The sequence below is a fragment of the Leopardus geoffroyi genome, chromosome B3, assembly GCF_018350155.1.
Source record: "Leopardus geoffroyi isolate Oge1 chromosome B3, O.geoffroyi_Oge1_pat1.0, whole genome shotgun sequence".
NCBI classification, from domain to species: domain Eukaryota; kingdom Metazoa; phylum Chordata; class Mammalia; order Carnivora; family Felidae; genus Leopardus; species Leopardus geoffroyi.
Window position 1 is genome coordinate 146,469,710 of NC_059337.1, and position 52,472 is coordinate 146,522,181.

At 65.4% G+C, this 52,472-nt stretch overlaps 1 protein-coding gene and 1 long non-coding RNA gene across 3 annotated transcripts; one reads left to right on the plus strand and one right to left on the minus strand.

Moving 5' to 3' along the window:
- Positions 1-22,422: 22,422 nt before the first annotated feature.
- Positions 22,423-24,287, minus strand: LOC123584355. The gene is made up of 3 exons (XR_006705377.1): positions 24,227-24,287; positions 23,617-23,697; positions 22,423-23,390 (listed from the first exon to the last, which is right to left on the minus strand). It is a non-coding gene; the product is annotated as an uncharacterized LOC123584355 (long non-coding RNA).
- Positions 24,288-24,313: 26 nt separating this feature from the next.
- On the plus strand, positions 24,314-51,294 carry CEP170B (centrosomal protein 170B). Of its 2 annotated transcripts, none has more exons than XM_045452175.1 (19): positions 24,314-24,403; positions 27,690-27,821; positions 34,388-34,477; positions 36,929-37,007; positions 37,827-37,885; positions 38,956-39,094; positions 39,737-39,841; positions 39,965-40,447; positions 40,685-41,406; positions 41,499-41,669; positions 42,178-42,268; positions 42,464-44,146; positions 45,232-45,466; positions 47,786-47,945; positions 48,247-48,390; positions 48,527-48,615; positions 48,931-49,024; positions 49,149-49,200; positions 49,373-51,294. In XM_045452175.1, the coding sequence occupies exons 2-19, from the start codon at positions 27,717-27,719 to the stop codon at positions 49,606-49,608; spliced, it is 4,737 nt and encodes a 1,578-aa protein (XP_045308131.1). In that variant the 5' UTR covers positions 24,314-24,403; positions 27,690-27,716; the 3' UTR covers positions 49,609-51,294. The 2 variants fall into 2 exon arrangements, with proteins under 2 accessions (XP_045308131.1, XP_045308130.1); XM_045452174.1 differs by lacking the exon at positions 24,314-24,403 and adding an exon at positions 24,979-25,161.
- Positions 51,295-52,472: the final 1,178 nt, after the last annotated feature.

Here is a 52,472-nt window from a genome sequence, read left to right on the forward strand (position 1 = left end):
GAGACGTCAGTGGATCTGGGCATCCCCGGAAATCTCGGGGGTGGGGGGCAGGGACTCACCTCCCTGATCGGGACCAAATGACGTGTCCAGCAATTTGAACAAAAGCCTGTGTGCAGAGACCCAGCCGTGCCTTCCTGTCGCTGGCTTGTCCGCCGCTGCATGGCGAGCTCAGGCCACCAGGACAGAGCAGCACGCACCGGGCGGCTCCCACGGCACTCGTTTATCTCCTCGGAGTTCTGGGGCTCGAAGTGTGAGATCAGCTGTCACAGGGCCGGTGGCTCTCGAGGCCTCTGCCCCGGGCGTGTAGATGCGTCCTCTCCCCGTGCCCTCACGAGGCCACCCCTCTGTGCGTGCCTGTGTCCTGATGGCCTCCTCCTCGAAGGGCACCGGTACCATTGCTCTGGGGCCACCCCGGGAACCTCGTTGTGACCTGAACGCCTTTGTAAAGAGCCCATTTCCAAATACCGTCACCTTCTGAGGGGCCGGGCGTTCGGGTTCTTGGAGAGGCGTTTTGGAGAGACGCAATCCAACCCCTAGCCAGCGGTGTTCCAGAAGAGTGCGGAGGCCCCGTCTGAGCGAGGCGCTGCCGTGCTCCCGTAGGTTTGGCGAGGCCCCATTCTGTCCTCCGATGTGCCGGGCACCCCATGGGCTCTGACCCCGCCCTGCCCACGGGCCGTGGGGCACAGCTGCCTGCCTCTGCCTGGCGTTCGGGGCCTCAGCTCAGGGAGGACCCCGCCCTGCCCACAGCCTCCACACCTGAGCCTCACCCCGCGCCGGCTGCGGCCCAGGGCTCGGCCCCTCGGCCCCTCGGCCCAGCCGGCTGTCCTCCAGACTCTGTCCCCTGCAGAGCGTCAGGTACACCCAGTTTCTTCCATCTGCCCCCCGCCCCCCAGCCAGGGCCAGGAAGGGAGGCGGGGGCGTCTGTGCCCCCCGCCCCGCCTCGCCCAAGACCCCCCCCTCTCTCTGCGGGGCTCCGCACCCGAGGTCCCTGTGTTCACAGAGGGCTCACGCCGCTCCGGCTCCGCGTCCCGTCTCCGAGGCCAAGGCTCTCGGCGTCCAACGACCTGCGGCCAAACACATCCAGCACCCTTCGCTGCGCTCGGCGGCCTCTCCCCCTGCCCCCGCGCCCCGCTCGCCCAACAGCAGCGCCCCCTCCGGAACCTCGAGTCCAGATCCCCCAGCACAGCACCAGCCGCGTCCCCGTCCGACCAAGCAGCTTCTGCGACGCGGACCACCGCCGTGGCCACCTCCTCACCGTCTGCCCCTGCCTTCCTCCGGCTCCCCGGTCCTCACCGGGAGTCTCTGCCTGTCTCCTTCTGTCCTGGTCCTTGGCAAGCCCGGATACACGTAGCCCTCCCCTCACCGCACAGCCCGCAGAGGGGAGGCTCAGGAGGGCTGCTGACCCCGTCCCGACAGCGTCCTGGAAGGGCTGCAGGGGGGCCTGGGGGGCTCAGTCAGTGGAGCGTCGGACTCTTCAACTCGGCTCAGGTCACGATCTCACGGGTCGTGGGGTCGAGCCCCACGTGGGGCTCTGGGCTGACAGCCCAGAGCCTGCTTGGGATTCTGTCTCTCACTCTCTGCCCCTCCGCCACCCATGTTCTCTCTCTCTCCCTCTCTCAAAATAAATAAATTAACATTAAAAAAAAAAAAGGGGGGACTGCAGAACCAGGGGCCAGTGAGGCCACCGCAGGGGACGAGACATTCCGGACAAGAGCATCCGCGTTTCAGAAGACGGCTTGAAGGCGCCAGGGGGCGAGGCGGGCGGCAGCACGCGGACAGGTGTCCACACGAGAAGCGCCCAGTGCGGCCGGGAGGTGTGTGCGGCGGCGGGCCGGGCGGACATTTCTCGAAAGAACTTAGCACGTTCGCGGAAGGGTGCTCAGCGCCACTCATCACGGGGCGGGGGTGTCGATGGAAACCACGGCGAGATCCCAGAACGCGCCTGTCCGCAGCCCGAAGGCGACACCAGCCCCGGGGAGGGGGGGGGGGGCGGGGGGGGGGCAGCCGGCCCCTCGGCAGGGGAGGGCCAGCCCCTCAGGAGGTCAGCCGTGCACCTGCCACTTGGCCCGGCACTTCTGCCGTGGGGACCATCCAGCGGGAATGAAACCCGTGTCCCCCAGAGGGACCTTCCTCAAGTGTTCGCAGCACCAAAGGCCAGAAGCCACCCGAAAGCCCACCCCCCACAGACCGGGCAGACCACTTGCACGGTCCTCTCCCCGCGGGACCGCACGTAGCAATGAGGAGGGGTGGCTGGCGGGCCACCACGGCTGGGCCAGCGTCCCTGTTCTGAGGGAGAGAAGGCAGGCAGGAAGGGCACCTGCCGTACAGCCTCCTTGGCGTGAGTTTCTAGAGCGAAGGCACGTCCAGCAGAGCAACCAGACTTTAGCCTCCGTGGGGGGGACGAGCATCGGCCGGGGGCACCTGCGAACTTTTCTGGGGTGACGGGCCGTTCTTGAGTTTTATAGGGCAGAGTGCTACGTAGCTGTCAAAGTGGGTAAGATTTACAGTGAAGACTGGCGCATTCTGAAGCGTGCACGTTTTAAAAAAATGATACAAATAGTTGCAAAAGGGCAAGAACAGAGGCGTAGAAGCAGCTAGAAAGCGGGAAGAGGGCAGCTGTTGAGACCGATGACACAGGCAGGGGGTTTACTGTGCCTCAAACACTTGCATGCGCGAGGCGCCCCGGGGGCTCAGCCCGTTAAGGCTCCGACTTCAGCTCAAGTCACGATCTCAGGGTCCATGGGTTCAAGCCCTGCATCGGGCTGTGTGCTGACGGCTCAGAGCCCGGAGCCTGCTTCGGATTCTGTGTGTGTGTGTCTCTCTCTCTCTCTGCCCCCTCCCTGCTCACGCTCTGTCTCTGTCTCTCTCTCTCAAAAAATAAATATTCTTTTTAAAAACTTGCATATTTGACACTTGCCTTAACAAAATGCTTAGAAACACTAGGGGCGCCTGGGTGGCCCAGTCGGTTAAGCGTCCGACTTCAGCTCAGGTCATGATCGCACGGTTCCGGGGTTCAAGCCCCCCGTGGGGCTCTGTGCCGACGGCTCAGAGTCTGGAGCCTGCCTCGGATTCTGTGCCTCCCTCTCTCTGTCCCTCCCCAACTCACACTCTTGTCCTTCTCTCAAAAATAAACAAACATTTAAAAAAGTTAAAACCAAACCCAATGCTTAGAGACACCGTTTGGCATCAGACTGGTGATGACGACGGCTCCGTCACCTCGGTCCCTGGTGGGGCCGCGGGGCAGCGGCGCTGTGACAGACGCCTGGCAGGCGCGAAGTCGGCCAACACTGATTCCGGGGCGAGTTCGGAGCTGCTGCCATCACGGCGACGCGAGCGCTTCGACCCCGGAGTTCTGGGGATCTGTCGTCAGATAAGCTCGGACGTGTGCAGAACGGCGTGCGAGGCCGGGTGGCGGAGCGCTGTTCCACCCGGCCGGGCGCCGCTGAAGGCTCGAGCACTGTCGGCAGGGGACCCGCCAAGCCGCGGTATTAAACGGGACACCACGGCCACAAAGGTGCCTGCGTGGCACCGCACGGCCTCCGGAAGCCCCCACCAAGTGGGAGTCACAGAGCACACGGGTGGCAGCGTGCCACCCTCCCGCCATGGAGAGCGGAAATTGTAAGCACGTGAATATGCGTTTGCACGGTTGACAAGATATTCTTGGCAAGATGTTGAAGAGAATAATCGATAACTCGGGAATTCTGGTCCCTCATGGGGAGGGGACTTGTTCCTGCAGGACGGGGAGAGGTGGGGAGACCTGGCTTTATTTTGGATCGGGTTACTGGGCATTAGTTGCCAACCTACGTGAATTAGGTTCCACCTGAAACCCCGCCCTTTACCCCTCCCCCCTCCCTCCTCTGCTCCTTCTCCCGGAGGCTTAATTCTGTGTGCGGTTTCCTTCCTTCCTTCCCGAAGGGTTGCGTTTTCATCTTCCTTCTGGCATTAAAACGGACACAGTGGACCTGCTCCCTCTGGCTCGTGCCCCCTCCCACCCCGTTTGTCCCTGCCTTTGGGCTCCCACTAGGACCCGTTTCTGGGGTATTCTCCAATGTTCCTGTAAATGCGGATATTCTTTGTCCCCAGTGTCACCCAAAAAGGCTGCTGCACTATTCTGCAGCAGGGTAGCTGCTCATTCCTGCCTTTTCAGTCTGGGTTTTTTTCCTTCACTATTTTTGCTTGTTCGTGTTTCAGGTGAACTCTAGAACCGGTTCCTCTAGTTCAGAGGGAAAAGCCGTTTACTCCGCAATCCCCGCCAATACAGCCCCTTCCCCACGACTCCCCCCCGCACTGCTCCCGAAACCAGCCACCTCCACGCGGCCTTCCCGTCACGTGGCCTCCGTCTCAACAGCATCTTGCTCCGCTAACCACTCCCCGCTTCACTCGCTGCTCTCCCAGCTCCTTTCTACCCCACTGGCTTCGTCCACCTCCATCTCCGCACACGCCGGCACTCGGCCCCCCGCCGGGCTTCTCCATCAGCGCCGGTTCCTTAGGGAGCCTCGCCCTTTCCCTTTCCGTTTCGACAGATGCCATCTCCTGTTGGTGCCCCCTGAGCGGGCATTGCCTGCCGCCAGCTCCCCTCTGCGTCCAGTCACAGATGCGACGCCTACACACGCCTCCTGCGTGCCTTCCAGGAGCACGGGATGAAACCCGGACCCCCCCACGAACCGGTTCTCTCCCAGCTGCCCCCCTTCCAGCAAACGAGAGCCCCGATGAGCTCGTCCTTCAAGCTGGGAGCCTGGGAGCGCCTTCTTCTTACTCCCCAGGTTCCACACAAAGTTCTGGGCTCCTGTCTGCACAACCTATCTTGGGCCTGTCCGCCCCCACTGGCAACACCCTAGTCCAAATCACAATCGTGGTCCGCAGATACCGCGGCGGTCTTCCGAGGCACCCCTGAGATCAGGTGCGGGTATGGAATCCCCGCGGGTGTGCGCTCCTCGTCCCGCCCGCAAGGACATCCTGCCCCTTCTTTCCCTCCGAACTCGCCTCCCAGCGCCCTGTCCTGGGCCTTTTCTAAGGTTTGGGGTCACCGGCCGCGGACCACGTGCCACAGCGCGCTGTGTGCTTTCCTGCCCAGCCTGGTGAGGGGCGGCCGGAGGTCTGGGGCCCCAGCCGGAGGCCCGGGGGCACCGGGGGGTCCGGGGAGTCTGGCGGCCGAGGGTCCGGGGTCCGAGAGGCCGGGACTCCCGCTCCTCGCCCCTCCGGTCCCAGGTTACACGCCTCCTCCTCACTCTATTCCCACCGGCCGCCGGTCTTTGATGCCGCCCGGGGAGGTTCTCGAGGGGACAATCGTCACGCCCCGCCCTCCCCGAGCTGGCGGGTGGCGAGGAGAGCGGCCGAGGGGCGCGGGGCGCAGAGCCACCGACACGGAGGACTCGACCCTCGGCCCGCAGCTCCCAGCCCGCCCGGAAGTGCCGGCCGGACCGCGCATGCTCGCCCCGCCTCCCGCGCGCTCCCCCGTCACGTGGGACGACGCGCCGGCGCTCCCGGAAGTCCCCCGGGAAACGCGAGCCGCGGGGCCTCGGGTTCCGCCCGGCGGCGCTGCGCGGGGCTGAGTCCGCCGACGGGTGCGCTCGCGGAGGACGGAGCGCGCGGGGACGACGCCGGACGCGTGGGCAGGGGGACGGGGACCCCGGGTCGTCCTCGCTGCGCCGGCGGGACCTGGCCGAGGGGCCCCGGGCGCCTGGGGAGAGACGCAGAGCGCGCACCCGCGCGCGGCTACCGGCTGGCTGTGTGCAGGCCTCAGCCCCTGCCGAGCCCTCCGGCTTCTCCCGTGCGGCCGCAGCCCTGCAGACGGGTGGCCGCCGCGGGGCCTGGGCCTTGCTGGCGCTGGGTGGGAGGGCCCGGGGTGCTCAGGGTCCGATCCTCCGCGCTGCCCAAGGCAGCCTGCCTTTCCTGCCGAGCGCCTGCAAACCTCTCGGTGGGGACTCTCCGCGGCCCGGCTGGGCCCGGCTTTGGGAGGACGATCCTGGTTTTGCCCCTGGCCGGGCCCCGGCCGGGCGGGACGATGCGCACGCAGCCGGGTGGCGTGCAGATCAGGTGGAGGAAAGGTTTGGAGCCAGCCGTGGAATGGAGAATTCCCACCCCGTGCGCAGAGGCTGAGATCCGGAGCTCTGCTACCCTGGAGGGCGCTAGTGCAGGTGCTTTGGTTTGCTGCAAATCTGGGAGTCCTGAGACGCTTTCCCCAAGCCTACCTCCGACAGTGCGCAACCTTCCACAGATGACTTCCGAATAAACTCCATCCCCACCCCCGCCTCTGCCTCCAGGCGGTCTGTGTGCCTCTCTTTTCTCCCAGCCTTTGTAAAAGCAAGCTTAATTTACTGCGGAAACTTCCTGAAGTAAGTTTAAACGGACGCCACTCATTTGCTTAAAAGCTCTGTTAATCTGGGGCGCCTGAGTGGCCTAGTGGGTTAAGCATCCGACTTTGGCTCAGGTCGTGATCTCACAGTTTGTGGGTTCAAGCCCCACGTCAGGAGCCTGCTTCAGATTCCGTGTCTCCCTCTCTCTCTCTCTCTGCCCTTCCCCCGCTTGTTCTCTGCTTCTCTCTCTCTCTCTCAAAAATAAATTGGAAAAAAAAAAAAAAAAAAGCTTTCTTAACCTTAGCCTGGATGGAGGGATGGTCGGATGAATGGATCACTGCTGTATGAATTGATGCATTTTTGGCTTCAAGTAGCAGAAATACTGACAAGTGCAGTCATTTGAACCATTGGGGCTTTGTTTTTCTCCCATAACGGGAAACCTGGAAGCAGGAAGGTTTCTGTGAGTTCAGCAGCCCACAGGTGAACTATCTCTGTAATCCTGTTGGCCTTTTCCTCATGGTCACAGAGGGTTGCCATAGCTCCAGACGCTACATCCATGTTCCAGGCTGGAGGAAGGTGGAAAAGGATAGTGACAGAGATGTCTGTCTTTTTACCATGGAAACAGTTCCCAGATGCTCCCAGGTAGGCTTCTGGCTACGTCACTGGCCAGAACTGTGTCACATGACAACACTCCTGCAGCATAGTAAAAGAGAAGAGAGTGGGGTTAGTGGCTGGGGGGGACATCTGTCACCGTGGCTGTCCAGTGTCTTTGATGGCTCCCACATTGTGAGTCCCGTCTTCCTTCCCGCTCAGAATTCGGAGCTCCCCCTTCCCCCGGGGCATGCATCCCCTTGTCCCCTTGCCACTAGGGGCAGATGTCCGACTTGGCGGGTCGTGGGTGGGGGGGCTACTGGGGCAAAGGTGGTGGGGTCTGCTTCCTGCCGCTGCTGGACACCGCAGTTCTGGCAGTTCTGGGCTCGGTGGAGCCGGCAGATCCCTTACGCAGACCGGTTCTGGCGGTGGGTCCGTGTTCTGTTCTTGGAAGCTTAGCCTGATCCTCAAGCCACCTCACGGCCCCTTCTAAATCCGTATCTGCTGAACAAGTGGGTTCTGTGGCCTGCACCCGTGTCCCCTCAAACATGATGTTGAAGTCCTAATCCCCAGGACCCGTGAATGTGACTTCATTTGGAAATGGTCTTCACAGACGTAATCAGCTGAGAAGAGGTGATCAGGGTGGGCCTTAATCCAACGCGACCCGTGTGTCTGCAGGAAGAGGGACACTTGGATGCAGACACAGGAGGGGAGAGGCGGACTCGAGTGGTGCAGCTGTGAGCCCCGGAGGGCCAGGACTGACGGCCACACCAGCAGCTAGGAGGGTGGCGGGGAGGCTCCGGACGAAGCACCGTCCTGCCGACTCCTGGATTCCGGACCCGGCCTCCAGAAAGTGAGAGGGGAAACTTCTGCTGTTCTAGGCCTCCCAGTGTGTGGTCTCTGGTTCCGGCAGCCCAGCGAACTCCCGCAGCAACCAAGAACCCAGCGGCTCCTCAAACTACAGTGTCACGGGCAGGAGGGGGGGCAGGGAAAGGGGGACGGGTGGACGGGTAACCAAGTGCCAGGGGGGTGGAGTTTGCTTAGTGTTGAGGCTCCCGCACCCTTAAGACCGAGTGATCGGCCCAGAGTTTTCTGCCTGTGCTTTCAAAGAAGCAACAGAATCCCCTACCTGGCAGCTGCCCTCAGGCACCCTCCCCCCACTGTCCCGCCTACCTGTGCAAAGGGGTGGGGAGGAGGGGAGGCCCCGGGGGAGTCCTTGGCCTCACGGGAGCACCGTGTTCACAGCGGGATGGGTGGATTCCACCGCCCGGCCCCCTGGGAGCCAGGTGAGGGAGTGCTCCCCTCCAAGGAAGAGGGTCTGAAACACCTGTGGGCTGGGAATCCCGCCCCCCAGCCTTCCTGGAGGGACCCTCGTCCTTGGTCCCCGGGGGCTGGATTCACCCTCCCTGAGTTGGGCTGCACACTCTCCCCGGGGGGCTTCCCTGTGGGAGGCACGGGTGCTGAGAGGTGCCCAGTGTCGTGGCTTGGAGGGGGAGGGCCTCTCAGAGGAAGACCTGGGTGCGGGGGGGGGGGGGGGTTTAGGGTGTTTACAGAGGGGCGGGGAGGGCGTGGGGCTCCCGCCGTCAGGTCAGGGGCAGGGGTGCTGATGCTGGCTGAGCGGCAGCTTAGGGGCCTACCCCCATCAGCCCTTCCCGGGCCCTGGGCGGTGGGGGGGCCCCAGAAGTGCCTGCACATAGTCACGTGTTTTTGAAAATGTGTAACAGTTGTACAGAAGATAAAAACATAAAATATGAACACATGAAAGTGTAGAAATATGTGAAAGTGTAATGTGCGTGCACACGTGCATATATGTACACATGTATACACACATACACACGCACATACACATGCTTCGGCCGCCAAAACAGCGCTATAGACTGTGTCTCTGAGTGTCTGCGTCCCAATCTCCCTTGCTTTTAAGGACACCAGTCACACTGGGTCAGGGCCCACCCTGATGACCTCATCTCGACTTGATCACCTCTGTGAAGACCCTATTTCCAAGTGAGATCACAGCCTAAGGTGCTGGGGACTAGGGCTTCCACGGTAAAAAAAAATTTAAGTTTCTGTATCTATTTTGAGAGAGAGAGAGAGAGAGAGAGAGAGGATGCAAGCGTGAGAGCGGTGGGGGTGGGGGGCAGAGAGGGGGAGGGGCCCTGAGAGGGGGAGGGGCAGAGAGAGGGAGAGAATCCCAAGCAGCTTCTGCGCCGTCAGCACAGAGCCCGACCTGGGGCCGGATTCCACGAACGGTAAGATCGGGACCTGAGCCGAAATCACGAGTCAGACGCTTACGGGACTGAGCCACCCAGGTGCCCCCCCAACAATACATTTTTAAACTCCAGGAGCACACGATTCAGCTCATGCCTATAACTATGTGTACACTAGGTATATGTGTGACTGTCTGTGAATAGATATGTAAATACGGATCCGTATGTGTGTAAGCTTTTCATTTATTTTCTCCTTGAAGAGGAGGAGCTCCCAAGTGTGTATTTCAGGCCGGACGAACCTGCAGTTGCCCGTGTCTGGACCCCAGGGGGCGCTAAACCCTGGAGCGCTGCAGGTGTGGGGATTTGGCTGTGGGGGGCGCGCCAGGGCGGGGATGGGGGTGGGGGGCAAGGACTGCCCCAAACGTCTTCCCGCCCCCTCCCAGGCTCCTGCCAGTGGCTCCCACTCCCTGTGGGAACCCAGCTGGCCAGGGAGCCAGAGGATGTGTCGTTCTGAGCCGGTGGCCCGGGGGCGGGGGTTGGGGGAGAACAGACCAGTACAGCTCACACCTTGCGGCTCGGCGTCCACACCTGTCCTTCACTTGCGTGTAACCCTCACACCCAAGAAGAAAGAAATGAAGTCACAGAGGAAAGTCGGCGTGGCCATACTCCCAACCCAGCTCTGTGCCGTGGTGGCGGCCACTACTAATCCTCTTTGTAGGAAGCAGAGGGAAGGAGAGGACCCGAACAAACCAAAAAAGGCCGGGTTCAGTGAACCTTAGATACGCGTCGCCGCTACCGCACTCACCCTAGCATTGGCTGAGCGCTGGACGAGGGCACGAATGGAAGTGCCCACACTGCCCGGCCCAGGCTGGACCCTCCTGCACCCCGAGCCAAGAGGGCACAAGACCCGGGAGAAGGAGGTCAAGGCCCGTCCCAGAGGCAGCCCCACCGCGCTCCCTCCCAGTCCCAGGTGCTGAGCGAATGAGCGGACCGCACCCCTGCCACAACTTAGGTCCCTTGAGTCACAGGTATGGCCAGCGACGAGGGATTAGCGGAGGATGATGGCGCTTACACCGGCTAGGAGACGGGTATTTTTAACGAGCCAGGTTATTCCAATGCTTGACCGTGTGGACTCTGCCTGAGCCTGAGAGGTAATCACAGGGGGGACAGGTGGGGCTGGACAGAGCACCAGGGGTTTACCCCTGAATGAGCCGAGATGCTTCCAAACGACAGGTGCCGGTGGATGGCGGGATGGCTTGAGAACGGATGGTGGATGGGTGGTGGGTGACTGGATGGGTCAAGATCGGATGGACAGATGGGCGGACAAGGAAAGGACGGATCCGTGGATAGACGTTTGGGGCTGGACGCACAGACAGGTGATCAGCGGTGGCGCGTGGACAGCGGCTCGGGGGTGGATGCATAGAACGATGACTGGCCGGATGGGGGATCAGCAGGGATGTGGCCTGAGAACTGCACGTGCTTTGGAAACGGATCACGTCCTCCAGTGGATTGCTTTGCCATGACGTCTGCCCCTGCCGACCCTGGGCCTGTGCCAGCGACCACCTGACCCAGTGCCCCGTTGTGTGTGCTCAGAATGCAGGAGTGGGGAAGCATTTTTCCTGGCCGAGGTCGGGGGCAGTGGCCGATGTGGGGCAGAGGTGTGGAGGCACAGGTGGGAACGGGGTGCAGGTATGCTCCGGGGCATGGTCTGGGGGCCGCTGGAGAAGCTCACCTGGGGACTCCAGATGATGCTAGAAGGCCCCAGGGCCCTTCTGGGTGTGATGAACAGCAGGCAGCAGATTCCTGTGGCCCCACATGCAAATGGGAGAGTAAATATTGGGGACGCCAGATGCTGACAGGGGTGAGGTGGTGGCAGTGATGGCCTGGCTGGCTGGGGCAGAGGCTGGCGAGGACTCAGACAGGGCTCGCTGGCGCCCGGGAGGGCAGCCAGTCTGGAGCTGAAGGAGGGAGGGTAGAGGGGGCAGGGGAGAGTAGAGGTCTGTGGCCATTGTCGAGACTTTGACTTTCTTTCACTTTCTTTCACCTTGAGTGAGTGGTAACCCCTGGGGGGGTTGGATCCCCCGAGTGACAGGGTCAGACTTGGATTCCGACCGCATCTTCCTGGCTGCCGCGTGTCGAGCACACACGCAAAAGCGGAAGGATCCGGAAGGTCAGGCGGTGCCGCAACTGTGCAAGCTAGTAGTGCGGGGGGAGGGCTGGGGGGAGGCTGGGAGGACTGGGGTCCTGCTGAGGCGGGGGGACCTTGGTCCTTATGCTCAGGCTGGGGGGGGGGGCACTGCCCCTGGGACGGTGGACCACAGCTCGCTCAGCCGGGCCCCCGGGGGAAATCAAGCACTTTAAAGTTCCCAGATGAGGGCTCGCGGGAGAAAGGTTTGGTCCATCTGGGAAGCTCTGCGGGCTGGGACGTGGGGGAGGGGGGAGGGGCAGGGGTCCCACAGAGGCGAGCCCTGGACTCTTGCTCTGCAGCAGCTTGAAACCAGGTGTCTGCATGGAGAGGCCCTCTTCCTCCTGGAGTTCAGGGGTGCTGGGCCTCCCGGATGTTCTTAGCAAACTGGGGCACCCAGCCCTGGGGGCTCTTTGCATGTGGAGGAGGGGGGCTCTGGGCATCGAGGGGCGCTCGGTATCCCGAGGGACCCCCTCAGCATCCCAAGGGTCCTCAGCATAGGAGGTCTCCGCACGGGGCGGGGGCTCTCAGCATCCGCTCAGCACCCTGGGGACCTCTCTGGAGGCCTCGTCCCCGCGATCAGCGCGCCACCTGGCGGCCCTACGCCGCCAAGCACCCCGCGCAGGACCCTCCTCTCTTGGGGCCGCGCCGGGGGCTCCTTGGGGCAGACCCCTGCGCACCCCGAGCGCGGGGCTGCGGGAAGGTGCCGCCCCTGAGTGCAGCTGGAGCGGGTGGGAATCTGGGGTCCCGCCGGGGGGAGGGGAGCGAAGACCTGGGAGACCCTCCCGGAGCGCGCGGGCCAGGGGGTGTGTGCGGGGCGGGGTCGCGGCGGCGGCCCTGGGGGACCCGGGGGAGCGGCGGAGGGGAGCGAGGGCTGGTCGCGGGGGCTCCCAGGAGAAGGGGGGACGCACGGGGGCCGCGTGCGGAGAGGAGGGGGCGAGGATCAGGTGAGCGGGAAAGGCCTCGCTGGCGGCCGGGTGTGGAGGGAGGGGCGGCGAGGCAGGTGCCCAGGGCCGGGATCTGCCGGACGGGGAGGGCTGGGGGGCGCCGGGAGGGGGACCCCAGGTCTGGTACCGGGGTCGGAGAACACGGGGGTGGGGGTGGGGGGCTGGAGAGGTAGCCGCGGTCCCTGCGGGGGCGGGGCGGAGGGCAGGCAGCGTTCGGGTGGGGACCCAGCAGGGGTCTCTGGGCAGTTTGGGGCCAGCATGGTGGGGGGAAGGGCTGGAGGCGCTCCTGCACCCCCAGGACTGCCGGGGGGGGGGGGTCCTTCAAGGAAGACGCCGGTGCCCACACTCAGCCTGCCCTCTGCCCCTTCCTCCGCTCCATCTGCTCGATTCTCTCCCAAACAGTCCCTGCAGCCTCTCCCCAAAAGCGGCTCCATCTGGGGTCGCCGGAGGGTGTTCTCTGTGGCCACCCAGCCTACGTGCCCCAGGCACTGTCCAGGGTGCCCTCAGGTGCTGTCAGAGTCGTCCTGGGGAAAACGGCCTGCATCTTCCCTGGGGGACCCCCACGAGGTGGCCGGCCGCAGGGGGGCAGCTGGTAACACGGCTCACTGGTCCCCAGAGGTTTGGGGGCCCCGGGGCCTCTGTGAGTGGGGGACGTGGCTGGTTTGGTGGGGGGAGGGCAGGCAAGCGGAGAGCCTCCCCATCGCCTCACCCGGACTGCTCCGGGTCCCTCCTGGCCTTGGCTGGATAAAGTGTTTGTGTTTGTTTGAAAGATTATTTAAGCTTACTTCACGTGTGTGTTTTAAACTTACAAGAATGACAATGTGTTAAAAATCATGCTGGGTCTTTAGGGAACATGTTTTCCTTGAGGTGTGCGGGAGCCCAAATCTTAAGTGTGCGGTGAGATGACGTCACGGGTGTGGAGGCCCCCCCCCTCCCCCCGCAACCAGCCTCTGACCTTCACTCACACGTCAGCTCTGCCTGGCTTTCGGCTCCAGCTTTCTCTCAATGGGTAATGTGTCCCTGGGATTCGGCCCGTGTCCTACGGACAGGCCACCGCCCACCCTCCTGGCCGTGGGCACGTGGGCCGTTTCCAGTTTGGGGTGGTTAGCAGTAAAGCCACTCTGACTGTTTTGTCTATTTTCTGGTGGATATAAGCAGGCCCTGATTGTGTTTCTCCTTTCCTTTTTTTCGAAGTATAATTTACATCTAATGAAGGCGCAGGTCGTTCCTGCCAGATATTTGTAAGATATTGTTTGTATGCAAAGCCTCTTACCTGCTTTTCGTTCTTTTTAAAAACTTAAAAAATTGAGATACAACTCACATACCATAGGGGCGCCTGGGTGGCTCAGTCGGTTGAGCGTCTGACTTCGGCTCAGGTCATGATCTCACAGTTGGTGAGTTCGAGCCCCGCGTCAGGCCCTGTGCTGGCGGGAGGAGCCTGGAGCCTGTTTCGGATTCCGTGTCTCCGTCTCTCGCCGCCCCTTCCCTGCTTGTGCTCTGTCTCTCTCTCAAAAAAAAAAAAAAAAATAAATAAACATTAAAAAATGTGAATAGCAATTCACAGACCGTAAGACTCACCCCTTTAAAATCTACAGTTCGGTGGCTTTTAGTATTATTCACAGAGCTGTGCAGACGCCGTCCGTCACTGGGACCCAGTCGTGGCCCATACCCCTCAAAGACCCCCGTCCACTGGCAACCGCCGCTCGGCTTTCTGTCCCCATGGATTCGCCTGTTCCGGAAGCTTCACGTGACCGAGTCACTCGATATACGGCCTTTTGTGACCGGCTGCTTTCGCTTGGCGGCACGATTCGGGGTCCCCCGCGTGGCAGCCTGTGCCGCTACCGCACTCCTTACTCTGACGCAGTGTTTCCCGCGGGACGGACAGCCCGCACTTTGTGTTTCCGGCCGTCTGCGGATGGCCATTTGGGCCGTTTCTCTCACGAACAGCGCCGCCGGGAGGACGCACGTCCACGTTTTGCGTGGACGTGCGTTTTTCATTCTCTCGATTAATTACCCGGAAGCCGGATTTCTGGCTCACGTGGTGGCTCCGTTTGAACTGCCGGACGAGAGTCAGGCTGTGGCCAGAATGCCTACGTCCTTTCCGCTCCCAGCGGCAGGGCGCGAGGGACCCGGTCTCTCCGTGTCCTCGTCCACACTTGTCAGTGGGCGTCTCTTGGCTGATAGCCGTTCTGGTCGGAGGGGAGTGGTATCTTCTTTCTTATTTTTTAAGGTTTTTTTGGGGGGCGCCTGGGTGGCGCAGTCGGTTAAGTGTCCGACTTCAGCCAGGTCACGATCTCGCGGTCCGTGAGTTCGAGCCCCGCGTCGGGCTCTGGGCTGATGGCTCAGAGCCTGGAGCCTGTTTCCGATTCTGTGTCTCCCTCTCTCTCTGCCCCTCCCCCGTTCATGCTCTGTCTCTCTCTGTCCCAAAAATAAATAAACGTTGAAAAAAAAAATTTAAGGTTTTTTTTTTGCTTGTTTATTTGACAGAGAGAGAGAGAGAGAGCGAGAGAGAGAGGGAGGGTGGAAGGGGCAGAGAGAGGGAGAGAGAGAACCCCGAGCAGGCTCCACACCGTCAGCCCGGAGCCCGATGCAGGGGCGGGAACCCACGACCCCTGAGATCATGACCTGAGCCAAGATCGAGCCAGATGCCCACCGCCCGAGCCCCCCGGGCGCCCCCCCCCCCACATACACACACCACTGAAAGACCCCTGAGGCGCTAACTGACCGCTTCCCTCGCTCAGCTGTCGCTCAGCCCTGTTCTGTAAGGCTGCATAGCTTTCTTCGTTTCGGTCCCGGCCTTCCTTGGGGGCCTCCTTCAGTGTTTTCTATTTCTGCGTCACTGTGGCGAAGGGAACAGAGCGGGTGCGGAGGGGGCCTTCCCCAGTGCCTGGAGGCTGGGTAGCAAGACAAGACCATGGCCGGGCCACCTGCAGGCCAGGCCCGGGTGCCTCGGGGTTCCCTTCAGCTGCCCGCCGGCCGTCGCCTCCACACGCGGCCACGCACACGGTCTGGGTGGGTAAAGTGGGACAAACGCGTGCCGGCGGGCCACGTCGAGGGGCTGCAGGGACAAACAGCAGGGCAGAGAGAGGGTGGGGCCGGCCGGTGCTCCTGGGGGAAGAGACCGTCAAGCCGGACAAAGGGGAGGGGGCAGCAGCCAATAGCGTGTGCAAAAGCCCGAGTCCCGAAGGTGGTGGCCCCCAGCTTGAGGCTGGTGATGGGGCCGGAGGGGAGAGGCTGGGTCAGCGGGCCTCCTGCAGACGCATGCTGGCCCGCTCGGCCCTGGGGGCCCCAGGGAGCCCGCTGTGCTGGGCGGGGACAGGAGCCACATCACAGGTCAGGAAAAAGGGGTGAAGGAGGCCAGGCCCCACTGTCATGTGCCGGCCTGGGTCCCGAGACCGGAGGGAATGGCTGCTGTCCTCTGGACTGGTCTCCGGGGAGGTGGCTCTGACCCCGGAGAAGGCGAGGCCGCGGGCCTTCAGAGAAGGCAGGTTTCCCTTCCTCCGCCCCGGCAACTCCCCCTCTTCCCAAAGCGGCCTCCCCTCCCATAAGCGGGGCCTGTCCAGACCCTGGTGTTCCCACTGCGCCTGCAGCCTTCAGCCCACCCTCCCCGGAGCGGGGACTCCCCGACCTGCGGGCACTCCTGGTCAGCAGACCCTGAGACGAGGAGAAAGTGAGCGGTGAGAAGGGAGTGGATGAGTGAGAGGCGGTGGGTGGCAGCCACAGTGTGCACAGGAGGCCTCTCCACCAGCAGGCTGTGGGACAGAGCTAGGAGCCACCCCCCCCCCCCCCCACAGGCGCAGGGGCAGGTTCCAGGCTCTGAGCTCTTAGCACAGAGCCCGACCTGGGGCTCGAACCCACAAGCGTGAGATCATGACCTGAGCCGAAGTTGGACGCTCAACCGATTGAGCCCCCCGGGCGCCCCTGGGGCCAATGTTTGATCCTAGTTGGCTACAGCCTCACGTCCGGAGGCCTCGTCGGGAAGGCCAGCGCTCCAGCCTCCGACTGCAGGGTCAGCAGACCGCTAGCCATTCTGCCTGGCATTTAGCTGCCGCTCTCTCGCCTCGCTTCCTAGCCCCCCACCCCAACTAGCCTAGAAACGATCACATACCTTGAGGGGAAAGGAGGAGCAGGAGGCTGGGTGTAGTTCGGTCTCCCCAGGCCTGTGGGAACACTGGAAACCTTGAGCTGCATCCTGTGTGGCCTCCAGGCCCATTACCAGCCACAAACGAGCACATTTCCCCAGCGGGAAGGGGCTGATGGGGAGGGCTCCCCTCAATGTGAATCCCTCTGGAAGGACCTCCACCCCTCAGGTCCTGACTTCCTCAGGGCTCACTGATAGCTGCAATCTGCTATATGCTTTTCAGTCAAACGTTCAGAGTTGTTTTTGGTGCAGGGTTTTGTCTGACATTTGCTATCCTTCGTAGCTAGAAGCAGAGGGTTTTGCTTTGTGCTGAGACTTTACTTTTGGGTGCGCGGAGTCTTGTGAATGTGATTAAAAATTAAGTGGTCTAGGGGCGCCTGGGTGGCGCAGTCGGTTAAGCGTCCGACTTCAGCCAGGTCACGATCTCGCGGTCCGTGAGTTCGAGCCCCGCGTCGGGCTCTGGGCTGATGGCTCAGAGCCTGGAGCCTGTTTCCGATTCTGTGTCTCCCTCTCTCTCTGCCCCTCCCCCGTTCATGCTCTGTCTCTCTCTGTCCCAAAAATAAATAAACGTTGAAAGAAAAAAAAAAAAAATTAAAAAAAAAAAAAAAAAAATTAAGTGGTCTAATAAACCATAACGAGTGCTGTAGATTTGGTGGGTACATGATAAGATTCATCTACACGCTCTGATGTAAGAGTGTTAGAGTTATATACCTTTGTGTGCATTTTAATTGTATAACAGAATAATGAAGGAAAGAAGGTTGCATTTATTTTAGTAAGAAACATATATTAAGAAAGAAAACAGGGACGCCTGGGTGGCTCAGTCGGTTAAGCATCCGATGTCGGCTCAGGTCATGATCTCAAAGTCTGTGAGTTCAAGCCCCGCCTCGGGCTCTGTGCTGACAGCTGGGAGCCCGGAGCCTGTTTCGGATCCTGTGTCTCCCTCTCTCTCTGCCCCTCCCCCGCTCACGCTCTCTCTCTCTCTCTCTCTCTTAAAAATAAACATTTAAAAAATTAAGAAAGAAAACATACCGAGATAGAGCATTTTCTTTTCTTTTCCTCCTCATAAAATTTGACCTGAGAGCAAAACCTTGAATCAAGACCCTCTGATTTCCCTGGCACGTGGCTTCTGGTGGGAACCTTATGCTCAGCTCGGTGCTAGTGCAATTCCGGAACAGTCTGCGAGCCGCAGTGTATCGACCACAAAGGAAGCAGCGAGCACATGCACGCCTCGTTCCCACGCTTGGGAGCTGGCTCTTTGGGTTCTGCCCTCCTCTGGGAGGCTGCAACCACTTATCTGTATTGGAAGAACTCGGATTTCTGCCTCATTTGATTTGGGTCCAGCTCGAGGCCACAAAACCTTGCTACATTTTCAGCACTCCCCTCTTTGAGCCACGGAACCAGGAGAAACAGTCGGTGCAGCCTACGGGTCTGATATGCCACGAACACGGAAGGGCCGTGTGACACGTGTTGAGGTTGTAAAGCAAGGTCCCTGATTTGGGGCAACGGACAGGGGTCAGAGTGGGTGCCGGGCTCCAGGCCCTGGCTGCGGGGTGGGACTCACAGGTAGGTCACGCCTAAACTGATATCTGTCAATGCTGTTGTAACACATTTTAAAAAAATGTTCACTTCTAGGGGCGCCTGGGTGGCGCAGTCGGTTAAGCGTCCGACTTCAGCCAGGTCACGATCTCGCGGTCCGTGAGTTCGAGCCCCGCGTCGGGCTCTGGGCTGATGGCTCGGAGCCTGGAGCCTGTTTCCGATTCTGTGTCTCCCTCTCTCTCTGCCCCTCCCCCGTTCATGCTCTGTCTCTCTCTGTCCCAAAAATAAATAAACGTTGAAAAAAAAAATGTTCACTTCTAGTAAAATTGTAAAACTATACAAAGAGCCTATGTGCATGAGTCAAAACACACAAAGGGTCAAAATACACAAAGGACGTGAATGTAGAGTGTCAAAATAAATAGAAATATATAAAAATAAAATTAAATCTGAGACATAAAACAAACAATTCCATCATGCGACTCAAAATAAAAAGCATCTTGGTTAATAAAAAGTGATACTTCAATATCTCAAGAAGTCTTTGATTAGAGCTATAGCAGAAGGCTTTTCTGCCACCCTTCAGTGAGAGGCCAGGTTCAGTCTTACTGACTGTAGATGGGATGTACTTTAGGCCATCAGCCTCCACCCCCACCTGCACCAGCCCCCCCCCCCCCCCCCCCCCCGCCCCGTGCACCTGCCCCCGCCATGCACCTGGCCCCCCCACGCACCTGCTCCCCCATGCACCTGCCCCCCCCACGCACCTGCTCCCCACGCACCTGCTCCCCCATGCACCTGCCCCCCCCCCCGCGCACCTGCCCCCCCATGCACCTGCTCCCCCTGCGCACCTGCCCCCCCATGCACCTGCGCCCCCCCCCCCCCCGCGCACCTGCCCGCCCCCTGTGCACCTGCCCCTCCCTCAACCTCCATGCACCAGCACCTGCCGCAGCCCGGAGAGACTGAGGCCGTGAGCTGTGGAAGGTGAGCAAAACACCCCCTCCTGTCTGAGGGCCACCCTAAGAGAAGACCCCGTGGGTGGGGGGATAACTCCCACAGCCCTTCATCACCTGCCTTGTCCACCGGGGGGGCCGCAGGGCCGTGGGCAGGTGTGATGAGCCTGGCGCTCAGCAGAGACGGGTTCTGTGTTCCGGCTGAGTGTGCAAGAGAACTTCTGGCTCCTCACCGTCCTTCTCTGTCCCGCAGCGGTGGGGGGACATGGATGTGGGGGGACGGGGCAGAGGAGGCAAGAGAGTAGGAGGAGGGGCAGTATGGGTGGGGGAGGGGCTTGGATATGTGGGGGAAGCATGGGGGGTGGGAACGTGGGGGGCAGTGGGGTGCTGTCTTCTCTGCTCGTGGACCCCTGTGTAGGGATCGCTTCCAGGAGGGTGCAGGCAGACGCTAACTCCCTGAGGAGGAGGCTCAGAGAGGACCTGAGGGGGCGCGGACTCGCAACCACTCCCCCCCACCCCCCGCGCCTTAGCCCTCAGGTTCGCCCATCCTGGGGCTCGTGCCGGGTCTGCCCCAGCCCAGTGCCCTGCTGCTCCCAAGCCAGGCCCTGGAAGGACGGATGCCCTGGTCCCGGAGTCGACGGTGTCCTCCTTCTGCCCCTGGGTCTCATCTGGGGCGAATAACTGAGCACGGAGTCAGTGCTGCTCGGGGCGGGGGGGGGGGGGGTGTTGGTTTGTGGGCCCTGCCCTCCTGCTGCCTGCAGATAATGACCCCGGCCATCAGGCTGAGTCTCGGGGACGGGTCTCCAGGAAGCCAGCGAGCCTGGGAGAGCGGCCGGGGGGTCTCCATGCCTCTGAAGGGGAGAGAGGCCACCGTCTCCAGTCCCTGAGCACGGCCCCTGCCCCAGCTGCCTGGACAAGCCCCACAGAGGGCTCCCGAGCTGCGGGCTGGCGGGATTAGGGCCTGCAGACAAACAACGGCTCCTCTCCGGGGCTGGACAGGCCCACGCAGACACAACAGATGTCACCTGGCCTGGCCTCCAGGAAGGCCTGGCGCCTGGCTGCAGCTGGTCCCTGGCTTCTGGTCACCGGCAGGGCTGTGCGAGGCCCAGACTGACCGCTGGGAAGGGAAGGACATGTGCGGTCCCTTCGCTGGCTGTGTGAGGGACGCCCGGGCGTCACAAGTTGCGTGCCAGCCCCGAAGGTGCCTTCTGCTCGCTGCGCTATGCCCAGTGCTCAGACTCGAAGCTTTTAATGCCGTGACACCAGCGGCTGAATGCAAAAGTCCCAAGGCAAGGGGACAGTAAGAGTTCCCCGCGGAAGGCGAGGCGGCTGGGCTCCACCAGAGATGCCGGGCCCGAACTCTGGAGAGCGGGCTGTGAGGCCCAGGAGGAGGCCGGGCCCAGCCCCGACCCCACCTGGAGGCTGCTGAGTCCAATGACTTCAAAGGGCCACAGGACCCTGGAGCTGGGGACAGACAACCCCCGTTTTCTCTCTCTGACTGGTCCCCTGTCTCCACTCCACCCCTGGAGGGGTCTGCAAACTCCATCTAAAGCGGTAGGCACCAAATCAGGCCCTGCCTGGCCCTGAAGCCGTGTGTCCCCGGCCCAAGCCCACCCGACCCGCGGGACGCTCCCTAGACCTGACACATTCCGCAGGGGGACTCTCGCCCCGTTCCTCTCCCCTCCCTAAGAGATACAGCAAATTTTGTCATCCTGAATACGGCTTCCTGGTTTAAAACATTTCAAGCAGAGCCAAGGGCAGATGGTGGGATCAAGGTCTCCCCGCCCCCAGTTCCCATATGCAGAGGCCACCATGGAGACCGCACAGTGTGGGGGAGTCAGAGGGGCTGTGGGTTCACTTGGAATATCATAGAGATGTCCCTGCGCCAGCCCAGGACGCTGCCACATTGTGCCTGAGGCTGCAGACGGTCCAGCTTCACTCCAGGGCGCCCTTGCGTGGACCCACGTTCAGGCTGTTTCTGGCTTTGCCCTTAGGAGCAGGGCAGTGATGGAAATCAGGCCGTGCACGGTCACCCGTGTGGATGTTCCCACAGGACGGATCCCAGGAAGGACACGGGCTGGCGGGACACAAGCCTTTATAAGGCTGACAGGCACTCCCCACCCCAAACTGCAAAGTCCCATTCTGGGGTAAGCGGGTGCCTGTCTCTCTGCCCGTCCCCTCCTGACCCTTTTCCAAACTGCCTAGCTTCCCCAGGGGGAAAGTACTATCTCTGGGCGGCGTGTACCCTCACTTCTCTGATTACGGGTGGACTTCAGCATCTTTCCGCAGACAGCCATTCCTGCTTCCTTTGGCAAACGCCCAGACCGCCTGACCCGCTTCTAGGAGGTTGCGGCCTGGGCCTTACTAACTCATGAGAGTGCTTCCTTGGCGGGGGAGGGGGTCAGCCCAGTGGTGGGCATGTGAGTTACAAAGTCGTCCCCAGTTTGTCACACATCCTTGACTTAAAAGGCTATTTCGGGGCACCTGAGTGGCTCAGTCGGTTAAGCGTCCTACTTCAGCTCAGGTCATGATCTCACAGCTCATGGGTTCGAGCCCCGCGCTGGGCTCTGTGCTGACAGCCCAGAGCCTGGAGCCTGCTTCGGATTCTCTCTCTGTCCCTTTAAAATGAATAAATATCAAAAAAAATTTTTTTAAAGGCTATTTCTATGCAAAATGTCACAATTTGTAATTTAATTAGAGTGATAAACTCTTTTCTTAACTGGTTTCTGCTTTTGTATCACGCAGAGAAGAGCCTTCCTCATCTTGAGACTATTGAAGTCTGTTTTCTTGGAATGCTTTTGTGGTTGTGATTTTTTTTGCAGTCATGATTCTGGGCCAGAGGAAATTTATTGTGGAGGTAGGAGCCCGATGTTTTGTTTTGTTTTGTTTTGGTTTTTTGCAGATGGCTGCCAGTTGTCCCAAACCCTTAATTAAATAATGCCCTTTTCCTCGTGGCTTTTGAATGCCAAATAATCGTATGCTGAATGATGACAGAAACCTCTGATCTGTGTGTGTGGTGAACTGCCCATAACAAAACGTTCCGGTTGGTTCTCTGATGGTCTGCCCTCCGGGAGGACTAGAGCCTTCTGTTCCAGAACTTTCCAGAACCTTCTGCTTAGTCATCTTTCTTTCTTTCTTTTTTATTGTGGTGAAGTACATATAACATAAAATTTACCGTTTTAACCATTTTTTTTTAATTTTTTTTTTCAACGTTTATTTATTTTTGGGACAGAGAGAGACAGAGTATGAACGGGGGAGGGGCAGAGAGACAGGGAGACACAGAATCGGAAACAGGCTCCAGGCTCTGAGCCATCAGCCCAGAGCCTGACGCGGGGCTCGAACTCACGGACCGCGAGATCGTGACCTGGCTGAAGTCGGACGTTCAACCGACCGCGCCACCCAGGCGCCCCCGTTTTAACCATTTTTAAGGCTACCTTCCGGGGGCATCAGTACATTCGCGCCTTTGTGAAGCTATCACCACCACCCATTTCCTGAACCGTTTTCATTTTCCCAAACTGAAATTCTGCACCCCTTAAACACCCCTCCCCCTCCCCACCCCCAGCACCCACAATCCTGCTTTCCTTCCCTGTGGTCTGACCCCTCCAGGGACCTCATGGACGTGGACTCCCAGTGTTTGTCCTTTTGTGACTGGCTTATGTCGCTCAGTGTCCTCTTGAAGCTGGAGCCAGGACTTCCTTTTTAAGGCCAAGTAATACTCCGCGGGCTCAGCCATTCGTCCATCAGAGGACGTTTGAGTGCTGCCACCTTTTGGCTACTGTGAGTAACGCTGCTGTGAGTGGAGACTTACACACGGCTGTTCGGGTGTTTGCTCAGAAGGGGAAATCCTGGATCATACAAACATTCTGGATTTAAGGTTTCGAGGCCATAATGTTTCCCACAGCAGCTACACCATTTCATATTCCCACCAAGAGTGCACACGGTTCCAATTCCTTCACATCCTGGTCAGCACTCATTTTATCTGTCTGCCTATCTTTTCCGATAGCAGCTTTAACCAGAGGTGGCGTCTCGTGTGGTGTGACGTGCCCTGCCCTGCCCTGTGACTAACGACGCTGAGCACCTTCTTTGGGGACACGTCTGTTCGGCACTTCCAGGCTATTATTCCCGCATCTTTATTCCCTACCTGGACTTTAGAACTGGTTGATGTAGCTTTAAAACAACATCTTGTGGCTGCTTTTGCTGAGTTGTATTCGATGTACAGATCAGTTTGGATGGGACTGTGGCCCCGCTCACCCTGCTTTCTTTCTCCGCTCTCCTCTGGGTTCCTGGCCCCGTGTACCTCATTCCTTCCACCCCCTCCCTGTGGCTCCAAGTACTCCCATACCTGATGGTGCCTAAAACCACCCTCTAGCTCAGTCCTGAACTCCCAAATGCTGCCGCACAGCTCACCTGCTTGTCCTCTAGGCTCTGCACCCCTGTGTCACTCTCTCAAGGGCTGACCCCTGCACATCTGGTCCCAGGCTGGCCAGGTGACCGCTGGGAACCACCCTTGCCTCCCCCCTCCCTTACCTTAGAGGAAGTCAGGATCCTGGGAGGAGACAGACACAAAGAGAGAAAAGGACTTTTATGAAGGGCCATTTCCCAAGGTGTGTACAAGGGGCAGGTGAAGCTCTGGGTAGGGGCTGCTCCCAGAGCCCTGAGAGGGAAGGAAAAGCGCCCCTGGGCAGGGGCTGGGGCCTCAGGGAGAGAGCAGGTCTGTGCCCAGCAAAGAGTTGGGGAAATTCCCCAACCTCTGGGCCGGGGGCCAAACTCACCCGGAAGCCAGAGGGCGTGGGGGATGGGGCCACTGATGTAGTCCGGAGCCCAGGGCGGGGAGCGGCGGGAGGACGGCAGGTCTGGGGGGCAAACCGGAATACCCTGTCCAACCTCTTTCCTCTCCTCCGTCCCCACCTTCTCCAGCCCAGGGCCTCTGGTTCGATTCCCCACCCACGCCCTTCGGCACCCAGAGTTCTCTAACACCCTGATCTGGGCAGGTCTCGGCTGGCATCAAACGCTCGTGCGGCGCCACGTTGTCCTTGAGATGAAGTCCAAACTCCTTGCCCACCCAGATGCGGGTCCCTCCCCTGGCCTGCTCCCCCTCACCCCGGACCTCTCCCCTCCGGTGCTCCCCGCAGGGGTCCTGTGCCGCGGGCGGCCCGCCCCCTCCTAGCCCCGCCCACCGCGGTGGGTTTCCACCCCGTGTGCCCCTCCTCTCGCTCCCACGCCCAGGTCAGGGCCTGGTGACCAAGAGGGCGGCAGACGGCACAGGTGCAGGGCGGGTGGGCGCCGTCGCGGCAGTGAACGCCCGGCGGCTGCGGCCGTCCCACAGCCCAGGCCGCCCAGCGCAGCGCCCCCACGGCGTCGCCCCGGCCTTCGGCGGCTCACCTTCGCTCAAGGCCCTCCCCGCACCTGCAAGGCAGGCTGCCGGCAGGGCCGTCCCCCCGCGAGGCGTCTCCCACGCTGCCCCCGCCCTCCCCCGTCTCCCAGCTCCCGGGCCACGACGCCTCTGCGGTAACGCCCAGCACCGAGCCCAGCGGCCCGTGGGCCCCGACCCCGGGAGCGGTGAGCACCTCCCGAGCGCCCGGACGCACCCGCCCCTCGGCCCCCAGCCGACGCCCACGACCCCCGCCCCCAGCCCAGCCCGGAACGCCCCGCGCCTGGGCGCCGGGGGCGCGGGCGGGAGGGCCCGGCGGGCCTCGGGGACTCCCTTCCCCTCCCCCCAGGCTCCACCCGCATTTGGGCGGGCGGGGCTAAAGGTTAGGGGCTGGGAGGGCTCCCGGAGCGCGGTGAAGCGTTAAGCCGCGGGCCCAGGGCCAGGACTGCGGGCTGCTCCCGGCCCCAGGGTCCGCCGGGCACGCGGGGGCAGGTCCCCCAGCCGAGGCCGGGGCGGGGCGGACACCGGGAGGGGAAGGCGTCTGCGGGCAGGGTGGGCGGGCGCGGGGGGCCGGGACGCAGACGGAGACGGGAGGGGTCTGCGGGGGGCGCGGAGACGCGGAGGGGAGCGCGCGAGGGGCGAGGGCGGCGTTCACCTGGCACGGGGGCCCGCCCTAACCTGGATTTCCGGGGGCGGGGCGGGGGCGGGGCGGGGCCCGGGCGCGGGGCGGGAGGGGGCGGGGCCCGGGCGCGGGGCGGGGCGCGCGCCCGCAGACGTCAGGGACCCGCGCGCCAGGCCGCGGGGCCGCCGCTCCGCCCGTGGGCTCGGCCGGGGCTGCCGCGAGCGTGCGGGCCGCGCCGGGCATGTCCTAGGCGGCGGCCCCGCCCAGCGCTCGGCCGGCAGGTGCGGGCGGGAGGGCCGGGGCCGCGCCGGGGCCGAGCCGCAGGTAAGCCCGGGGCCTCCCTGCGCCCGCACCTGCGCCTGCGGCGCCGCGCGGGGATGGAAGGGGGCGGGGGGCCGGGGGGCAGGTCCCCTCCGGGCGGGACAAAGGCGTGGGGACGGCGGCCGCGGGCACACCTGGCCGGGCCGGTCCCCGCCGCCGCGGAGGCGGCCCAGGGCTGCGCCAGGCCGGGAGGGGCGCCCGGCGCGCGTCTACGCGGCCTGGAGAGGGGCGCGCAGGCCTGGGCGCCGGGGTCCCCGCCCAGGCACCGGCTCGGCCATGGCCGCCCCGGAGAGCGCTGATTCAGAAGGCGCCTGTCCCTCCCCCTCCGGGCCCGGCCGCCGCCCGGCCTGGTCTCTCCTCCCGCGGTCCCTCCCTCCTCCTCGTTTCCCGTGTCGCCGCCGTCTCTCCGCGGTCCCTGCCTCCTCTCCCGGCCTGTCCCCGGCCTCCGTTCCGTCTGCTCCTTCCAGCCGCCCGCCCGCCCCAGCCCCTGCCGCTCCCGGCCCCTGCCCCCATCCTTTCCCGTTCGCAGTCCCGGCCGGCTCCCGGCCCCTGCCCCCATCCTTTCCCGTTCCCAGCCCCGGCCGCTCCCAGCCCCTGCCCCCGGGCGGCTCCACCTTCCTCCTCACCTCCTGGCGGGTGGCTTTTCTGGCTGGGGCGGCCGGGGGGACAAGTTTGGGGTGTTTATTATTCTCCCTCCTAGCAACGGTGGCCAGCCCAGCCCCGAACCAGCCGCAGGCTGTTTGGGAACGTCCACGGCTCCCCTGGCCTGAGCCCTTTCCGGATGGGCTGGTGGTGGCAGGGTTGGGTGGGCTCTGGAACAGCCGCAAAACCAGGCTCTGGGGGCCTGGCCTCCCTTTGCTGTTAAGTCGAGGCTGTGGCCTCCTCTGGGTGGGGTCGCTGCCTTTTGGAGACCTTAGCAGGTGATGCAAGAGTGTGGGATGTGGGGGCTGGGAAGGGCAATGATGGGGCGGGGGCTTTCCCAGAGAAAGCCTTGTCCCCTCCCCCAGCTGCCCTAATGAGGGAGGCCTCCACAGGTCCCCACCCCCTTGGCCTCCGTCTCCTGCCCCTCTGGCTGGACTCTCAGGGAGCGCCCGAGGCCCCGGGGAGGGGGTTCTGGCGGACTGGAGCTGCCTTCTGGGCTGGATTTTCCCACGGCTTCCCACCTGCTTGCCTCAGGTGTCATGAGGGTATGCGTTGGGACACATGGCCACTCGGGCCTTCCCGGACTGGCATGTGCTGGTACTGGCCTTGCTCACTGTCTGCCCAGAAGGGAGCTGAGACCTGGGCCTCTGGGTGCGGGTAGCAAAGGGACAGGGCCTGGGGACCCCCTCTGCTTCCACCAGGGTGGCGGCACCTTCCTCTCCCTTCCCGGTCGCCTCACCCTGGTCTGCCCAACCTCTCGTCCGTGCTGTGTCCTGTGAGTCACATCGCGGCCTTGGGACCTCCAGGGCTGGCCACACAGGCGCCAACCGGGCCCGTGCTCTGCTCTCACTGACTGGAAATCCTTCATGACTTCTGGACAAGACTACAACACTTGGGTTTTGCGCTGAGCCCCCCAGAGGTGAAGCGTGTCCTGGAACCAGCTTTTGGCTCCAGCCGCAGGCCTTACGACCCCCACGTCTCTGCACTGGTTGTCCCTCTGCCTGGGACGTGCACATCCACCTCCTGGTGTTACATGTCAGCTTTCCAGGGCGCCTTCCCAGACACCCTCACTCCCCTCCCCCTGCCTGTTCTTCCTCTGGGACACTCACACTTCCTCAGAGCCTTTCAGCCTTGCTGCGGCCTGCCCAGCTGGAGAGAGCCCCCGATGCAGGGCACAGCTGCTCACAGTCCAGGACAGCGCTCGGCACGCGGTGGCCCTTATGATGCCACTTGCCCCAGTGTGTGTGTGTGCGTGCTTCAGCAGTGTCTGTGCAGAGAAGAGGGGCCAGGGCGCTTGTAGGCGGTGTTCCAGGTGTGGTGTGGCCCATGTGCACACGTGTGTCCCATGAGCGTGTGTGTGTTTGGGGCCCAAGTGCCTGTGCTGCTGTGATGGCGCAGCTCGGCTCTGGGGCCCCGCGCCGAGCGGGCTCCGTGTGACGGCGTGTGCATGCTGGCTGCATGGGGGCCTCCGGCTGCCCCAGGGCCTGGTCTCGGGGTGACACTGGCCCTTGTTGCCACTCAGGTTGTCCCCACTCTGCCCGTCCACCTGCCTTCGCTTCCCTGCTCATCTTGACCATAACAGCCCCTCACACCCGTCCTCCACCGATGCCCCCAGGACCTTGGGCACCAAAGCACCCCCCTCCTGGGCACTGGAGGGGTCACCTGATTCCTTGGCCACCTGGCGCTGGCCTGCGTGGAGGCCTCTGCCCCCAAAGTGTTCCGTCTCCTCGAGGTGATCGCTGTATTGACGGCTCAGGACTCCTGTCTTCAGCTGTCTCCACTGGGCCCTCCTGCCCTCAGCCGGGGAAGCAGATCCCCTGGTTCAGAGCGCATGCCCTGGAGCGGGGGTGCAGGGAGGGACGCCTGCCCTAATGACTCCTTCCCCTCAGGGCCAGACGGGCCTTGCCTGCGCCAAGATGAGCGTCACCTCCTGGTTCCTGGTGAGCAGCGGCGGCACCCGCCACCGGCTCCCGCGAGAGCTCATCTTCGTGGGGCGTGATGAGTGTGAGCTTATGCTGCAGGTGAGTGGGGGCGCCTCCGGGGCGGGGCCGAGGGGCGGGGCCGGAGGGCACCACACACACGGCTGGGCGCATCAGGGCCTGAGCGTGTGCACAGGGCCGGTTCCTGCGCCTGCGCATTGGCGCTTTCTGACCGGAAGTTGCTTAGGCTTCTATCAGGTTCTTAAGGTGTCAGGGACCCACCTTTGGAAGGTGCTGCAGAGTGGATATGTCCATATTCTTGTCCGGGGGCCCCGCCTGGGCCATGAGCCGAGTGGGGAGCCGCGGGGCCAGCTCGGACCATGAGAGCTGTCCAGGGCAGCCCGTTGAGGCACCCTAGGGTGGGGAAGGGGCCTTTCTGGGGTAGAAGAGGCCGGTGGAGTCAGGGTACCGGGCACTCGACGGTCAGGAATTTCTCGGGCCCTGGGTTTCAGAGTCCGAGTTTGGCTTCTGTGGGGCTCACGCATCTGGCCATTTGGGAACGAGGAGGGAAGGGAGGTGGACGACCCTGTAGGGTTCACCCCAGTTCTGGTGTCCTTTTCCCTGCCCTCATGGGTGCGACGGAGTCAGGCTCCCCGCGGCCCCGGCCCCTTGTGGCCCATGGGCCCCTGCCCCCCAGCCCCTCAAGCCCCATGCCACCCGCGGTGGGACTCTGGGAAGGAGAGGTGTCCTGGGTGCGGTGCACTGCCCGCACGGCCCTGGTTCCTTGTGCAAACCTGGCTGCTGCTACCCGTTCCCCAGGACGCGTGGGGCCGGGGCTCCCAGCCACGTGCACATTCACGTGGGCAGCACGTGTGTGTCTCCCTCTCCCGAGGGCAGACCCCATCCGGGTCTGGACACCCGGGCTTCTCCCCGAGGTCCTCTGACTTGCCTGACCTCAGACCAGCGAAGTTCCCACATCATGTCTGTTGCTGGGCCTCTTAAGTGTCTTTAATCCGGAACAGTCCGTCTCCGTATTTCTCTTCACGCCTGTGGATGCCGGAGGGACCGAGTCGGTGACTCTGTACAGGGGGGGCACGTGTCTTCTGTAAAGCCCTGGGGGTCTGTTGGGGGCCTTCCGGGCCGCACGTCCCCATGGCAGCTACTCCGCTTTGCCGGGATCCGGATGCGGCAGCCTGGCGGTGGTAATCCAGCTGACGCGGCTGGACCAGGAGGACGTTCCTTATGGGCATTGAAGCATCAATCTCGTATGGTTCCCACAGGTCACGAAGGGGTCTTGACCTTTAGAAACTGCTTACAAGTATAAAGAGCGCTCACGGCACTGGGTCCCCACGAGGCAGGCAGCAGCTGTGGGTGCGTCCGGGCCTCCGGGATGGCCCGCGTGGGTCTGGATGTGGCCGCTGCTCCCCCCGGGTGGTATCGTGGGATGTGACCCCTGCTCTCTGTCATGGGAGGCAGATCCGAACGTGTGCTGGCTTCGGGGTCACCGCATTTGTCCCTGACCCCTGGCAAGGTGCTGTGCGCCTGTGTAGCATGTGGATGGTTCTGCCGGTCTCCCTAGGGTGGCCGGGAGGGCCTCTTGGAGGAGGCAGTGCCTGACAGGGGGCCTCTGTGGGCGTTCTTTCTGCCCACTGCCTGGCTCTGTCCCCCCTGCATCGGACCCTCACTCTGCTTGCTTCTTTCCCCAGGTGTTGGTGGAGAGGCTTCTGGGTCAGGGGGCGGGGGTCAGGCTAATCGCAGGGTTTGGGGTCCAGTCCCTAGTTCTGGTGAGTCCGTGGTGGAGCCCTGAGCCGGCCAGGAGCAGTGAGGGCTTCTCGGCCCTTCGTGGGGGCCAGCCCCCGGCCTGGCTGTTCCTGTGTTTCTCCCCCGGCTGTCCTCTGGCACATGGGGAAACTGAGGCTCCAGGAGCTCACGCAGGCATAGAGGGGGTGCGGGGCTGCCGTCCGCCCCTGCAGCCTCCCTCTCTGCCCGGACCCTGAGCATGCTGGGATGGCCACAGCTTGCACCTCCCTGGGGTCCTGTCCACACCCATGCTCAGATGATTCACATGGTGTCCCGACGTGTCCCGCCCCCAGCCTCGAGCCCCCTGTGTTCATAGCCTGCTTGGACATCACAGAGGCAGCCCAAGCTGTGTGCTACTGAGCAAACCCACCGTCCTCCCCTCCACCGGGGTCCCAACCAGGGTCCCCGTCAGTGGTCCAGGGACCAGCCCTGACCTCCCCTCTCTCACCTGTGCTTTGGGCCACCGCAGGTGCCACTGCCACTTCACCCAGGTTCAGGGACAGGCACACTGGGCCCAGCCTCGCCCTACACCTGCCCTGGCTGTCCGGGACCTCTCCTCGGGTGCCCTCACCTGCTTATCCTCACCAGCCAGCCCCTCCTCACCCGCTCCCTGCCTCATGCGCCCGGAGGGCCCGGGCTTTCCCTCTGCACTGTCCTCGTCTTCCTTCCCACATTTGTGGCTCAACAGTTGTGATGGAGCACCGTCCTGTCCTGGCGCTGGGACGGCCACACAGAGACCCTGCCCGCCCCTCCCCTCCCCCCCCCCCCCCCCCCCCCGCCCCGCCCGGGTCAGCGCTCCAGGGGTGGGGCCGGCCACACACATGTAAGCGGGACCAGGTGAGTCCCCAGGGGAGAGGCCCAAAAGAGGTGGCCCTGGGGACAGGATGGGGACCGTGGAGCTGAGCACCCAGGAGGAGGAGAGGCGTGGAGGGCTGGCAGGGGTGCCAGGCAGCTGGGGCTGCTGTACGGGGCAGAGGGAGGAGGCCGGGGAGCACGGGGCTGTCCGGGAGGCTTGTGCCACAGACCAGGCAGGAGGGGCTGTGGCTTGGCCCCCGGGGGCAGAGGACGTGGGGAGAGAGCGTTCCGGAGGCAGAGACGGCCACCTGGCCACGTGCCACCCCGTGTCCTCCAGCAGCCCCGCGGGCGGCTCGCCACCGTGTCCATGCCGTGCAAGCCTGGCCCAGAGCTGGTGCCCCTCCAGGGTGTGTTAAGTAACACAGACGTGAGTGTGGACGCGGGCCCAGGTCAGGCTGCCGTGGCTCCTGCCCCCAGGAGGGCCGGGCACACTCGTGGGGGCCTGGGCGGGTGCACCCGTGGCCGTAACAGGCACGCGTGTGCCCGTGGATAGGTGTCGTCCCCGCTTCCGCCCAGTTTGCCCGGTCGCAGCCTGTTGGGATTTGTCCGCTCAGATCCTTCCTCGGAAACCACAGCCCCGGGCGGGCGGACGAGCCGTCCGCTGTGGGCGCTTGTGGGCTGGCGGGAGGGCGTGTCCGGAGCCCCGGGGTTTGGCCGCTACCAGGGTCAGCCTGGCCGGGCGGGGCTTCCTCCCGTGCGGGAGTCAGACACAGAGTCTGGAAGCACGTCTTTATTTCTTTTAAAGTAAGTGTCGCTAGACCTTTTCCCAAAGCTCGAAACGGTTGGAGCTTTTCAGGGCCGTTTTGCTAGTGCGTGCCGAGGCTGCTTTCCACAGGGCGTCTGGGGGGGTCCAGGGGCTGCCTCCCCCTCCCATGGTGGACGCCCAGCCTCTGAGCACCTGAGTGTGGTGTAATTGGGGTCTGCTTCGGGCTTGGGGTGTCAGGGCCGGGAGGGAGGCTTCTGGAGGTCCCTCTGCCTGCTCCCCGTCGGTCCTGGTGCCAGAGCCCTGGCTGGGAGTGGAGGGCAGGCCTGGGGACTGGATGGGGCAGCCCTGGCCGTGGGTGCAGATGAGGGCACTGTGGCAAGCAAGGAGCCAGAGGGCTGGCTGGGGCAGGGCAGGGAGAGGAAGGTTCGGAGAGGCCTCCGGGGCCTTCGGCTCACGGGACAAGACCAGCCTTTCCTCTCCGGCTGGTCGGGAGCCCCGGGAAGTTTCTACAGAAGAAAGACGGCAGGACCGATGGGGGCTGAGAGGATAGGAGGAAGGTGGCTGCGGAGGGGACGGGTTGGGGAGGAAGGCCAGTGGGTGCCTGGGGGCAAGAGGGTATGGCGGGAACAGGTAGGGCGGGAACAGGTGGACCCTCAGCTGGTGGCGTTCCTGGGGGAGGCTGTGGGGCCGTGGGCAGGGAGGGAGGAGTCAGGTTTGGGCTTGAGCCGCCCAGAAGGTAGCCAGGGACGTGTCCAGGAGTGGGGGTGTGAGGCTTGGGGAGGGAAGAGAGTTGTTCAGGCTGGGGGGTCAGCCCAGAAGCCCCTCCAGTGGGGTTATTCCTTGGCAAAGGGGTCTCCAACCCTGAGGGACAGCGTGCCCTTGCTGCTGCCTCGGGGCAGCCCCGTGTGGCACCAGCTCCTGGTATGGAGCTGGCAAGAGCCCCGCGGCATGCCCCTTCCCAGGGCTCTTCCCGGGCCTGCAGCTGCCCCCCCCCCCCCCAAAATCTGCTGCCTGGCTGCAAAGAGGGCGAGGCCCGGCTCCAGGCTCACTTTCCACAGGCGGTGGGGGGGGGGGTTCCTTTGGCACCCAGAGTGTCGGGCAGGGCAGAGGCGGGCAGCTGGCCTGTCCTGGAGCCCTGGGCTGAGCTTGGGAGAGGGCGCGGGTGGAGGCAAGCCCCCAGACCCCCAGCAGCACTAGCTCTCTCCGCCACCAGGCTGGGCTCTCGGCACTGTGACAGCAGACTCGCGAGGGACGGTTACCCGGCCCGAGGCGAGGCGGGCTGAGCACTCAGGTCCCCCAGAGAGCTGCTGTCCTTGTCAACCCCACCTGCAGCCAGGGGCCTGAGGCCCAGGTGAGGGAGCGCCAGTGTCCCCCAGCAAGCCCCGTGCCAGGTGGGGGAGGCCCAGGCCAGGGCCAGTGGGGGGCTGCCGTGGAGGGTCTCTAGGGCCGGCTGTGGGGGTGGGTGAGTGCTGGGCGGGCCTGCGTCGGGGACCAGCAGGAGAGTCTGATGGAGGAGGTGGTGCCCAGCATCCAGGGAGGAGGCTGCGGCCGGGGTGGCCAGGACCTGGCTGGCGTGGGTGCCCACTTTGGATGAGGGATCCAGGATGGGGGCAGAGGTGAGGCCTGGGGGGTGAGGCGTGGGTTTCAAGGTTAGACTCACCCGGTCAGAGGCCCGCTGCTGTGGGAGGCAGGTGTGTTGGCACCGGGAGCCTCAGCAGTCTCGGTCCCGGGGGCTGACCAGGGCACATGCTCGCAGCAGGGCTGACCCCTGCCTCCCTGGCCCCCTCGGCAGTGCTGGGACGGCCCCACAGGCTGCTCTGCCCTCTGGATCGCCCCTGCAGCCCTGCTTCCTCCTTCCAGAGGACCGGAGGCCCGTGGCCTGCGCCCCCTCCCCTCCTCATGCCTCTCCCCCCCCAGACCCCCCACTGCAGCAGCAGCCTTGTGGGTCTGGCCGCATGGGGCCTCTGATGGGCAGGCAGGGCTGGAGGCTGCTGCTGGGGCCCCGCCCACCCACTACGGCCTGTTCTCCAGAGCATTCGGCCCATCTGCAGAGTGACCTGGGCAGGGCAGAGCGGGGCCAGAACCCGTGTCCACCCCCACCCGCACCTTGCTGTGCCCTTGGGTCTCTGGGTGAGGCAGGAGGCCCTGCCCTAGGGGCTTCTAGTCTGTGGGAGGTGCTGGGCCCCAGCCTGGTGGTGCCAGAGGGGCTGAGCAGGTGGAGGATGTCGGAGAGGAAGTGGGCTCTGTGGGTCCGGCTGTCTCGGGGAGGGAAGGTCTGGGCACTCACCCGTGAGAGCTGACGACCCCCGAGTGGCATAGTCACACGGGCACTCGGGTCCTGGGCCAGGGGCCATCCCGTGCCCTTGCAGATAGGTCCGGGTGTCTTGTGGAGGCACTGCCCGGCAGGTGCACGGGGCCGTATACTGCCATCCAGGTAGTCTGGACACCTCCTAGGTTGGCCGGTTCTGCTGGCCTCTCGGGGGGCTGGTCCCAGGCCTGGGTCTCCTCAGGTGGCGAGAGAGGGATGCCGGGGCCGCCCGGCCGCCCAGGGCCTCCGGCAGGGTGGGGGTGGGGTGGGCAGTGGCCGGGTGCCTTGTGCCAGGACCGCAGGCCTCGTGGCTGGGGGAGGGGCTGGGTGACCATCCTCGGAGGGGTCCTGAGGGGGTGGCGACCAGGGAAAGGTTAGAAGCGCTCGGTGTGGGAGCACTGATGTACGTGTGCACCTGTGTGGCCGGGTGTGAGCCCCGTGCGTGAGGGCACATACACGCACAGTGTCTGTGTGTGACCCTCATTGGCAGAGGCTGCACGGGCCCCTGTGGGGCTGACTGGGAGTGGGGGGAGGCCTCTCCCTGAGCGCCCCCACCCGTCCATCCTCTCTGTGGGCTCTGCCCGCCCCCAACTGCCCTTGGGGGTGAACAGCAGCATGTGCCAGATGACCGGGGGGTTCCCAGCCCTCCCCCCGGCTGACGCAGGGGCAGCCTTGGGGATGGGGGCAGGGCCCCCGGGGGTGGGAGGGGGCAGCAGGGGGCGGGAGGACCCGGCCTTGGCCCCTCGGCAATTCCCTGTGGCCTGCTCCCGTGGCTGGGACAGCTAGTGGAGTCAGGCCGGGTGGGCTTTCTGGGACACACGCACTCAAGATGGGGGCGTGGGTGGGGCCTCGGGGGCTCCGAGGCCCAGGTGGCTGGTGTCGGTTTGGTGGTGGTGGGGGGGGGGTGGGAGAGGATGGGGCTCCCACTGGGGGTTCCTCTGCCTCCGCGGCCCTCACCTAACCGGGAAGGTGGGCTGAGGGCAGTCTGTATGTCCCCAGTCCCGCAGCGTGGACAAGCAGCATGCCGTCATCAACTACGACCAGGACAGGGACGAACACTGGGTGAAGGACTTGGGCAGCCTGAACGGGGTGAGTGCTAGGGGCCCTCTGAGCTGCCTCGCCCCTCCCCCTTCACGACCCCTCCCTCTGACTCCCCCCTCCCCTCCCCCCTCATAACCCCTCCCTCTGAGCTGCCCACCCCCCCCTTCACGGCCCCTCCCCCTTCACGACCCCTCCCTCTGAGCTGCCCCCTCCCCTCCCCCCTCATAACCCCTCCCTCTGAGCTGCCCACCCCTCCCCCTTCACGGCCCCTCCCCCTTCACGACCCCTCCCTCTGAGCTGCCCCCTCCCCTCCCCCTTCACAACCTCTTCCTCTGACCTGCCCCCTCCCCTCCCCGTTCACGACCCCTCCCTCTGAGCTGCCCCCACCCCTCTCCCTTCACGACCCCACCCTCTGAGCTGTCCCCACCCCTCACCCCCTCATGACCCCTCCCCCTTCATAACCCCTCCCTCTAAGCTGCCCCCTCCCCTCCCCCTTCACGACCCCTCCCTCTGAGCTGCCCCCACCCCTCCCCCCTCATGACCCCTCCCCCTTCATGACCCTTCCCTCTGAGCTGCCCCCACCCCTCCCCCCCTCATGACCCCTCCCCCTTCATAACCCCTCCCTCTAAGCTGCCCACCCCTCCCCCTTCACGACCCCTCCCTCTGAGCTGCCCCCACCCCTCCCCCCCTCATGACCCCTCCCCCTTCATGACCCCTCCCTCTAAGCTGCCCCCTCCCCTCCCCCTTCACGACCCCTCCCTCTGAGCTGCCCCCACCCCTCCCCCCCTCATGACCCCTCCCCCTTCATGACCCCTCCCTCTGTGCTGGCTCCGCCCTTCTTCATGACCCTTTCTTCTGTGCTGGCCCTTCCCACTTCAGGACCCCTCTGTCAGTGCTGCCCTCCCACCTCTTCATGATCCCTCCTCCTGTGTTGGCTCCACCCCCTCTGACTCTGCTGGCCCCACCCCTCTTCAGGACCCCTACCTCTGCTGGCCCCACCGTCCCTTTGTGATGATCAAGCCCTCTCATGACCCCTCCTCCTGGTGGCAGCACCCCTCTTACCTGCCCCACCCCCCATCATGGCCTATCCCTCGGCCTTGGCTCTTCATGACCTCCCCCTGTGTTGGCCCCGCCCCTCTCCCCTGGCCTCACGCCCCCACCCTCAGCCCACCCCCCCTGCCACCCCTTGTGGTCACTTCCCCTCGGTGACCACATCCCTCTGCTCTGTCCCCACCTGGCCTCCTCCTGAAACTCCTGCTCCGGTGGGGAGGAAGCCACACGCAGGTGCTGTGGCCCCATGGCCTCCTCTCCTGGGCAGGGCTGTTCTGGGGAAAGGAGCCCTAGGGTGGGCAGTGGAGGCCTTGGACCACCTGCAGGCTGGAAGTGGGTCTGCTCAGGTGTCCACTGAGACACCCTGTCCCGGGGGCCACGTGGCCTCTCGTGAGCAGGGCGCAGCAGGGAGGGGTCCGGTAAAGGCTCTGTCCAGGGTCCAGTGTCCGTCTGGGTCCAGTGTCTGGGTGTGTTGTTTCTGCCTGCCCCAGGGGCCTCTCACCCTGTCCCTCCAGCTCGTGCAGCCTGCCCTCCATCCTGAGTCAGGGGTCCCACGGTAGCCTCCGGCTGGCGAGTGCTGGGCACCCCGGACCGCCTCCCACCCAGCACTTCTGTCCAGGGTTCTGGGGCCCCCGAGCCCCTCTTCTCTTGGCCCTACCCGGATGGGGCTGCAAGGGGGGTGAGCACTCCCTCCGCCCACGTGGGCCGCACCGAGACGCCGACCCCCGGACCATGCGGTGCTGAGAGGGTCCCTGGGGCCGCTGGCCTGGTTGGTGCTCCCCCATCCTCAAAGGCCTGGGATGTCCGTGTAGTTGGGGCCAGCTCTTGCCTGCCCGCGTGACACCGAGCGCAGCCAAGGACACGGGCGGGCAGGGTGTGTCTGCAGAGCCTCCCGGCTGCCCCCCTGCCAGCCGTGCGTCCTCCGCTCCCTGCTCGGGGCTGAGGACTCCTCCTCCGCATACAAAGTGTGCACATGGAGCCCTCTCGGGCCTGCTCTGCCCGCCTCCGCCCTGTACCGCGTCCTCCAGGCCTCGTGTTGCTCCTACCAGACTCTGGCCCCCACATCTGTCGTCCCTCTGTCACCCAGGGGCCCTCAGGGTGTGCGGGGCTCTCCCACTCATCTGGCCACGGCGTGGTATCCGGCGACCAGACAATTAGAAGTCCCTGGGTGGGGGAAGAGGGTTCCAGGAGCGGGTGGCTTTGCACAACCAGACCAGCCCCGCCAGGTGGCCACTGCCAAGGACACTATGGGGCTGCCTGAGGGTCCTGGGAGTCCAGGTGACGCCGGTCCTTCAGCGGCTGCCTGTCCGGGGGTCCCTTCAGGGTTGAGGCTGGGTGCACATGTGTCAGAGGGCCAGTGCCCGGCCCAGAGCAGTGCGGAAGGAGCAGACTCCTGAGTTGTTGTCCTGCTTGCCGCTGACCGGGCCCTGCCACCTGCTTCCTCTGCAGACGTTCGTGAACGACGTGCGCATCCCGGACCAGAAGTACGTCACTCTGAAGCTCCACGACGTCATCCGGTTCGGCTATGATATCCTTTCCGGGCCATGTCCCCTCCTTCTGGCCCAGGTCGCCCTGGAAGTGGTAGGGGCCCCAGTGGGCACAGCTGCTCTGTGCTCACGGCCCACGGCCATCAGCCTGGGCTCCGGCCTGGCCTGTACCCGCTCTTCCCCAGACGGAGGCCCCGGTCTCCGGGAACTGCTTCCCACCTCCTGGTCTGAGCTGACACAGGGCTCCAGGAACCAGTGCGCCGACCTGGGACCCAGGGGCAAACCGGGGGCTGACCAGGCGTGGCGTTCTGTGCTCAGAGCATGTGTGAGTGAGGGCTGGGCCTCCGCCCTGAGCAGCCTGGTTGCTCTGGGGACCCGCACGCAGCTGGAGCCCACCCTGTCTTCTCCTCTGCCCACTGCAGCCTGCGCTTGTGTGGGCGTACCCCCCCGGGGGTATGGACACAGCCCCTGGCTGAGCCCTCCCCTCCCCACCTCTAGAACATAGGGAGGCCAGGGCCGAGGGGTGGTCTGGGATGGGAGCCAGGAGCCAACTGTGTGGCCTGGCTCCTGGGCGCATCACCTGCCCACCCTGCCCTTTGTGGGGGGCGTGTAGAGGGCATGTTCATGGCCCTAGTGGTGGGCGGGGGGAGGGGTGTGCTGGGTTCCGGAACGGGCTGTGTCCTGCGTCTCTGATTGGGCAGCCTGGCACTCAGGTCGTTGGTGCAGCGTGGGCACGGGCCTGGTGCACAAGCGGCTGTTGGGGGGCAGCACACGCCTCTCCTCTGGGCTGTCTGCTCCCCCGCTGCCCTGCGCCCTTATCCTGGCTCCTCTGCTCTGGGTTTGCCTTAACTCGCTGCCACATTCCAACATGTACGTGCTGGAGCGTGTGCAGCACCGGGTCCCCGAGGAGGCGCTCAGGGTCAGTGCCGGCGCGCAGCCCAGGGGCTCCTCCCACAAGGCCCCTGCGCCCCACAGCTCTCCCGGGCCAGCACCCTCAGCCTCTTGGCTCCCGTGGCCTGGTGCTGGTGCCATGAGTCAGCCCAGCCTGGTGGGGCCTGTCCTGCCAGACTGGCCAGTCTAGCGGGTGGGGAAGACGGTCACTCCCCCGAGGCTGATGCAGCTGCGGGTGCTGGGCATGGAGAGGGGGCTGCTGTGTGCCTGTACCAGCTGGGGGGGGGGGGGGCGCCAAGAGGCATCCTGGGTACCAGGGAGGACCCCAAGCGGTCTACCGCAGGTGGTGGCCAGGAACAGGCAGGAGCGGTCAGTATTTGGGGACAGCCCTGTAGGGGGTCCTGGGGTACTCTCGGTCAGGGCTTGAGGGGCCCGGGTGGGGGGCCATGGCAGGCCGGCCATGTCCTCTCCCCTTGCTCGTTTGTGTGGGAGTCTTGGAGCCCTGACTTGGGGGACCCTGCCCATAGCTTTACCCAGGAGCTCCGTGTGGGGGAGACTAGCCCTAGCCCCATCTTTGGAGTGAGCTGTGGGCAGCACCGGGCATGTGGGCAGCCTGCCTGGAGTCACCGGCCAGCGTGAGGCCGACTTCTACAACCGCAGGGCTCGACCAGGGGAGCCCGGCACGCACACACGCACTCACACAGACGTACACAGACGCACGTGTGCAAACCAACATTCACGTGCACGGTCTCTTGGGGTAGACCGCTGCTCCCCACCTCCTGTGCCCTGGGGCCCATCCCTCCCCTCTCTCTGGTGGATCCTGGGCGGGGTGTCACCTCTGATGATTGCCGCCCGCCCCTGCCTCCCCCACCCCCTTCCTGGAAGCTTCCTGGTCTCGAGGACCCCCCAGGCTTGGGCAAGGACCCCCGGTTTCCACCTCAGGCTGTCAATTCCATGGGGTTCGGTAAGGAGAGCTCGTGCGTGGGGCCAGTTCCTGCCCCCTCTGGACTCAGAGGGAGGCAGGCTGCCCTGGGCATCTCCAGAGCTGGACCCCACCCTCACCCCCTCACCCCCTCATCCCCGCCTCGCTGCCCGCAGCACGAGAAGTACACTAGCCAGCTGCAGGTGAGCGTCAAGAGCCCGGCACCCAGGAAGGGCGAGGCACTGCCCCAGCACACCCCCTACTGCGAGTCCTCGAGCCCCAGGCCGGAGAGGGTGGACCGGAGGCCGGGAGCAGGTAGGGAAGCCCCGAGGCGCACAGGCCGCCCCCCCCCACGGGTCTGCCCCATCCGGATGACCCTCCCCTCCCAGCACGGACCCTTGCCCCATCTCCCAGCCTCCTGGGCCCACTCCACCAGCAGCAGCCATGGCACAGACCTGCTCTGTGTGAGCTCAGGCACCTGTGTGTCCCCCACCCACGCCCACCTGGGTACACTGCACCCCCCGTGCCCCTTGTGGTCCGGTCAGTCTGTAGTGGGCTCAGCCTTCAGGGCCCCCTTTGTGGCCTGAGTCACTTCCAGAGCCTCGGAGAGACTGTCCCTGGGTATGGACTCCTGTCCTCCTGACCTTCTGACAGGCAGGCCCTGGGGAGCCCGGAGCTGGGCTGGAGGGGGTGCCTGCCCCTCAGGGAGGCCCGGGCGGGGCTGGGGGAAGCCAGTGTCCTGGACTTCCTGCGACTGTCCCCCACTGCGGAAGCAGAACAGGGCTCAGAGCGGTCACGTTGAAGCAGTTAAGGCAGGGTCCTGGGCAGCCGCAGGTCTGAGACGGGAGCTGATGCCGGGACCCCTCCAGAGGCCGGTGTCTCCCCCGGCTCCGGGTCTCCCTCCTTGTCTGTGTCGGCGCCACAGTGACTCGGGGTGGGACTGTCCTCCCTCTGCAGAGGCAGCAGCCTACCGGACCCCTCTGTACGGACAGCCCTCCTGGTGGGGCGAGGATGAGGGCGACAGTCCGTGTGAGGACCGGCGCCCGGAGGAGCCCGACCCAGGTGGGTCCCCGGAACCCCCGGAGGTGCCTGCTCTGGGGGAGACGGCCGTCTTGGCAGACACGGGTGGGGTGAGGATGCTACCCTGCAGCCCCAAGGACGTGTTTTCTCCCCCCACCGACGTAGAGCGGCCCAAGGAGCCGTCGCAGCAGGACAGGGAGCTGGCCGGGACAATGGCCGGCTTCCGGGCTGCAGCGGAGCCTCCCAGCTACGCGTTCAGGCGGGAGCCCAGTTACTTCGAGATCCCCACGAAGGAGGCCCCGCCGCCACGGCCCCCCGAGGCGCCGGTGCAGGAGGCCCCCACCAAGGACGTGGAGCCCGGCGTGGCCGGTGCGGCCCCCGTGGTACAGAGCCACGCCTCCTTCACCATCGAGTTTGATGACGGCAGCCCCGGCAAGGTTAAGATCAAGGACCACGTCACCAAGTTCTCCCTGCGCCAGAGGAGGCCGCCTGGCAGGGAGGCCACGCCTGCGGAGGCCGTCTCCGCGGAGACCAAGGTGGCCGATTGGCTGGTGCACAATGACCCCAGCCTGCTGTGCCGGGCCGGCCCCGGTGACGACCGCCACAGCACCAAGAGTGACCTGCCCGTGCACACCCGCACCCTCAAGGGTGAGTGCCGACCGGCTGGCCCACCACGGGCCCCGGGACCGCCCCGCGGCCCCCTCGCCTCCCTGGGGGCGCCCCGGTCAGGTTGGTTGATGTCCCGTGTGCAGGCGATTGTGTTGGACTCGCCTCGCGCTCGGGGCCGTCCAGCGCGTTTCGGCTGCTCGTCTCGGCCGTGTGGGGCGGGGTGTGGGGCGCTGTGTCCCCAAGCACCTGTGACAGCTGGGGATCCCCCACTCCCAGGCCACAAGCACGAGGACGGCACACAGAGCGACTCGGAGGACCCCACGGCCAAGGCGGCGGCGGCCGGGGTCCCCGCGGAGGGCGGCGGGGCGCAGGTGCGGCTGCAGAGGCAGCTGAAGCGGGACCCCCAGGAGCTGCTGCACAACCAGCAGGCCTTCGTCATCGAGTTCTTCGACCAGGACGCGCCCCGCAAGAAGCGCTCCCAGTCTTTCACGCACACCCCTGCTGGGGACCCCAAGGCTGACAAGCGCCGAGGCCCCGGGCCGGCCGACAGGGACCGCCCCGGCGCCCCGGCCCCGGCCCCGGCGCGGGGGACGGGCGGCAGCTCGGGGCCACAGCGGGCCAGCTCGCTCAAGCGGGAGAGGACAGAGGAGCGGCTGGGGGGGTCCTCGCCCGCCCCCCGGGCCTCCCCGCGGCCCTTTGGCAGTGTGGGGCGCCGTTCCCGTCTGGCCCAGGACTTCATGGCTCAGTGCCCGTGGGACGGCTCCCCTGCCGCCCGGCCCGGCCCTGACAAGGCATCCCCAGAGTCGCCTGCCCCTGAGACCCCCCGTGGGGCCAGCCCCGTGGCCCCTGCGACCCCGCCGCCGCCCCCCGCTGACCCCCAGCTGACCAAGGCTCGGAAGCAGGACGAGGACGACAGCCTGAGCGACGCGGGGACTTACACCATCGAGACGGACGTGCAGGATCCGGAGGTGGAGGAGGCCCGCCAGATGATCGACCAGGTCTGCACGGCCGGGGCGTGGGGGCCCGGCCGGGAGGGGACGGGCGGTCGGTGGGCTGGCGCTGACCCGGGCCTGGCCGTGCCTCCCGGCAGGTCTTTGGGGTACTTGAGTCTCCTGAGCTCTCCAGGGTGTCCTCGGCCACCTTTCGTCCGGTCATCCGAGGGGACAGAGACGCGGCCGGTGACGGGGTGGCCCAGCGCATGGCCCTCCTGCAGGAGTTTGCCTCCCGGCCAGTGGGCGTAGACCCCCAAGGGGGGCTCCAGGTATGTGGGACACACAGTGCTCCGGGGAGGGGCCGGGCGAGGGAGGATGGCAGCCAGGCTGGGGCCCCGCCCTCGGGTCCTGTACGCACTCGAGGGTTGTGGCCTGGCCTGCGCCGCGTTCCAGCCCCTCTGCGAGGCCGGGTGGAACCTCCCGTGAGTGGCCCGCCTGGCGGCTGGGCGGGGGCCCCTGTGTGGAGGGCTCAAGGGCAGGCCCTGGGGCTCTGAGTCGGGTGGGGCCCCTGGGTACGCCTGTGCCCACGGGCAGGGCTGGCCTGAGTCACAGCTGCTGACCTCCGGGCTGCCAAACTGGGCTCGGACCAGGTAGTTACGTTGGCAGTTGCGTGGGGCTCCCACAAGCCCAGGGGAGCGCGAGGGGTCGCCTGGCTGCCTCTGACGGAGGAATGTGCCGCAGGTGCAGGGATGGCGCGTTTGGGCCAGGTGAGGGGGGAGCTGCCCCGCTGCCCCCGCCCCTCCTTGCTGCGGACACAGCTTGCCCTTCGCTCTGCAGGGCCTCACGGTGCCGGGCTCCCCCGGGGGTCAGAAGTGGGTGTCCCGCTGGGCCAGCCTGGCTGATAGCTACTCAGACCCAGGCCTGGCAGGTAAGTGGTTCCGGCCCAGCAGAGGGGTGGGGGACGGAGGGGGAGGGGGAGGGGGGAAGGGGTGGCCTCAGGCCCTCGTGCTGGACACTCGGGTGCACGTGCGCGCCGGCTGTCTGGAGGAAGGCCGGGCTTCCGGCGCTCCTGAGGGCCTACAGGCGTGTGGCCACTCCAACCAGGTCGCCCCTGTCTTTGCAGAGGAGGGCCCTGGGCGCAGAGCCGGGGAGCTCGAGGGGGCTCTGCCCGTGCGCCAGCGACGGCTACTCCCACAGCTGCCCGGCGACAGGGCAGACAGCCCTGGGGGCCTTGAGGCCACCAGGAGGAGCGGCCCCGGGCCTCCGGAGCCGGGCAGTGAGCAGGCCAGCTGCCTCTTGGGCCAGGAGGACTTGGAGCCCGACAGCCTCAGCGATGCCAGTGGGTCGGATGGTGGGCGGGGCTCCGAGCTGGGCGGGGCCCCGTGTGAGGAGAGACGCAGGAGCCCCCAGGAGGGCCCTGCGTGGACGAAGGGCCGGCGCTCGCCAAGGGCCCCCGGGGAGCCAGCCCCCACCTCTTTCTTCATTGGGGACCAGAACGGGGAGGCGGCCTTCCCCAGGAAACCGTCTGTGGCTCCGGGGGAGGCGGAGGGCCCAGGACGGGTGGCCCAGGCCAGCCCCCTGGTGAGGGACGGCGTCTACGTAAGCACCAGCGGGAGGATGGTCATCCAGCTGCGGACAGGGCGGTCCCCGGAGCCCGAGGGCTCTGCCCCGGCCTTGGTGCGGCAGGAGAGCTTCAGCAAGGAGCCGGCCGTTGGCCCCCCGGCGCCTGGCCAGCTTCCACACATCTCCAGCCACCCCCTCCTGCAGGACCTGGCCGCGGCCCGGGCCTCACGCACGGACCTCCACCCTCAGGACACCCACCTGATTCTGAAGGAGACGGAGACGGCCCTGGCAGCCCTGGAGGCCCGACTGCTTTCCAAGCCCACGGACGAGGCCGAGGGCCAGATGGGCGGTGCCCCCGGGCCGCCGGACGACTCCCTGTCCGGGGACTCTGACGTGGACACGGCTAGCACTGTGAGCTTGCTCAGCGGTAAGAACGGGCCCAGCCCGACCGGCGCCCAGCCCACGGGGCTGCAGAAGGACAAGCCGCCGTCCCCGCCGGCAACACAGGACCCGGGGACCGTCTCCTTGAACAGCGCCCGGGACCGGCTGTCAGAGAAACGTCGCCCGCCGGGCCCTACCGACGCGAGGCGCGTGGCTGCGCGGCGTGGCCCTGGGCCCCGGGTGCCCTCGGACTGGCCTGATGAAGAACGAGGCTCGGGCCCGGCCCACCCGCCTGGCACGGACACGGTCACCTGTGACCACGAGCCCCCCGCGGCCAGCGGGGCAGGGCGGCCAGGGCCTCGCCGGAAGCCTGCGGCCCCACCGCCGTCTCCAGCCACCCGGGAGGAGCCGGGCCGAGGCCCCACGGGCTCCCAGAAGGCACAGCAGGTGCTGACCCGCTCCAACAGCCTGTCCACCCCCCGGCCCACGCGGGCCTCCCGGCTGAGGCGGGCCCGGCTGGGGGATGCCTCGGACACGGAGGCTGCAGACGGGGAACGGGGACCCCCAGCCAACCTGGAGCCGGTGGGCCGGCCGGCTGCCGAGCAGGCCAAGAAGTTGTCACGCCTGGACATCCTGGCCATGCCGCGGAAGCGGGCCGGGTCCTTCACGGGGCCCGGCGACTCGGAGGCGGCCCCCGCCCGGGCCGGCTTCTCCGGCCGCAGCGTCGAGCTGTACTGCGCTGGCCGCAAGCCCGTCATGGCCGAGGCGCGGGCCGCTGCCAGGAAGGCCGCCAGTTCCACCACGGTGCCCCGCCAGCCCTTCAGCAGGGCCCGCCCGGGCAGCGCCCGATACTCCTCACCCAGTGAGTGCCGGGGGCAGCCGGCCTGGGCGGTGGGTTCCTGTGCTGGCCTGACGCAGGGCTGCGGGGTCCCGGTTCCAGCCCGCGGGGAGCCCCCGCTCCCGCAAGCAGGCGTGTCTCCACAGACACGCGCAAGTGCCGCGGGAGGCCCAGGCCGCAGGGGGGCGGGGCTCTCGCTGACCCCGGGTTGGGCCCATATGGCTGTGGACAGCGGGCCAGGCTGCTCGCTCTTCCCTGGCGCTCTGGGCTGGCATCCGGCTCACAAGGTACAGGCAGAGGCCCGAGCCGTGCCCCGGGGCCCGGGGAGGGTGTCTTCCCTGGACGCCCTACAAAGCCTGCGGCGGGGGAGGGCCGTGTCCGTCTCCCACGCACCCCTGGGCAGAGGCCCCGGGCCGCCCGCGGTCTGTGCGCATGCACGGCGAGGACAGACGGGGCCGTGGCGGCTGGCGCTGGTCTCCTGCCCGGGGGTGGCCCGATGTCTTGCCCGCTGGGGAGCCCGTCCCCTGAGCGAACTGAAGGGTGGGCTCTCTGGCCCAGCTCCTCGAAGCTCCTGTGCCTCCCACAGCTGCAGAAGCAGGGCGCCCCTGCTTTCTGGTCCCGGGCAGGGGGGGGTGGCGGGGGGGGGGCGGCCATGGGGGCCTCCACCCCCGCTGGGGGCAAGGGGTGCCGAGGGCCGGGCTCCACTGGAGGAAGAAGCAGGGGCAGTGTGGTCCGGGGTCGGGGACCCACTGCCCGTCCCCGTGTTTTCCCTCTGAGTGTGTTTGCCGCCGCTGTGGGGAGTCAGGTCTGAGACCAGGGAGGGGCTGGGGCTGATCCACGTGGAGAGTTTCGCCCTGATTCGGGGTCTCCGTGGGTCCCGTTTCCTGCCGCTAAGGGCGCTGACCTCCCCATGGGACGTGCAGTTGCCCGGGGCCGATCAGCTCCAGCCGTGGGGGCGCCGGGCTGCCTGCCCCCCGTCGGCTTCTCGGCCGGCCGGCGGCGGCCTGTCCCGCGGTGCCGGGCCCTCGCCCAGAGGGGCCTGGGCTGCCGCAGCGTGCTGAGTGCTGCTCTGTTCTGTTCTCGCTCCTGGAACGAATGCTCGCACCCAGGCACACGCCGAAGGCAGCAGGGCTCAGACTGCACGTCCACGTCCGAGGAGGAGTACGGCTCCCCCAAACACGCACGCGCCCGCACCTCGGCAGCCACGCAGACCCCACGGGCCGGCAGCTCCGGCCGGACCCGACCCCGGGCCCCCGGCCTCCGGGACACGGACGACGAGGAGGAGGAGGATCCCGACCCCTACGGTTTTATCGTGCAGACGGCAGAGATCGCGGAGATTGCCAGGTGAGCCGTCCATGCAGAGGGCGCCCCCCCGCCCTGGCAGGGCAGGCCTGGGCTTCGGGCTCTCTTCCCAGACGGGCTCCACGGACGCTTGTCGGACGGATGGTTCGCGGATGATCGCGTGTGGACGGGTGGGCGGGTGTGGGATCTCCGGGCTGAGGAAGGACTCTGCCGTGGTTGTTAAAGATGAGCTCTCTTGTGTGGTCATTTGCCGGGTCACCTCTGGCCGGGTGCTGGGAAGGACAGTGCAGACGTGGGGTGGGGGGTGCTGGGGAGCGGCCGTTGGCTGAGCACTGCAGGGCTCACGGCAGGGCAGGGGCCTGGGCCTGGGCTAACGGTGAGTGTTTGGTGCTGAGGATGCTAAGCTTGAGCCCGTGAGGCTCCTAGAAAGAGGTGACCAGAGGCAGGTGGTTCCCCGGAGAACAGCCCATGTGGGCATGGAGACACAGGGCTGGTGACGGAGGCTGTGGAGACTCGAGGCGGAGCAGAGAGGACCTGCCAGGCATGGAGAGAAGGGGACCAGGAATCGAGCGCCCAAGACACTGGGGGAGGGGGCGGTGCCTGTGCGCTGGGGTGGTGAGTGAGGGTTCTGGAAGGAGATATTTCACCTGGAGGAGGCAGGCGAGCAGGGTGCAGAGGAGAGAGGACGGGGAGTGGAGGGCCCCTGGGGGCTTTGGAGGCCTCTGCTTCCAGAGTGAGCAAGCTTGAGCATCCGATGTACTGGGGGCCAGAGAGAGGAGACGGGTCTGGGGGGGGCATGCGGGGTGGGGAGGAGTCGGGCACTGAGGCAGGGACACGCAGCGCGGGGGGTTGGGGGGGGAGGGTTGGGCCCTGAGGCAGGGGCATGCGGGGTGGGGGGGGCCGCAGGCACTGAGGCAGGGGCACGTGGGGCGGGGGGGGGAGTCGGGCACTGAGGCAGGGGCATGCGGGGTGGGGGGGGCCGCAGGCACTGAGGCAGGGGCACGTGGGGCGGGGGGGTAGTCGGGCACTGAGGCAGGGGCACGTGGGGTGGTGGGGGAGTCGGGCACTGAGGCAGGGGTACACGGGGCAGGGGGGGAGTCGGGCACTGAGTTGGGCATGCGGGGCGGGGGGGAGTCGGGCACTGAGGCAGGGACACGCAGCACGGGGGGCGGGGGGGGTCGGGCCCTGAGGCAGGAGCACAAGCTGGTTTGGTGCTGTTGTGAATTTGAGGGGCTTCTTCTGTGTTTTCTGGACGTAGGGAGGGTGGGGGGCGCAGTCGGGGGAGCCTCATCTTGAGGGGACCTAGGTCAGCCTTGCCGGGGAGGGAGGGGCCGGCCAGGATGGTTTCCTCCAGCTGTGACTAGCATTTCTGGGGGCTGGGCTCGGGCGGCCCCGCCAGGCAGGGAGTGGATGGGCCCTGGGGGCCGGCTGGGAGGTGCCCTGGGTGGTGCTGAGACCGCCGAGGGCGGAGACCTGGTCCTCGGTGGGCTTGGAAGCCCCGTCCCTGTCCCTGGGGTGACCGCAGGTATTGACGTGGAGAGGAAGCTGGGCGGGGTGGGCCTTGTGCCCCTGCGGTGAGGGGGGATGGTGGCGGACAGTGACAAGGGGCTCCAGTGCCTCAAGCCTGGGCCGGGGGCTCCGGCGGCACAGGATCTGCTGGCTGTGGAACCCGATGAGCTTCGGGGACAGGGCACAGAGGCTGCAGGCTGGGCCTGGGGACCTCGCAGGCAGTAGGGGCAGAAGCCGTCCCCGGTCCCCGGGGGCTCGAGGGGACGCACGTCATCGCCTGTGCAGGGCGTGGGTGAGGCCAGGCTGATGCTGGGGGCTTAGCCTCCCTCGGCCTCCCTGCCTCCCCTGCGGGCAGGTGCCCGGTCTCTGCCTGCCTCTGTCAGCCTTTGCCCGATTCTGATCGTGGTCTGTGACCGCTCCCCCACCTTGGTGTCCCTGCCTGCGGAGGAGGGCTCGTGTGGCCACACGTTCTGTGGCAGCCCTGATGCCCGGCCCTGGTGGCCGGAGGAGGAGAGGGTGTGTGTGGCTCCCTCTGGAGCCCTTCCCACCTGGCCCTGCCCGGCCCAGCTCCGGCCACCCCTCAGGGGGCACTGGAGCCTTGAGCCTCCGGACGGGGCCCTGCCAGCTCTGACGTTGCCGATGACCGCTGGGGCACAGTCTGGGCCAGGCTGCGGGCCGCCTGCCCCTCACCGGCACTTGTCCCTTGGGAGGGGCTCCTGCCTGCACCTGAGAGGGGGAGGTCTGCCTGGGGACGGGCACCGGGTTCTGTCAGCCTCCTGCTCCTCGACCTCCCAACACCGGCCCCCAGCCCGGAGGACCCCACGGCACCTGCCTTCTTCCCTGCTCCCGCAGGCTGAGCCAGACGCTAGTGAAGGACGTGGCCATCCTGGCCCGGGAGATCCATGACGTGGCTGGGGACGGCGACTCGTTGGGCTCACCGGGGCCCGCCCGTAGCCCCTCCCTCAGCAACGTGCCCAGCACCCCTGCCTCAACCATCTCTGCCCGTGAGGAGGTGAGCCCAGCCCCGCCCCCGCTCCCCGAGCCGTGAGGTCCGGGTAGGCCGTGTCCGGCCTCCCCCCGCCTTGCGGCAGCTTCTGGCACACCTTGGCAGAGGGCGGACAGTCACCAAGGCTGTGCGTCCTCCGCTCGGCTCCCCGAACAGCTGCCTTGGGGGCAGGGGCGTCCAGGAGCCCTGAGCGCCCAGGGCGTGGGGTCGGCCGTCTCCTCGCTGTCGTAGCAGGGAGGCGCGAGTGCCCGCACCTGCTGGCGGGCGGCCCCCGAGGTGCGCTGACGCAGCCCTGCCCTGTCTGCAGCTGGTGCAACGAATCCCTGAGGCCAGCCTCAACTTCCAGAAGGTGCCACCTGGCCCCCTGAGCTCTCGGGACTTGGACCAGAATATGAACGACCGCTGTGAGGACCCCCTCGCCAACAAGATGCGGCCTTGGAACCGTGAGGAGGCAGGCGCCCCCCCCCCCCCCGCCCCGCCTCCCTCCCCTACAGACAGCTGGCCTGGCTGCACACAGGGGTCCCTCTGGCCAGGGGTGGGGTGTGCCCAGGGCTCCCGGGCACCACACTGACACCTGGTCCTCGCAGGTGATCTTTGACAACCTGATGCTCAACCCCGTGTCCCAGCTGTCCCACGCCATCCGAGAGAACACGGAGCACCTGGCCGAGAAGATGAAGTGAGTAGGGCCAGCGGGCTCCACGGGCCCCTCGGACACACACACGCACGTGTCAGCCACACACACACACACCTGGCCCCCGGCCACCGGGCCCCGAGCTTGTGGCAGCCAGAGCCCCCAGGGCGACCCCCAGCCCTCCCTACGTGAGGCGGGGACGGGGGCTCTGGCACCAGCCAGGCCCAGGCCCTCCTCCGGGCCTCAGTTTCCCCTCGGGCACGGGAGGGGCGTGGTGGGTGGGGTGGCCTGGGAGCCTGTGGGTCTAGGCTTCGGTCCTCACTGTCCTCTGCCCGTCCCGCTCCCACCCCTGGGCGGCAGGATCCTCTTTCAGAACACAGGGCGTGCCTGGGAGGAGCTGGAAGCCAGGATCAACTCGGAGAACGAGGTGCCCATCCTGAAGACGTCCAACAAGGTGGGCGCCGGCCCCGTCCCCCGGCCACCTGGCTCCAGGGAGTGGGGGGCTCTGGCCACAGACCTGGGGGAGAGGCGACCCCTTGGCGGTCCCGTCCCATCTCCCCCTGCTCGCTCGCTTCCAGGAAATCAGCTCCATCCTGAAAGAACTGAGGCGCGTACAGAAGCAGCTGGAAGGTGGGTGTGGCCAGACGCGGGCGGGCGGTGGGGGGGGACCCACACTGGTGCTGCTGCCCCCCACCCCCACGCAGGGTCCTTGGCGGGAGACCAGATGCACTGCCCACCGTTAGCCGGCTGGGAGGCCCTGGGGTGGGACCCTTGGGCTGGCCTAACGCTCCCGCCCCCGCAGTCATCAACGCCATCGTGGACCCCAGCGGGAATCTGGACCTGCTGACCGGAAACCGGGGCGCTGTGGGCTCGGCCCAGCTTGGGAAAGGCCGGCCGGCCGCCCAGAGCCCAGCGTCGCCCCCCTTGGCCCTGCCTCTGAGGAGCTGCCCGCCGCGGGCGAACTGCGGGTCCCCCGGCCTCCCGGACCCCGCCTTCCTCCCCGACTTCCTCCCTGACGCGGAGAGGTTCCTGATCTAGGTGGTGGGGGCCGCGGCGGTCCCCCTGTGCCCCCGGGGCCGGTGCCGCCAGCCCCCTTTACCCGCCACTGCGGCCCTTCCCGGCTGCGGACGGTTCACGCGGAGCCCCCCGCACGTGCCATAACCCCTGGGCAGGGGCCTCGGTTCCCCGGGCCCCTCCCTAGCTCCCAGCAGCACCCCAGCTGGACGGGCCGGCCCGGCCCGGCTCCCGTTGCGGCCACCGCCGAGGCCCGCGTCACAGGTGTGTCCCCTGCCTCCTCTCCACGCTGTCCTTTTTGTCTTTAGCTTCTGAGGAAAGAGTCGTCTGTGCCATCGCAGCGGCTCCCTGGGCCCGGGAGGCCCCTCCCCCGCCTCTGGCGCCGGGGACTGCTGTTCTGTCGGAGGCCCCGGGCGCCGGCCGTGGCTGGGCCAGGGGGTGCCATTCAGTGCCAAACACAGAGCCGGGAGGGGCTGGCGGTGCCCCGGGACCGGAGGCCGGGGCGCACCCGGCCGGGGCCCTCACGGGCAGCTCTGCGGCCCAGTGGCCTGGGGCGGGGACGTGGCCCGCGGAGACGTTCGGGGCGGGAACCCCACTTCTTTGGTGCCAACGCAACTGCCAAGCCCACCGAGTGTGTGGCTGCTGCCACGCCGGCCGTGCACACGGGCACACACGCATGCTAGACACGCGCCCGTGCTCCCGTCCAGCCCAGGCACGTGTCCACACTGCAGGGCGGTAGGTCCCAGCTCGGGACGCCGGCCGCACTCGGCTTCCTGCGGTTCTAGGCCGGGTGGGGGTGGGGGGGGTGGTGAGCACTAGACCCAAGTGGCTGGAAACCAGAGCCTCCCCGGGCCGCCCGCCCTCCCCCACCCTCAGCCCCGTCCTCCCTGATGCTGTGGGCATTACCTGGGTGTCTGGCTCGGGGCCCCGCAGGCTGCTGTGCTCCGGTCCCGGTGCAGGGGCGGGGCGGGGAGAGCAGGGAGAGACCCCCCCCCCTCCCCCCCAGGGACAGTTTGCCTTCTCAGGGTTCTTTCAGCTGGGAACACGCCGGGGGGGGGGGGCAGAGCACGCCCCCCAGGGGGGCCCGTTTCTGGAGCCTCTAAGCCAAAGAGCCCGCGGGCTGTGGCAGGTGGGGGCGGGGCTGGCCCACCCTGGCCGCCTTGGCGCGGGGTCGCCGTGCACCCTGCCTGGCGCCTGTGTGAGTGGCGGTTGCGGGACGGGGCCCGGAGGCCAGTGGGTGTGAGTCCGGGCCCCATGGGTGACGTGTGTGTCCGTGTTTACATTTAGCTGATGTGGACTCGTGTGCATGGGTCCTGTACGCCCCCCCCCCCCCCGTTTCTGTGTGTGAGTGGTGGCGGGGTCCCTGCCAGGACCCCGCCCCTCGAGCCTGCTGGTCCACACAGAGGAGGTGCCGGCCCCTGTCTCCTGCATGCCCCGCACAGCCGCCCGCAGCCCGTCCCCTGGAAGCAAACAGTGGCCGTTCTCCATCCACACCCACCCTCAGTGATCGTTGTACGCTTTTTTTTATTCACAAATTCCCGTTCCTCCCCCTTCCAGCCTTCGACTCGGGATCGGTAACTTATTGGTCTGACTTCTTGGAGGTACTTCTGTCTGTCTGTCCTCAGGTGGTCTTACGGCTGTCTTTCGGAAAACGATTATTTTATATGAGTTGTCATGGAATTTGTTCTAATAAATCATTCTATCACATGGCGAGGTCCCGGCGTCCCTTGCCTCCGCCTCCTCTCTCCTCCGTTGGAGTTCGGCCTGGGGGTGGCTGGCTCCAGGGGTCTCCATTCATTGGCCGGAAAATCCCATTTGACCCCCAAGACCAGGGATGCGGCAGTGCAGAGACATTGCCAGCAGGGGGCGGTGTAGGCAAGAAAGCAAAGCCTAGAAATTTCGCGTTTGCTCCTCGAGAGAAGAGTTCTCATTTTATCCCAGCCGTTGAAGGATGCGCCGACCAGCAGCGCTCTAAAATAGGCCTGCTGTGGACAAGTAGCGGGAGGGGCACGGCGCTGAGTACTGAGCCTCGGTTTCTCCCAATTCCTTCACCCTTTCTGTGGCTTTGGAGCGATCGCTGACCTCACGCCGCAGCTGTGGTGGTGTCGTGCCACCCGGTGCCTGGAGCCCTGGGTCTTCCCACCCAGGGGACCACATCCCCCAACTCTGCCGCAGGGTGGACCCAGAGGAGATGGGCAGTTGGGCTGGAGAGCGTCCAGCCTGCTGTCAGCCCACACTGCTGGCTGCAACAGAGACCGATCACCAGGTCGCTCGACCACGGCACAGGAACCACTTGTACCCCACTGCTCCCCCACCAGCGCTGTTCCCCACGTCAGCTCCCTTCCCACGTTAGCTCCGTTCCCCCCCTTAGCTCTGTTCCCACACCGGCTCTGTTCCCCACACCAGCTCTGTTCCCCGCACAGCTCTGTTCCCCCCACCAGCCCTGCTCCCCACGTTAGCTCCGTTCCCACACCAGCTCTGTTCCCCGAGTTAGCTCCATTCCCCACGTTAGCTCCGTCCCCCACGTTAGCTCTGTTCCCCAGGTTAGCTCTGTTCCCACACCAGCTCTGTTCCCCACACAGCTCTGTTCCCCACACCAGCTCTCTTCCCCACACCAGCTCTGTTCCCAAACCAGCTCTGTTCCCTCCACCAGCTCTGTTCCCACAGCAGCTCTATTCCCCACACAGATCTGAAATGAATAATACATTGAATGGTATTAATAGCTGGGAGACACTGCAGAAGAAAAGACTGTTCATCTAGAAAATATAAACAGGAGAAACTACCCAAAATGAAGCACAGAGAAAAGGCTTTAACAAAAATGAAAAAAAATTAAATTAAAAAAATAAACAGCAGCACTGATAAATGGCACAATATCAAGATGTCCAACA

Excerpts from the sequence above, each read along its gene's own strand:
- CEP170B (XM_045452175.1), top strand. The coding sequence starts at position 27,717 with ATGAGCGTCACCTCCTGGTTCCTGGTGAGCAGCGGCGGCACCCGCCAC. Across the intron at positions 34,478-36,928 it reads ACTTGGGCAGCCTGAACGGG|ACGTTCGTGAACGACGTGCG; the intron begins GTGAGTGCTAGG and ends CTTCCTCTGCAG. Across the intron at positions 37,008-37,826 it reads CGTCATCCGGTTCGGCTATG|ATTCCAACATGTACGTGCTG; the intron begins ATATCCTTTCCG and ends ACTCGCTGCCAC.